The following is a 72,089-nucleotide window of genomic DNA, read 5'->3' as shown; positions in this document are numbered from 1 at the left end:
TTTATGCTATAAATTATCACTAAAGATATGAGAAAGAACAATACCTCTATTAGGAGAGACTTGTGTAAGGTACCAACATAGGTTTGAATAGTTGATGTGCGAACATTTATTCACCCAGATGTTTCACACTAGCCCCATCACGGATGAACTTGGGTCTAAACCCATATATGTAATTCTCATGAGATGTTTTACCTTGTATGTGTAATTCCCAAGGGTGAATAAGCCCTCGTATGTGTAATTCCTGAGATGCCTAGGAATTGGTATCCCCCAGATGTTTGGATATTGTATCCTAGATGCTTGGGTGTTGGTATCCTAGACTCTTGAGTGTTGTATCACAAATGCATGGGCATTGGTATCCTAGATGCCTGGGTGTTGGTATCCTAGATGATGTGATCAATGATTTACATTACGTAAAAAGTAACAAGTCTCGAGAATTATATGACAAACTATGATAGGTAATTAATGGTTTTGAATTGTACATGCATGATAGTTTTTTGGTAAATGGATTAAGCTTTAAATTATTATTTTTAAATTATTAACAAGTTAATTGATACTTGAGTTTCAATCCCTTTTTAAAGTTTGTATAATCCTCTTGAATCTTTCTTATTGAAACAAAAATAAATTGAGAATCCAAAGAAGAAAGAAGGTCAAAGTTTTTAAGGGTGTGCCATGAAAGGAAAGTGACTCAAGTACCCCAAAAAAATAGTTGAACAAAAAGATCCCAAGTATTACTATAACCATGGGAGACTTGAAATTTTACCCTTTTATGATTTTTTTGAGATGGTGATTTTAGATTGAGATATCCCCATGATCAAGAGAATAAGTTAAGTTAGTCCGGTCCACTAGTAAAGATGATTACACATTATTGCTTACTTTAGTCCACTAGAGTAGTTTAAAAGGAGTATTATTCTCCCATAAAATATGAGACAAGGTCTTTAGAGGAGTTGGTTCTAAGAATTAGAATTATCAATGGAGGGAGAGTACCCAGTTAATAATGTTAAGCGCTATATTTGATAGGAGACCTCATAAAGTTACTATACTTATGTGTATGAGAATAGACCAACTGAATAAAAATATTTTCCTTTTCTTAAGAGAGAGTCTAAGTCAAAGAGATTTTTTTAATATTTTTCAGACAAGAGGAAATGTCTCGCCAAGAAAACTTGGATAATGAAATTAAAGATGTCCTAAAAGCTTAATCTTCCTTTGAATAACCTAGTCAAGAATGCAAAACCATCTTTCATTTCTAAAGCCTTGGTTATGGCATGAGGATTTGCCAAAATTATTTTGGTAGAAGTTGTTCAGACAAACATAACCCCTTCTTTTAAAAAAGGTCCCCCATCTCGGGTAGTATGTCTATAACACTCGTGTGACTAAGAGGAACAATGAACCAAAATGAAGTTAAAAGGTCCCTCGTCTCAGGTTGTATGTCTATAACACTCGTTGACTAAGAGGAATAGTGAACTAAAACGAAGATAAAATCAAGAATCATGGACAACTAGATCAGAGAGGAGGATTTTTTCTCAAGCATCTATTATAAGTGTGCCCTCTTTGCCTCCTGACACTTCTGAATAATGCATCAAACTTTTTAGAGAAAATAGATGTTTTAAATACCAACAATGTGACCATCAAGATGAAGAATTGCCCAAAAAACTAGGATCATTCCTAAGAGGGAGACCATTCTCTCATATAATCAGATTTGAAAGAAGAACTTACCCCCAACAAGGATCATCCCGAAGAGGGAGACCATTCTGTTATATAACCAGACTTGAAAAGAAGAACTCACACCCAATAAGTATCCTTCAAGGGTAGGCTTGGGGAGTTGCATCGCATACTTTATCAACAAAGGTAAGTGCTTTAAGTGCTAATAACGGGGCTATCTAAGGGAAGATTGCCCATATCAACAAAGGACCTCTCCCCAAGTTTGGGAAAGGAAAACTTAAAGGGATGGACCCAAATCCTTCATTGTATATATAAGTAGTGATAGAATAAAAAGAAGTTTTATTTTCCAAAAATAAGCTGAATTATATATTCTATTAATAGAGAAATACACCACACGAGTGTCACGCTGCGCCACAAGGTGCAAAGATCTCAAGATGAGGACGTCTTCATTTTTTGTAAGGGGGGGAGGATGTAACATACTTCCTATTATTTCAAGAAATAAATAAAAACTTAGTTAGAGTCAAAATATAGGGCTTAATGCCTATAAAAGGGCATTGTATTTGATGGTTTATTCATCTCAATCGTAATACAATCATCTTGTGTTGTGCCCAATTTGCTCCCTTTTGTGTGCTCAAGCTTCCTCTTCTCTCTCTTCTTCATACTCTACAATCATGGAGATATTTCATCCTCGATAGCTCCGTGATCTTTGGCATCTCATCTTTTCTATTCCTAAGTGGTAAGAGCATGTGCTATATGCAACCACTTTGCATCCACTGCGAAGGCTCACATCACATCAGCACACAAAGACCTGTAAAGAAACCTGTGAATGACCAATTTTTGCTCTATTCAACTCTTTTCATTTGTTCAACCATCCATGAAAAAAACACTATAGAACACCAAGTATCCTTTGGTAATCCATGGGAAGAACTCTCCAGAGAATGTCCTGACAAAACTTTGCTATCTAAACTCTAGTCACAAATTTAATGCATTAGCTCAGATGGAGCATAAGAATTCCTTGCACCGGGTCTAATGCACACACAGAAGGAAGAAAGCAAAGCTAATAACAATCCTCTTTAGAAATGCAGCACCAAATTTGTATCCAATAGTATTGCTTGGCACCTGTTTTTCTAAACCACCCATGTCCTATGGAACATACTCTAAGTAATAGATCTGCTGATACACCAAAGTCAACACCCCAACTACTGTTGGTATAGTCTCTAAGAAATCTATGTACTAGGAAGATACACTCACTTGCCTATCCTCCTAAGACGAAGACAAATATGATGTCCTCTTGTGGTGCCTCCATGATATCAAACACTGAAGATACTCTACCAAATGCAAATGAAAGTGAGAAGGGTCCTTTAGAGCAGCCCGAGAAACTAAAGTGGCCACCATTAAAGCAAAAGATTCTCCACTGTGTGAAAGTAGAAAATGTGAAGACAATTTTCCTCAGAGACCTGCCTAAGAACTTTCAACCATGTCCCAATTGCCAAGTGCAAGGCAAACCTAGGTTCAGGACACAGCTTCTAGTAAAGACTTTTTACAACTGATTCATTAGATGATGATTTTAAGGATTGATGTAAACATATATCATTACCCGCTATTACACCATATGTGCCAAGTGGGTACCTCAGTAATTAGGGAGTTTGAAGCTATGCATAAAGAAGAAAGATTGACCCCGACTCTGATTATGGACCTTCCATAGCCTTAATGTGGAGGATGTAACTAAGTTTATGAGACCACCTATTTTCTTGGCAGAAGTAATTGATATAGACAAGTCTACAATCTATCTATATAGACTCAACATTAGGCAATGATTTGCGGGCTGATCTAAACATATATCACTACCCAAGACCCCACACTTGCCAAGTAGGGAGCTCAGCTATTAGGGAGTTCAAAGTTGTATACAAAGATGCAAATTCGATCCCAGCTCCTATACCTTCCATAGACCTCTAAGAATCCTCACCTAAAAGGAAAAAGTGATTATTTTTTGTTGTTGATTGAACTAAGATAGTGTGTTCTTTAAGAGAAGCGGAGGCATTTCAGCCAATCAAAGTGTGCATGGTTGGAAAAATTTAATTTGATATGGGGTGCAAAGCTAACACTAAACCTTTGCTATGCTGAGACAATTGCATCAGCAAGCATGTTTGTCTAGATTTTTAGCAAAAAGTTACCAAGGAAACTTTGTAGTATAAAGGCTTAAGAGAAGAGGAATCATAGTGTTAACACAAAAATCTACCAATGAATTTTTGTAGTATAAGAGCTCAAAAGATGAGGACTCATAGTGTCAACACAAGCTCAAGATGGAGAGGTATGTGACATAATAAAAACTAATCCATGGCAAGGCAGTTTGATGCAATGATGATGAGGATATTATTTTTGTGGCTTTACTAACGGCTTGTGCCACCAAAAAAGGATATATATACAAAGGCATGAATCAGAGTCATGATAAGATTGAAAAGGCTAGCTAATGAGGGGGAATGAATTTATGATGGGATTGGTGGACTGAGCTATACAAAGCACAACCATCTCTCAACCATCTTACTAGATTTTTAGCACAAAGTCACCAAATAATCTTTGTGGATTAATGGAAGAGCTCAAAAGAAAAGAACTCACACTATCAACACAAGCTCGAGTTCTTTGCAATGATAAGAGTTTTGCTTTTGTGGCCTTGCTTTGGGGTTGTGCCGCCAACCAAGAACTCATACAAAGACATTAAAGATTTTAAGACCATTGGAGATTGTTACCTAATTCTTATGAAGTCTTGGTAGATTAATGAGATGTTTGGGCCTCACGTATGGTAGAGAGAATCCTTGATTAGCCTACGTGAGAAAACTAAAGGTAGAGAAATACTTTAACAAAGCAAAAAATTACTATCAGAACCCTTGATTAGTCTATGAGAGAAAAGTAAAGCAAAGAAATACTATAATAAAGATGAGAAATTACTATCACTAGAGGAAAACACACTTAAAATACATTGCACACTGCATAGGATGGACTGAAAACTTACATGGAAAAAAGAGGGAAGGAGCACACTAGAGATACAAGAAATATAGAGAATTTGATTGAGGAAAAAAACATAGATAATAGCTTTCATGGAGGTAAGGAGGGAAAGAGTTGGTTAGCATTAATAGAGCTATCTTGAAAGAAGAAACAAACAACAATTCACTAAGATTTTCAAAAAAAAAATAATTTTTATAACTTCCAAAAAGCGTTTTTGAATTTTGGAACCTTTTGAACTATGGGACTTGAACCAAGGACTTGGATGCTTATAAAAAGTTATCTTACCACTAAAATACACGTTAACTTCTGACTAATTTGGAATAAACATATCTTATATGTTTATTTTACCCAAGAGAATGCCTATTTTTACTTTCTACAACACCATTCTGTTGCACATAGTACCTACATGTGAACTATCTCTTGATTCTCTACTTTCTCAAGAAATCACCAAACTCATTGGAGAAATAATTTCTTATCCATATAATCTCAAGAATTTTATTTGCATGCCTTACCAAGGCTTTAAATATTTGAAAGTGAGCAAACACCTCACTTTTCTCCTTCATGAAATAAACCCACACTTTCCTAGTGTGGTCACATCAATAAATATAACATTATACCTATAAGCTGCAATTGTTATAGTCTTGGTTAGTCCCCATACGTTTAAATGTATAACATCCAATGACCTTGCACTGACATGATTTTCATGTGGAAAAGGATGTTTGGCCTGCTTACCAAGTTGGCATGCTTCATATTCTTTATGCATACCATCTAGTTCACACTCTTGGGTGACCAAAGTTAAAAGTTTGGTCCTCGGCTCATTTGGCCACTCTAGCTAGTGTCTCATTTGGCCACTCTAGCTAGTGTAAACACCTATTCTAAAGCTAGCACTCTCAACCAAGGATCCTGTGGTGTGCCTTCAATAGACAAATGGTGAGCATATATGTTAAATATACAATGCATGGTTTTCTAGTGAATTCCAACCATTTCAATGCTTGTGGCCCAAAGGAAGTGAAAATAATACGGTGGTGGCTGACATCGATGCCATAGAGGGTTAACATAACTCCTTCCCAATATAGATTCCATCCTCGAAATATGTCGATGAAGATGCGTCGAGGTTGTATGGATGTTGGCATTGGAAATGTTGGAGATCTTGTAAGTTCTGCATGGTATAACTAGTAATGTGTCGTTAATCCCACTTTGGATTAACAAAGATGCTCCTCCATTTGAGGACATTAATAAGTGTTATGTAATGACACTATAAAGGTTGTACATTATAAGATACTGGCCAGCCAAGGCTTTAGTTAGTAAGTTTTGGGTGCCCAAGTGTGAATAAGGGCCAGTTGTATATAAGGAAATGTCTCATAATAATGGAAAGACACAATCCCCCTTTGTGTTATGAGAGCTCTTATCTTGTCTTGTGTATGAGAGAGAGAGAGAGAGAGAGAGAGAGAGAAAGAAAGAAAGAAAGAAAGATTTTATTAACGTCTTCCAAAAGACCAAACTCGGCCTATGAGACAAATCGGAGTACCTGTATGGGGTATCCTCTGTCATCCCAACAAAATAAAAAAGTACTGAATAAAAAGCTGAATTTGGGTGTGCAGGGGATGGAGCTCTATTACTAGGAGAATGCAAAGCTATATGCATGGAGTATACAATCATGATATGCAACCTAGCTAGCTCCATCCTGTACCATACTGGGGGTATAAAATGGTATACATCAGTGAAGGGGGTGTCCACAGCTCCCTGAAGAACATGCCTGGGTGTGCTCTGAAGCAAGCCAGTCGCTTCACACCCTCTCTGTGAAACTGAGCTCTGATCTCTGTCATCTCTCTCTGGTATAGGCGTGGTGTCCGAAAGCCAGGTGTCCTCTGTCTCCTGCGGGCTCTAAGTGTCTCTGCTCTCTGGAGAGTAATTCCCTGCCGTGTAGGGGCTGGGAGGGGTATGGATCTCTGAAAAAATGTAGTAATCTGTGTCTGTCGTCCCCCCTCTGAAGCTGTCTGAGCCTGTAATAATGTCTCTCTGTGGCGCTGTATGTCTAGGATGTATCTCCCCAGTATGCGCTGGTTTGCTGTCTCAAAGATCTCGCGTAGGGAATGTGGATCTCTGAATAAAATGGGATATCTCTCTCTGATGGCTGTATATGCTCTGCATCTGCATACATAATGCTCCTCACTCTCCACCTCCTCTCTGCACAATCTGCATACCCTCTCCTCTCGTCGGGGGATCCGTGCTGCTCTGCCAATCTCAATCTCCAATCGGTGTGATGAAACTCTGAGCTGACCAATAGCCACTCGGGAGCCGTGTGGTAAAAAGCCCTCCATGTATCTAGGCCTCTCTATAAATCCATCAACAGTGATACTCATGAAGTGATCTCTGTAGTATAGCATCTTCGGTGGAAGAGGCTGTGTAGGCGATATCCATGTCTCTCCTGTATAGAGCTGCCATAGATCCTGTCTCAATACTCTGTTCCTCTCACTATGAGAGAGACGGATATGTGGTGCATCCCTGTCATACTGGAATGGTGGTAGATGATCCATGTCTAGGCCATGCTGTGAGAACCAATGTGTGACCTGTGCATACCATGATCCTCTATCTCCTGCCTCAGCCAACTATCTAGATGCCTGAAAAGCTCTGTATGATAATCTGTCTTGTGGCATCTCTCTGAATCTGTCTAGCAGGCATATAGTCTGAAATATGGCCTCTACCATCATAGGAGGCGCAGCAAACTCTGCTCGGATAATGTCATGAGGTACTGACGGTTTGCTGTGTATCATGCGTGCCATCATGAGGGCCTGTGGTCTCTCTATCTGTGTCCACCAATGGGTAGCAAGGCTTGGCGCCCATACTGCTGCTCCATACATCAATGCCGGTGTGACTAATGTGTCAAATAGCCACCCCTTCGTCCGGGGCTCCTGAAAATGCGCCTGGTGGCACTGTCTCTCTAGCATAGCCAATGCTGCATATCCCCGTGTCAATCTAGCTCTGGCTGCTGAACCCATGGTAAAGCGTGTGGCTGCTGCAGAGAAGGTAACCCCTAGGTACACATATGATGTCACCACCTCCACCTGGCATCCTGCGAGAGTGAATGTCAGCTGACTCCTGCCCTGTCTCGATGTATGAAAGACCAGAGAGAGAGAGAGAGAGAGAGAGAGAGAGAGAGAGAGAGAGAGAGAGAGAGAGAGAGAGAGAGAGAGAGAGAGAGAGAGAGAGAGAGAGAGAGAGAGAGAGAGAGAGAGAGAACTCTAGTGTATGTGCCTCTTCCATGTTTGTGTGTAGGAGAGTGAGAGGACGATTGCCTTGCATTGTGGTGTGAGCGACTCCGCGCTGTGACATAGTGGAGGTGGAGATTGGAGGATTGGAGCTTCTATAAGGGATCTTGGAGAGCCTCAAGGGACGTGAGCTTGGAAAATTGGTAAGTACCCTACGATGGTTGTTGTCTATTACTTCTTCCATTTGTGAATGTGTGGAGTTCTCTTGGGAGGTGTAGCAGCCCATAACATTTTTGGTGTCGTTGCTGGGGAAACAACCATTATTTCTTCCATCTTCTTAGAGCTCCAACTCCCATTATGCAAAATTCATTATTGCCTTTGCATTCTGAAAGTGCATTGTTAAAAACTGTGTAGATAAGGTTTGTGTGGAAGGGAAGAAATTAAAGTAGTTGTGGAAAATTGTGTGTGGAAGCGTGGGTGAGTACTTGGTATTGCCTAAAGGAAAGCTACACTTAGATTTTCTTTCAATTTTGTTGCTTTCGTTACCAATTTTGCTATTGTGAGATAGCAGTTTTGGTAACACTCTTTTTCCTGTTTTTCTTTTTAAAAAATCACAAAAACAAGGAGCCATTGGTTGTGTTGGTGACTTGCATAACATTCCTTTTGCTAGGCACAATCTTTTTGGATCTTTTGGGGACAGGAAATTATACTTTAAGTCAATCAAAACATTATTTTGTTGACTCGACTCGCAACGTGTGAAAGTGTAGGAAAGCATCACAGCATGAAATGCATTGCATTTCACGACGTGAAACAATGCCTGCCATTAGTGCTGAAAATTTTGGGATTGCCTTACTAAAGTTAGTGTGTCTTATCCTGACATGACTAACACAAGGAAAACGAAAAAGTCTTATCTCGTGAAAGTGCAGCGTAAAAATTCATGACATGAAATGCATTGGATTCCACGACGTGAAACACAGTCTGCCATTACACGGCGTGAAACGTAGTCTAATATTTCACAGAGACTTGCTATTTCACAATGTGAAAAGAGTTGTTCACAGAGTAAAGGATTATTAGACTAGAGGTAAGAGAGGGTCATGAGTGCACTATAGGAGTGTTCCTGACTCGAATCAATGCAATTCTAGACTAAAATTTTGAAGCGTGAAACACAAGTTGTTCACGGCGTGATATACATTTCATGACGTGAGAACCATTTCATAACGTGAAACACAATCCACCATTTCACGATGTGAAACGTAGTTTGCTATTTTACGATGTGAAACATAAGTGAAATCTGAGCATAACACTTGGAGTAGTGAGTTAGCTTGTTGAATTGTATTCTCATGCACTTGAGGTCAGGGAAACTTATTGGAGATGAACTTACCCCTGAGGAAAGTGCATCTAATCACCCAAGTTCTTCCTACCAAAGAAATGTTGGTTCAGGTTGCTCGATGAGCACTCAATTAAGTGTTGTAGCTTGGAGAAACCTGACCACTGTAGATACTAGTAGCAAAGAATCCATATAGAAGAAGGATTAAGGCTCTCCAGACTTGGAGAGGAAGGGAAACCAGCTTCTCTTGCAAAGTCCAATGGAATCTTTGATATGGCAAGGGGATTTTTTGGTCTCCAACACGACACAGAAGATGAAGTGCAATCTATGGGCATGGGCCCATCAACAAGCATGGGACACAATCCAAAGCCGAACTTACCAACACATACAGCCCTAACGTCTGGAACTAGGAACACTAACCCTTTGAGACTTAGTGGAATGACTCCTAGGGTTAAGAGGGACAAGGAAAATGCTACCAAGACTGGTCAAATCTTCTTCCCCACATCTGAGGAATTAGAAGTTGATATAAAGATGCCAGAAGCAGAGCATTAATTGTGGCTTCTAAGCTTACAAAGGCAAGATCTCAATACACAAAGAATGATGGTAGAACAGAGGAAAATTAGTAATTTGAATTTGTTATGACCATGTGGCAAGGAGCCATGGATAACATGGGGATAGGAATGGAAGAAGGAGAGATACTAGCCCTAGAATCCATAAATGAGGAGCGCAAGGTTGAGGAAGACCTCGAATTGCAAGAAGAAGTGGACAATCTACCTAGGGCATTTGCCGCCGGAGGAGAGGATTGGCTCTACACAAGAAAGAAGATAAATGAAATGATTAATAATCCCACATTCTTGCAAAGCATGGAACTGCCTAGACCTACCCATAGAGCTCGATTGGATAGATGGAACTAGGTAGGGTAGATGAGCTCTAGGTAGGGGGATAGCTCCTCGAAGGTCAATAATAGATCCCCACACAGATCCAAATACAACCACAAGGGTAGATTTATTGTATGGCTGTAGAAATGGGCAGAGGCATGGTTAGGAAACTAGGCACAACCCTTGAATCCCCAGACCATCTCAGATGAAGCCCCACATCATTTTGAAACTTGTGCAAAAGTTGTCAGGAGATGGGGACCAGATCCAACACATAGAGATCTTTGAGTCAACATGTGAAACATGTGGGCCGGTGAGCTTGTGACCATGATACATGCATTTTCTCTAACTTTATAAGGGAAAGCCCACCAATGGTATCGAACCTTAAAGCCTAAAGATAAAGTAAATTTCACGTGGCTTAAGAATGTGTTCATACTGAGCTTTGCTTGAAGTGGTGATAGATGGAGTCGTGTGGCTCAACTCCCTAACATCAAGCAAAAAGAAAATGAATCCATGCGAGATTATGTTTCTTGACTCAAGTACCTAAACTCAAGATGCAAAGTGAGGGAAAGGCTGTGATCAGTTATTACCTTGCTTCCGGAGAGGAGTCCAAGATCATAAGATGCATGATTATCTTGTGTTAGCTCGACCGACTACTCTAGATACGTGCTGTAAGTTGGCTATTAAATATGAAGATAACATGCTTTAGTTGCCACAACCAAAAGATGTCAAGGAGGTCGCTTCAGTAGTAGTAGCCTTTAGCACAATTGCCAGCACCTAGAGTGCCTCTAGCTTTACTAGCACCACCAATGCAACCCAATGTGGCTGTAAGACAACCAAATACGTCCTACTTACCAAGAGGAATGTTCAGGATGTGGGACATGTTGCCATTACCGCCACCTACTCTACTACCACAGCCACCACCGGCCAAGATCAACTAGGTGTTGATTGAAGGACCCTTGGAAGAGGGGGAAGCTATGTGCGAAGTAGAAGTGAATAATAACTACTATGAGGAACCAACTGAGATTACACCGGAGTATTATGTCTTACAAAATAGCACGCTAACTTACCAATGTTTCAAATGACGGTACAGTGGAAGGGAAAAGACATAAACTCGACTATGAGAAGGGGACCCATGCAGTGTTATAAAAATGAATTTTTATAATTAATTTACTAATTATGTTCAGCTCCTCTAAGACTTTGAAGTAAATTTCCAATGGAGATCTCGAAAAATCTACCCTTTTAGAATGAAATTTGACTATATATGGTCACATTTTCCTCATAATTGTCTATCCTTGGATCATTCAAGATCAAGAAAAAATACATAATTTTTTATATAAAGATGTGCTGTATAAAAAATTAGTCTTTTTGTATACTTTTAAAACATATAATAATTAATTTAAAATAAAAATTACATGCAAAAATTACTCAATAAATCAAGTTAATATCTCTATTATATGCTTATCTTGTATGCAAAGTGGGGATGGAATTGGAATTAAAACAAGGAAGTTATTAACATTTTATGATCGTACTATCTACTTGTCTAAGTTTGGGACATGCCAAATGTACTATCTACTTGTCTAAGTTTGGGACATGCCACATGTACTATATTTGTGACGCATAAAATTTGGCATTTAAAATTTTTTATTTTTGATCAGACTATATGTTCAAGTGCATGACTAAGAGTGTGATGTTTCATTAGACGAGCTCAATATCAAATTCCTTTACTAAGTGGGTGAGATTAGCCAGTTTTAATGAAAAAATGATTGTTTTTTGCTTTAAAAAACTTGGAAGGTGATCCAAAGTGAGAACCCTTATTATATGAAACCCCCCTCCCCTCCCTCCCCCCCCTTGCTCCACCTGAGAATTATGATGAGATCCCAAACCTTAGACTTGTAGAGTGAAAAGTGCTAGAAATTCAAAAAAAGCCAAGCTTATAATTTTGATGCCTGGGCCTTGCAACTCATCGTAGCCCAGAGCTTAGAATTGAACCATTGGTTACCTTGGTTCACCTTTTGATGAGATAGAAAAAACACAAAGATTTTCTCACAAAAAACATAAAGAATTTCTTACAAAAAACACAGAATTTTGATGAGATACAAAAAAAACACAAATCTATTTTCTCACAAAAACCTCAAAGGCCTACTGAAACTGAAAATGCAGAGAGACTTTCCCACATAAATATACCTCAAAAGGCTCAGAGCTTTTATTGACTCAGATTGAAAAAACATAAAGATTAAATCCCCATAAATAGTTGAAGTTTGACATATACTGTGACACAAAGTTGGGGTTTTGACTTCGGTCACTTCTTAGAATCAAAACACACTTGTATGAAACCTCACAACCTCCTCACCTCCCTTTCTCTCCCTAGGTTAAGATAAAGATAAACACATCAAAGGTGAGATTATAATTCATGGAAGGAAAGATGAAAGGCTCAGGAGAAGCAAGAATTTCTGCCAGTCTTGCAGCTCCAAACAAGAGGGCAATTCTTTGTTGGAAGAAAATCTTCCGACTCAGGATTATGTGAACGGAAACATACGGGGAATGTTGGTAAGGTTCATCCGTATTGGGTGATTTGGACGGAACATCTTAAATTAAAAGAATATAGCAATCACTTACAAGAGGATAAGATACATGGGATTTGCTTTTTTGATAAGAGATTAAGAGGAATCAATCATTATTAAGAAGAAATAATGGCCAAAAGTTTATAAAAACAGAGATACACAGAATTACAGTTTTAAATCCATATAGACTGTACAAAAGAGGATTACATAGGTACGTAGAGATTAAGAGGAATTAATCATTATTAAGAAGAAATAATGGCCAAAAGTCTATAAAAACAGAGATACACAGAGAATTGCAGTTTTAAATCCATATAGACTGTACAAAAGAGGATAACATAGGTACGTAGAGCTTGAAGAGAGCTTTGCGCCTATATAAAAACTTTCGAAAATGGGCAACCGAAGCGAAAAGTTATGTGCATTTTACTACAAGACTATAAAACTACCAAAATTCACCTAAAAGTTAGCAACTTTGGGAGAAATTCTGATCATCAATGAAGTAAAGGATTAAGAAATTAGTTACATGAGTAGAAAGAGTATATAAAGAGCTTCCTAGCCATATGATCACTTTTAGAAATTGATACCCGAGTGATGAGTAATTACCGGTTGAAATTTGGGTATTAGACCACAAAAACTGCACTTCCCTCTCTTTGCAGCATAAAACCTCAATTTTCACATAGACTCTTGCCTTTCATCTCCTTCATGATTTAAGCTAGAGGGTAAGGGTTAACATTGCTCAGCGGACAATCGTAAAGATTTACCTATGGTCCCCAAAGTCTTTCCACATGCTCATTACCACTAAAACCATTGGTACCTCCAAAGGAGGGCGGCAATAAGGCAAGGGCTACCTTGAGAAGTCATAGGCCCACCAAGATAATAACTCCTTATCCCACTTATCATCATGAATCATCAAAGAGGTCCAAAATTGGGTTAAGCATGAGGAGCTAATGCTAAATGAGACATTCACATGTAAAGAGAGTGTTTGAATAAGGGTTTGAAGATAAGAGAATGGCAATGACACAAAATGCTCAATTGAGGAGGCTTCATTCATTGATTTGAAAGGGAGAGGAGAGCTTCTTTTATAGGTAGAGAATCACCCTCTCTTCCACTGTTACAAATTACAACATAAAAATCTTCAACCCTTCTGACATAAGGGTAAATGTCACCATCAATTGTCCTCTTAGGCTAAGTCTTCTATTGATTATTAAATTGAAGACTTTTTGACTTTGAAAGTGTGATGAGATAATAGCCAAGTCTAAGTGGCATGTAGGTGGAGATCCCACTTACACATGGCATAATTCTCCTCTTCCATATAGGCATTCTAGAAGAATCTTTCCCAATTATGCACCTACACACACTCCTCCACATGCCTTCCACACTCCCCAATTTATAGCCTTATGGTGGTGAATACTATATTAATAATATAATTAAAATCCATGTGAGCATGAAGGCCCACTTTTATTTTCCACATCACTAGCCTATCTACCATACCAAAGTATTTATCAAGCATACTTGTGGTATTTACAATCTGTGCACCCTAAATCAAGTAAAACCATTATATTTGAAGATAGAATGCTGTTATCTGAGTAGCCGCCAAGCCGCCGTACCACCACACCGTTATTCCATTGTGGGCACCGCAATCTTCTTGGACAATCTTCCACCTTATTACCATTAAGAAACCATCAAAATATGTACAAAATTGAAAATGAAAGATATCAATTTTTCATGTCACATCTTTCCTCCCCCCCAGTAGATCCTCCATGCTTGTCTTGGGGGTCTGCTGGCCATGGTGCTCGAGGGTAAAATATCTTTAGCTGGTACTCATTGGCACGTCCGGGAACCTCCTAAAAAGATAGGTGTTATTTTTGAACTTTTGCTTTATCCTGAAGGGGCCTTCCCAGCGTCCAAGAAGCTTCTTATCTAGCCGTTTCTCCACACGGCCATCATACCTAGATCATGACTAAGCTTCCTTGCTTGAGTTCTGGCTTCTTCTTCTTCTTCGTGAGGGTTTCATGCCTTGCCTTGTGCTGTTGTTGTGCAGCCTCCAAATTTTGAAGTGCCTGAAGTCACCTCTCATCCAAGGTCTCCAGTTGTACTAGACATTGGGCATGTGTTTCTTCTTCATTATTCAAGCATGCAAAAGATGTGCGAAGGCTTGTGATTTTCAATTCTATTAGCAAAATAGCCTCCATTCCATAAACTAACTAAAAAGGTGTGAAACCAAGAGAGAGTTTATGAGTTGTCTTATAGGCCCATAGGACCTCTGGCAAATGCACATCCCACTTTCTCTTCATAGTATCCACTAGCTTAGACAAAGATCCACAAAGCAGTCCATTAGTTTTTTCTACTAAACCATTACGTTGGGGAGGATAATAGGGAGTTGACATAGCATGCTTTATTTTTAATTTCTGCCACCAAAGCTTCAATGAAAGACCTCTCCCCATCCGTAAGGATTTCTAATGGGCACCCAAATCAGGCATATATGTATTCCCTGAGAAAGGATGCCATAGCCACTGCTTTATTATTGACCATGGCCTTTGCTTTTGCCCACCTTGTTGCATAATCTGTGGCCACCAATATGTAATACTTCCCATGTGAGGAACGAGGAAGTGGGCCCACAAAATCTAATCCCCACCTTTCAAACGGACCATATGCTGGGATAGGGTTTAAGGATCCGGGATCCAATTGCTTATGCCCATATGCCTGGCATACTTCACAGCTTCTGCACCACTCATAGAAATCCTTGCTGAGTCAAGGCCAATAATAACTTGTGTTAAGGATCCTCCGAGTTGTGCTAGCTGAGGCAAAGTGACCTTGCTTGTAAAGAACATCCCCTAGAATTGTGTAAGGATGAGCTTTCCTTGTAAGCCTTTGCTTCTGTTGAGGATTCAATCTAGGAGGGAAGTATCCTGTACCTAAATAGTGTTGAACATCTTGGAGCTCAGGCCCAACTTGTATCCATTAATGCAAGAATAGCTACTTTGAAAGAAGCCAAAGTTTTAGTAGCCAACTCATCAGCCTTTTGATTATCCTTCTTGTTAACATGCACAAATTCACAAAACTCAAAAGCTTCTTTTAACTCCATTGCCCTTTTATACAATTCTTGGAGATTAGGACTCCTTGCCTTATATTCTCCTTTCATTTGTTCGATGACTAATTGCGAATCTCCTTTAACCTCTACCTCTTTAATTCCATCTTTTATGCAATCTTCTAATCCCCAAATTAATGCATTGTACTCAACCACATTATTTGATATAGCCTTTGGAAATTCCCTACCCTTGGTCCATACCTCTTTTCCTTCTGAATCAAATAAAACTATCCCCCCAGCCCCACATTGCCTGGAAGGGCTAAAGGCTCCATCAAAATGCATAGTGAAAGCAGTTGGTGGTGTCTCCAAATCTTCATATACTTCTTTCTTTGTTCTTGTTCCTTCTTCCTCTTTCTTTCTTGTAAGCAAATCTGCAAGAGAGGCCCTAGTGGTGTAAAGAAGGTTGAGATGTGAGGAAGAAAAAAGGGCGAGGTAACAAGTATGACCTGAACTTCTTTACTGCAAAAACAAGAGACGAACCATCTTTCTCCATTTCACCATATCTCTCCTTGGCATCAATGAGTTGTCGGCTTGCATAATCCACTGGTTACATATGCCCTTGCTCTCCCTTTTGTAAGAGTATAGCACCCACTGAATGTGACGAGACACTTGGGTTCACATAAAAATTCTCCCCCCACCTAGGAGGCTGCACAATTGGACTTTGACTCATGCATTCCTTGAGCAAACAAAAAGATTGAATTTGATCGGGTTCCCATTGGAAAGAAACATTCTTCTTTGTCAACAGATTTATAGGATACATCTTCTCAGAGAACATGCCAACAAAGCGTTGGTAATACTTTGTTTTACCCAAAATCCTCCTTACCTCCCTTACATTGGTAGGTGGTGGGAGGGCCACAATTGCCTGCACCTTCTCAGGATCCATCTCTATGCCTTCTTCTAAGATAACATGTCCCAAGAGAACCACCTTCCTTCGTGCCAAGCGGCATTTTCTAGGATTAAGACACCCTTTTGCATCATCAATACTTTGCAAGGCCAACCTCAACTTTTCCAAGTGATCCATGTGGCTTGAATAAATGCAAAAATCATCCAAAAAGACCCTTATAAACTTTCCCAAGTAAGTGCAAATACCTAACTCATGAAGCGTTGAAAAGTTGCTGGTGCATTGGTCAAGCCAAATGGCATCACCCTATAGGCATACACTCCCCAAGGGGTGATAAATGAGGTTTTCCTTTGATCTTCTTCACAAATCCGGATTTGAAAGTATCCAGAGTATCCATCACACACTAAATACAACTCATGACCTGCAACTTGATCCAAAATCTCATCCTGAAAGGGTGGAGGATAATAATCTCTCTTTGTGCATGTATTCAGAGGGTGAAAGTCCACACACACACGCCATTTTCCACCCTTTTTGGGAGTGACTACAACTGGGAAAATCCACTCTGAATTCTCTACTGGAAAAATAAATCCAGCTTCAAGCAAATTAGTTACCTTATTCTTAAGCACCTTCACTTGCACTACTCCCAAACGCCTTAGCTGCTATGCCACTGGCTTACTTCGGGGCTTGAGATCAATCTTGTGCTCTACTAGGGTAACTTGGCGTACTTGTGAGTAGCTGTTTGCAAAAAGGTTAAGAAATCTATCCAACATTTTTAAGTAATTTCCCTTTCATCAGTAGTACCTGGTATGGACTCATCAAGAAGAAGTTCATTCTGTTGGTGAAGACTAGTGAGGTCCACATCTCCTTTCTTGAACATGGTTGAAGAAGCTTCCCCTTCCAAGGCTCCATTGTCTTTAGCATCCCCTCGATCCCTTCCTAGGGAAAGACCAAATGCAACTCCCTCCACCTCCCCTTTTGAGATGGAATACTTGGAGCTACCACTTGTCTCCTCTTCATCGGATTGACTCTGACTGAACTTTCGAAAGTTGAAGGTTCACCTCTTATCACTTTCTTGCGAGACGACTCTTGATGTTGTAGTGGACCTTCTTATTCTCACCTTGTAGAATAAGATCACCTGTCTCCCACTTTTGAATTGCCTTCACTTGGCGAAGCCATGGCCTATCCAATATCAATGGGTAAGCCCTAGCATCAGGCTTTGCGAGACGACTCTTGATGTTGTAGTGGACCTTCTTATTCTCACCTTGTAGAATAAGATCACCTGTCTCCCACTTTTGAATTGCCTTCACTTGGCGAAGCCATGGCCTATCCAATATCAATGGGTAAGCCCTAGCATTAGGCTTTGTAGGAATGTCCTGGAAAGTTGAAGGCACAGAAATGCCACATACATCCACTCCCAAATTCCTGACAATTCCTAAGGTTTTCACCCTAGTATTATCATCACAGCAAGTTTGATGCAATAGGGAGAGTTAGTAGAAGACAACTTTAAATCGGCATCTTTCATTGTTTTTTCACTCATGACATTGATTGATGCACCTCCATCAATGTATGCATTAGAAATTGTTTGCCCCTCAATGATGACATCAATCATAGGCACATCATCTCCTACATCAATATCCACCTTTTGAGCCATAGGAGTCCCATTATCCCTCTTCTTCTTTTTCTCAGATTCCCTTGTGCTAGCCAGCTTACCCCATTCCTTTATGAGCTTTGGAGAGAGTGCCAAAAGCTGCCCAAATGTGATTTGTTCCGTTTTCTCCCTAAGATCTATTAAGAGGTCATAACTAAGAGATTCTTGTCTAAGAGGAAAGTCAGATTGTCCAATTTTTCTCTTAGACGACTTCTTATTCTTCTTATTTTTCTCCTCTTCTTCAGATTTATGTTCTTGTTCTTCTTCTTCTTGGCTCCTAGTTTTATGACCCCTTTTTGCCATTAATGGTATCAATGTTTCCTCTTCTTCTTCTGAGCATGTTTCCTGTAAAAGTGCTAAACTTTTATCCTCTCTTTTTCTCAATTTTGGACACTCAGTGCGATCGTGCCCCTTCTCTTGACATTCTTGTTCTTCTTCTTCTTGGCTCCTAGTTTTACGACCCCTTTTTGCCATTAATGGTATCAATGTTTCCTCTTCTTCTTCTGAGCATGTTTCCTGTAAAAGTGCTAAACTTTTATCCTCTCTTTTTCTCAATTTTGGACACTCAGTGCGATCGTGCCCCTTCTCTTGACATTCATAGCATGTGACACTACTTTTATCCCTAGGTTTATCCTCAACTCGTGGAACCCTAGGTGGCCTTGCGTTGACTAAGTGTAACTTCAAATCAGCAAATTCTGCCATAAGTTATGCAATGTTATGATCCAAGGATGGAGCTTGTACCTGAGATGTTGAGGCTATCTCTACTCGTGGTGGGGTCGGCACACTCGGAGAAGGTTGGAATGTGGACTCAATATGAAGAGTGGCCTCCTTCTTCAAAGCAATACGAAGAGCCTCTTTAAAATTAGTGGAATCTTTGCTAAGAACTTTTCCATGCAAGCGAGGATCCAAACCCATGATAAACTTCTCATCTTAAGGTGCTCCATTGCTAAAGAACTCTTTGAATCTCACATAGAAGGTGAAAAAGAAGAAGCAACAAAATGTAAAGCAGCTTGTTGATATTTGATGAACAAGGCTTCATATCTCACTGAAAAGGTAGAAACTGACTCTCCTTCCTTTTGGAAAATCTGATCCAATTGCAATAGTAAAGCATTTGGTGACTCCACTGTCCCAAATCTCTCCTTCATTGCTTTGGTCAACCTTTCCCAATCATTCGTGGACTCCTCTGGCAAAGCCTCATGCCAAGGCCACACCCTCCAAGAAATCTGAAAGTATTTCTGTCCTCTCCTTCATAGACCAATCCGTCAAGCGGCATGCTCGATTAAACTCTCGGAGATAACTCCCTGGGTCTTCTCTTTCCGATCATTGAAACACCAGAATGTTGAACATCTTGCACCAAAAGATGAGTAGCAACAAGAAAAATTTACTTATTTCATCTTTTCTTTAATCATGCGGGACCTTGAGGTTAAAATAGAATAATTCCAAGTAAACCTGCCCATCGTCTCCACCAAAAGATGTGACACAAAGTTGGGCTTTTGACTTCGGTCATGAAACCTCACAGCCTCCTCACCTCCCTTTCTCTCCCTAGGTTAAGATAAAGATAAACACATCAAAGGTAAGATCATAATTCATGGAAGGAAAGATGAAAGGCTCGAGAGAAGTAAGAATTTCTGCCAGTCTTCTTGCAGCTCCAAACAAGAGGGTAATTCTTTGTTGGAAGAAAATCTTTCGACTCAGGATTTTGTGAACGGAAACATACGGGGAATGTTGGTAAGGTTTATCCATTCGAATTGGGCAATTTGGACAGAACATCTTAAAGTAAAAGAATATAGCAATCACTTACAAGAGGATAAGATACATGGGATTTGCTTTTTGGTAAGAGATTAAGAGAATTAATCATTATTAAGAAGAAATAATGGTCAAAAGTCTATAAAAACAGAGAAACACAGAGAATTGTAGTTTTAAATCTATATAGATTGTACAAAAGAGAACTATATAGGTATGTAGAGCTTGAAGAGAGCTTCGTGCCTATATAAAAACTTTCGAAAACGGGCAACCGAATGAAAAGTTATGAGCATTTTATTACAAGACTATAAACAAAATTCGCTTAAAAGTTAGCGACTTTGGAAGAAATTCTGATCATCAATGAAGTAAAGGATTAAGAAATTAGTTACATGAGTGGAAAGAGCAGATAAAGATATTCCTAGCCATATGATCACTTTTAGAAACCAATACCCGAGTGATGAGTAATTACCGGTTGAAATTTGGGTATTAGACCACAAAAACTGCACTTCCCTCTCTTTGCATGAAACGTCAATTTTCACATAGCCTCTTGCCTTTCATCTCCTTCATGATTCAAGCTAGAGGAGGGTAAGGGTTAACATTACTCAGCAGATAAAGATTTACCTATGGTCTCCAAAGTCTTTCCACATACTCATTATCGCTAAAACCATTGGTACCTCCAAAGGAGGGCGACAATAAGGTAAGGGCTACCTTGAGAAGTCACAGGCCCACCAAGATAATAACTCCTTATCCCACTTATCATGAATCATCAAAGAGGTCACAGGCTCACCAAGATAATAACTCCTTATCCCACTTATCAAAGAGGTCCAAAATTGGGTTAAGCATGAGGAGCTAATGCTAAATGAGACATTCACATGTAAAGAGAGTGTTTGAATAAGGGTTTGAAGATAAGAGAATGGCAATGACACAAAATGCTCAATTGAGGAGGCTTCATTCATTGATTTGAAAGGGAGAGAAGGGCTCCTTTTATAGATGGAGAATCACCCTCTCTTCCATTGTTACAAATTACAACATAAAAATCTTCAACCCTTCAGTGACATAAGGGTAGATGTCACCATCAATTGTCCTCTTAGGCTAAGTCTTCTATTGATTATTAAATTGAAGACTTTTTGACTTTGAAAGTGTGATGAGATAATAGCCAAGTCTAAGTGGCATGTAGGTGGAGATCCCACTTACACATGGCGGAATTCTCCTCTTCTATGTAGGCATTCTAGAAGAATCTTTTCCAATTATGCACCTACACACACTCCTCCACATGCCTTCCACACTCCCCAGCTTGTAGCCTTATGGTGAGTACTATATTAATAATACAATTAAAATCCATGTGAGCATGAAGGCCCACTTTTATTTTTCACATCACTAGTCTATCTACCATACCAAAGTATTTATCAAGCATACTTGTGGCATTTACAATATGTGCACTCTAAAATCAAGTAAAACCATTATATTTGAAGATAGAATGCTGTTATCCGAGTAGCCGCCAAGCTATCGCATCACCACGCCGTTATTTCATTGTGAGCGTTGCAATCTTCTTGGCCAAGCTTCCACCTTATTACCATTGAGAAACCATCAAAATATGTATAAAATTGAAAATAAAAGATATCAATTTTTCATGTCACAATACTACCATGGGCTTCTTTGCAAAAGCATGCCTTTGAGTGTGTTTACAAGGAGGTTAAGAAGATTTACAACTATGCAAACGGCTTGAATCCGAAGACAGGTTCTGGGCGAGGGTTGTGTTGAACGAGCTGCCAAGCCCTGGGGAGGTCTTGGCAATGGTGAAGGTGGGCTTCCAACCATGCCTTGTGCTCTAGAGAGAGACTCTTCATTCTCTCTCCTTCCAGGCAGCGAGGCACTTGTGGGTTGTGCGTGCACGGGTCTACAGAACGGGCCACACGTGTGCAAATGGCGCCCTTGCGGAGCTCTCCGAAGTCGAGAATCAATGGCAGCACGTTGCCCCAGGCTTGGGCTGTGTAGCCAAACGTGGACGCAGCACTGGTCGCCAGATTATCACTGAAACTCAGCAGCAGGATCTCCACATACGCTAGCTGCGACTGCAGGAAGCTGTGATCTTCTGCACGTAAATCGCAGAGCGTGTGCACTCTCACCACCTTGCCGTCAACAGTGCCCGGATGCTGGCTGTAGAGGGCCTTTATCCTCTCGTAGTATCGTCCCTGCAAGGATGCCACCTGAACCCCAACGTCCACTAAGTGCCCCTGATCAGTACCCCCTGACTGCAGCAGTTTCTCGCTGTTCGCCATCGCTGCTGCAGTATACGTACTGTCACCTCTGTCGTGATCAAGTAGTCTGGGCAGGAAACTGTGGTTCATCAAACACTCTATTATCATGTCGCTTGCATTGTTATCAAACGCTGCAGGATCCCACCCATATGTCAGTAGCCGCACCTGAACGCCCACCTTGGTTATGGAGCTTGAGAAGTGGCCTCTGTACTCCTGAAGCACGAGTGCCCATATCTCATTAGATGGGTTGAGCAAGAGCCTGCTAATGAGAGCAAAGCTGAGGTCCGGGGATGGGAAAAGCAGCGCCATTTTGAGCCAGAATGAGGGCACTAAGAAGAGGGTAGGGACGAGGTACTGGTTAGAGGACCAGGAGGCCCAGGTGACCTTCTGCAAGGAGCTAGAGAATTGGATGTTTTCACAGAAGAACTGAGAGTCCCCAGGTGTTTGGTCATGTCTGAGGTTAAGGATGAGAGAGTTGTAGGTGGTGTTTTCTCTGATGAAGGGGCCAAGGTAAGGGCCGAGGGGATGGTAAGGGAAGTCAGGGGGCAGAAGCCAGCTTGAGTGAGGGAAGGGCTCACAGAGAAGCTCCTGCATGCTCCTTCTTGTGTCTATGAGAAGCACTCTGTCAGTGAGCATTGCATAAGCCCAAGCTGATGCCAAGGACAGAAACCTGTTTCCAAGGCCCTCAACTCCATCCAAGTAGATCAGATACTTGCACCCACCTTCCACCACCCTCTCTCCCACTTGTTGATCATAGCTTGATATGATGAAAAGATGGGTTATATTCTTGCCTTCTGTGCACTTCCTATGGAGCTCCCCATACCTTCTCCACTCCTGTTGGAGCTCAGCTGGTATGGCTAAACGCTTTGTGGGCTTCCTCAACTTCAACTGCTGAGTCCTGCTCAGGCATTTAGCATCATCTTCGACTTCTGCAGTTCTAGTCTCTGCATTATGTGCCCCGATTGGCTTCACTGCATTGAAAGCATGATCCGCTCTGTAATCTTGCTTTGCAACCAGGAGGAGGACAACCAGCACAACCACTAATACAAGAGCAGAGCAGAAAGGCGAGAACAGCTTAGCCATGCACCAAAAAACCTTAGCCATGGATTAACTCCTTAACAAACACACTAATACAAGACCACAGCGACATCAATTAAGCAGCTTATAAGCCATTAATTAGCCATGAGCATTGTAATTAAGGATAACAGCAATTGATGCGTACTCTTTGATTCGTAGACTTCGGGGTCTTCCTCCATAGCTGTGGGTACTGTGCTTGATTGAGAGTTTCTACGGCGTCGTGCGGCCTTCATGGAGTTTCTACGACGTCGTGCGGCCTTCGTGCTTCAATTTACTAAGTTTTTCTCTTAAGTTTATTTTCCCCAAACGAGTGATCGGAAATCTACCCATTTTCAAAGGTTTATATATCCCTTTCTCATGTTTAAGGTCAATATTGGTGCCTTGAGATTGAGTTCTCAAAAGAAATACAAAAAAATGCCCATTTTTAAGTGTGCACCTTGCAAGGAGTAAGGCTTCACTCCCCTCTAATATGGGTTCGTCTCCTTCCCTCTCCCTTCCCCTTGATTCATCACATTACTCATCTCTCTCCTCTTCCCTAAGACCCCTCTCCCTTATGCACCTCTGTCCTCCTTCCCTCTCATAGCCATCAAGCCTCGTATGAATTTTCTTGTTCCCTCTTCTTCCCATGCAGTTCTCTCAACTTTTCTCTAGACGATGAACCCTATCCTTGAGAATATTTCCTCATTCTTCTTTATGTTCATACATGCAAAACCATAGTAAGTTTCTATGTACTTTTTGGAGCATTTTGTTGCTTATTTCAATAGATTTTATCACTAGTCTAGCTTTTGGCACACCATTTTTGTTGTTTTAATGTCTAATTGTTGAGGAATACAAGAGAATAATTCATTTTAACCTACATGCCTAGAAGGATCAGTATTAACAAGAGTAAGCATCATTTGATAGGACTCTCGATAGGATTTCACTTCCCTATAATTGGGTTTGATTACATTTCTTCTTCTTCTTCCCTCTCCCTTATGCCTAGGTTTTGCATGATACACATATTTCTCCTCCTTCTTCCCTCTTTCTCCTTCTCTCTTCCTCTCAACTAACAAGATCCTCTCATGAGATTCTTTCCTTGTTCTTCTTTATGTTTATAGTTCCAAATCCTTGTTGATTCTCTATGTGTTTTTGGAGCATAATGGTGCTTGCTTCAATAAATTTATTACCACACTAGCTTTTGGTATTGTTTTTAAATGTCTAATTATAAGGAATACAAGAGAGTACTCCCTTTTAACCTACACACCTACAAGGTTCATTATTAGGCATCTATTAATAAAACTTTACTTCTCTATAACCAGGGTTAATTATGCTTCTTACTCTTGCCTCTCCTTCATCCATAGGTTTTAGCATACTAATAGCAATTCTTTGCAATGGCCATGGTGTTTTCCATAATAATAGCACCCCATGCTATTTGCATTTTGATTTCTTTGCCAACGACCTCTGCCCCTCTAGCTCCCCTTACTTGTAGAGTGGACTCTTCCACATGTTTGTACATTACATTTGTTGTTATTGCCCTCCATGACTTCTATTTTCAAAATAGCACCATACACCTCAGCCTCTAGATATGATGATGTGCCTACCTCTATCTCTACTTGTATTGGAGTAGAAGTCCTGCTCATGTGAATTTTTGGAGGATGAACCTCCCCCGATATTTATCTCCTCATGAACAATGTTTCCATGTGGAGCAGATTCAAGTGATAAGAACAAACTACGATGAGAAGTAATCTGCTTACTAGCACCACTATCAAAACACCTGGCATGTACATATGTAACAACCATATGTACCTCCTGTGAAGGGTCAAAACTGCATTGCACAATGCAAGTCCAATCATCATGTGCATAGTTTCCAGATTCTTTGTATTCTACATTAGATTCTGATACATCAGCTAGCCATACCTGAGTCTTTGTTTTTCTCCTTCTCCAGCCACTTTTTTCACTCATTAATGTAGTGACCAGGTTTCGTGCAATAGTTATATTTTTCCTTTTTCTTAGCTTGTCACCTTCCTTATATGTAGGCTTTCTCAATGACTCTGATTTTGGCTTGTAACTACCCTAAGAAAAGGATTTACCTTTGCCTCTTTGTTAACTGGTAACAAAAGCCTCATCTCCTGTACGCATGACATATCTGTTTTTCCTAGATTGCTCTTCTTGCAAGAGCACAAAAACCAACTCCTCAAACTTTAAGGCATTTAGATTGCCTTTCATCATGAGTTTGATGGTAGAAGAAAACCTCTAACATGAGTTTGATAATACATTCAAGATGGTAGGCACCAATGAAGTGTCAAGATATACTTCATCAATCAACACTTGCCAATTGCTCCTTAAAATCCTTGATTTTTATAAGGAAATTGCCCATGGAGTCTCCCTCATTCATATGCTTTGACTATAATTTCTTGCATAGATAAGCAATACATGATTTATTACGTACCTGGTGTGAGGTGAAAAAAAGAAAGAAAACCCTGCCTCTATAGCCCTTCCACCTCGCAAACTTGGAAAACAACACACGAACGGAGGCACCACCAGCCACCACCGGCTGGAAACACTTGCCAAACTTCACCACCCAACCCATGCCAGACAAACAGCATCAAACAGGGGCACCATAGACCAAAGCAAACACCCAGTAATATATTTCTAGTGACAACATTTCATACAAGCTTCTCCCGACACAGAAGCCTTACTCACACAACCATAAAAACTCACTCAGGCCTGTCTCACTGCCGAGGATACACCACATCCCCAATCACCACATGATCCCCTCGCCTGCGTGCTGTGCCAATCACACCAGAATGAACCCGGCCACTCTCTCTTCAGAAGGCACCCACACCAGCTAACCTTCAACTCTCTGCAGCCCATCACTTCTGCATGTGTCACCAGCAGCAGCATTCCAAATGCATTCTCTCTCTCTGTCACTCTGGGCTGATCCTCTGCCAGCTTCACAACAAACCCAAGCAGCTTATCTGCCCTGCTCCCGGCCCACCACCAAGCAGCAACACCTATCTTCTCTTCTCTGCTTCACTCGGCACCCACTCTACTGTCCACAGCCCTGTCTCCTAGGCGGCCCACACCAGCCCTCGTAGATCACCTGTCCACAGCCACACGTTGTCCACTATCACTAACCGAACCAAGGCCACACCACCTCAGTCCGTCCACGCTCCAGCCTTTGCTTACGCGGCCCACGAACTTCAGCTCTCGCATGTGCAGCAGCCAGGCCACCAACTTCAAGGCAGCCTCCCTGCGTTTTGCCTTCAGCTGCGCTCCACACTCCCAGCGCCTCTGCTCTGCCTCGATCACCCTTGACAGTTACCTTGCGCCAACCATAGCTGCGCCCACTTCATCCATCGCCAGCCTGTTGCTAAGGCTTAAGTGCTTCCACTAGCTCCCACACGACCCACACCTTGACCTGTCGGCTTTTCACCAGCAGCCTGTCCACACCTCAAAGGCGGCCTCCCTCTCTGTGCCAGCCTGTTCCCTTTAACACCAGCCACTCGCCATGCATACCCAAAACCAAGGCGATTCTGGCCCGCTCCAGCTGCTCTGTCACCTTTGACGCTAGTCACACACGCTCCTTGACAACTGTCGCCAGCCTGAACCTTCAACGCCTGCAGCTTCCACACACTGTAGACCTGCACAGCAGCTGCGCCCTCCTAGCGCTAGTCAGCTCACGCCCAAGAGTCCCCCATAACAACAAGGCGGCCTCACTTTATCTGCATCTCCCACATCTCCCGCCAGCTCCACGCTTTCCACAAGTTTCTGGACTCCTTCGCTGGCGCCCACTCAAAGCTCCGTGCCAACGTTACCAGCCGGCCACATCATCCTTATTTTTTTTATTTTATTTATTATGAAAAATGGCCACCATGTTATTCCTTTTATTGTTCAATGCTACCTTGGCCCTTTTATCATCAATTATCCCCCAGATTTTCCACACACATTTCACATATAACTTCGTGTGCCCACTGTACTTCAGGACGCCCACACACTTCAAGACGACCGAGGAATAGCTGAAACCATCTCCAACGAACTACATTCCGGACAGGCCTGCAAGAGCCCAAGACAAATCCGTCCACCCTGTACACCTGGCAACGCCCTCAAAAGCCAAGCTCTTCACAACTGCCATGCACCCATATGTACACAAGCTCAGAATACCTCTCAAAAAAATGCCTGACACCTGGTACAATGATGCAAGTTCATCCCAAGCATGTTTAACAGTCTTGCATGACCGAAAGTGAGGAATGGTACTCCTCTTGATTGACAAAGCAAGCAAGACATGTGCCTATGTGTAAGATCCCTGTCCCCACCGCGCAACGAATTCAGGGGTGCTAGCAGCGAAAGTAGCACTTCTTGCCCGGGGCAGGGTCCCACACTCGGGGCCTCATATCCGGACAAGAGACTAATCCATCGGTTCTTCCAAAACCGAACCCGAAAAAACTTCCCTTGCCCGGAAAGCACGGGCGATTCCTCCAGGATAATTTTTCTCCAACGTAGTCAAAAGCCTTAACTAACTGAACTGATCTGACTAAACCCGTAAGTCCCATAGTCAGATTAGGGAAAAGATTGCACTTGGATCATAGAGACCAACGCTTTTTTCCTCATTGAGAGGCACATCCGTTGATTCTTTTCCATAGAACAATTTTAGTTCGGATTTACTTCATCTATTGTATCATAACAGAATTGAGTCTCAATTTAGGGATCCATCAGTCCAGCTTAACCCCATCCAGTCCCGTGGGTTAGCCAACCACCCAACCACTGTAGTGATGGGATCCAATTAGGAATTTGGTTAGGTTTTTTCTCGGGTACCAGGGAAAAGAGTTCCAAGGTCCCCTAGCCGGCGGATATTCATGCAAACTTAAAACTAGTCACACCACTTACACACCAAATATGAAATTGCCTTTTTCACAGCTTCAGTTGTCTTTAAAATAATCATTTAATGAAATCATAGTGTCACTGATCCTAAACCTCAAAATCTCCGGTTGAATCCTTATTTCCAATCATTCCTTCATCGATGTACCTATGGCATCATTGGCAACCAGAACGCTTACCACCTGTCCACTCAGGGGGCCTTTTCGATAGTTCCTAGCTCATAGTAACCGGCAATATATTCACATATCAAAATGGAATCTCCGTTTTGAAGATCAGCAAGATTTAACCAACGGATCCATATATAAAAGAGCCATGGACTCATCCGTTGAGGGGACCAGCAAGGTCAATCAACCAAATCCATGCCCGAATTCAGAAAACAACTCTTACTCCTTGTTCCAATATCTTCCACGACGCACGTGTGGGTATCGTCGGTGACCCAGAGCCCGAGCACTGTATGGTCAGCACCCTCTATCCTTCGCAGGGACCTAGCGCTTCACTCATAGGCCGCTTCCTTGGTCCCTCATCCACCGTACCGGAAGCTCACCATTTTAATCGAACCGAGGCTGGTCTTGCTACGCGAGATGTCCTCCATTGACTCTCCATCAGATGTTGCAACTTTATCAGATTAGGTCTCCACACGACCTCATTCACAAGACGGTCAAAATGCTTCCCTAGCATTCTTGACATAAAACAGTCATTTAAAAAAACAGTTCAAAAATACAGTTTCTATAACGAACTCCTGTCTTTCCACATTGCTCCACATCAAACCACATTTTTTAATTCCACAATCATTTCATAAGTATTCCTACTCTCATCCAATCTTATCATTTTCATCTCATCACATCTTTCCTCAATTTATCCTCATCAGATCTCATTCACTCACATCTACCCAAATTCACATCTCATCACATCACATTCATACACATCTCATCCATTCAGACCACATCACATTCACTCACATCTCATCCATTCAGACCACATCACATTCACTCACATCACATCTCATTCATTCACATCTATCCTGATTCACATCCCTTCACATCACATTCATTCATATCCATCACATTCACATTCATTCATATCCATCACATTCATTCTCATCACCATTATATCACATCACTTCTATCCATATCATATCTCATTCATACACATCTCATCTCATTAATCCACATCCATCTCATTCATACACATCTCATCTCATTCATCCACATCCATCCAATCGTTCACATGTATGACTACTCACATCTATCCATACATTCATATCTATCACTTCACATCCACATATATTCATGTCACATCTCATCTCTTTACATCACATCACATTCCTTCACATACACATCTATATCCATTCTTTCACATACATCCACATCCATTCTTTCACATACTCATTCACATCCATTCTTCACATACACATTCACATCATTCCTCACATACACTGATTTACATCCATTCCTCACATACACATTCACATTCATTCTTTACATACACATTCACATCCATTATCATCACATACATTCACTCACATCCCATATCATTCATTTACATTTTGATTCACATGACATCACATCTCATCCATTCAATCTCATTTATCTGATTCACAGCTTATCTCATCACATCTATTCACCTCACATTCTCATCACCTCTATTCACATCACATCCATCCATCCATTCATTCACATCTATCTAATTCACATCACATCTATTCACCTCAAATTCTCATCACTTCTATTCACATCACATCCATCCATCCATTCATTCCCATCTATCTCATTCACATCTTATCTCATCACATCTATTCACCTCACATTCTCATCACCTCTATTCACATCACATCCATCCATCCATCCATTCATTCACATCTATCTAATTCACATCACATCTCATCACATCTATTCACCTCATATTCTCATCACTTCTATTCACATCATATCCATTCATCCATTCATTCCCATCTATCTGATTCACATCTTATCTCATCACATCTATTCATAGAATTTAAACATAGAATTTAAGAGAATTCTAATTTTTTATATAAAGATTCTTTACGCATCTATTTATGCATAAAAATCAACTTCAGTGGGAATAACACTTTTATAAAAATCCTTTTATGCATCTATTTAAGCATAAATTCAAATTTAAGAAAAATAACACTTTTGAAATAAAAATAAATCCTTTATGCATCTTTCTATGCATAAATTCAATTTTTAATGAAAGCAACACCTTTGAAATAAAAATAAATCTTTTATGTATCTTTCTATGCATAAATCAATTTTAATGAGAATGACACTTTTGAAATAAAAATAAATCTTTTATGCATCTTTCTATGCATCAATTCAATTTTGATGAAAGCAACACTTTTGAAATGAAAATAAATCTTTTATGTATCTTTCTATGCATAAATTCAATTTTAATGAGAATAACACTTTTGAAATAAAAATAAATCTTTTATGCATCTTTCTATGCATAAATTCAATTTTTAATGAAATCAACACTTTTGAAATAAAAATAAATCTTTTATGCACCTTTCTATGCATAAATCAATTTTAATGAGAATGACACTTTTGAAATAAAAATAAATCTTTTATGCATCTTTCTATGCATAAACTCAATTTTAATGAAAGCAACACTTTTGAAATAAAATTAAATCTTTTATGCATCTTTCTATGCATAAATCAATTTTAATGAAAATGACACTTTTGAAATAAAATTAAATCTTTTATGCATCTTTCTATGCATAAATTCAATTTTTAATGAAAGCAACACTTTTGAAATAAAAATAAATCTTTTATGCATCTTTCTATGCATAAATCAATTTTAATGAGAATGACACTTTTGAAATAAAAATAAATCTTTTATGCATCTTTCTATGCATAAATTCAATTTTAATGAGAATAACGCTTTTGAAATAAAAATAAATCTTTTATGCATCTTTCTATGCATAAAAATTAAATCTAATGAAAATAACACTTTTGTAATAAAAAAATTTCTTTTAGAATGCAAAAACGGTGGGGATTACTCTTTTAGAATAACATAAAGATAAACTTTATTTCCACAAAATTTAAGAAAATTTTGCCATAACCTCCTTTGTATGGCTGACCATTTCTCAATTTTTACATTCTAATATTGCTTTAAATTAATCCCAAGTTGAAGTAAAGCACTCTAATCTACTCAATTTTTCATTTTCTAAAGAGTAAACAATAAGAAAAGTTTAAATCAATTTATTTGTTACTCATTTTAGGATAAAGAAAGGCTGAATTCTTAACGAAGAGAAGGAGGTGGCCTTTTCATCAAGGCATAACATCCATATTCACATTAAAAAAGCAAGAAATCAGAAAATCATAGATTAGAATTTTTTTTAAAAAGTAGAATTATTAACTTACATAGAGTTTTGTGAGATTTCCTTTAGCCTGAGGGATTGAGGGTTCTACTCTTGTTTGGATCAAGAGTGGCCACCAATTCTTTGTAGAGGATTTAGTCAAAAAACAATTGAATTATCAAGTGAATTCAATGTTTTTGGCTCTGGGGGAGGAGTAGAGTAACAGTGCATAAACACTATTAACCTTTTACAAAGGGGGAGGCTTCTATTTATAGGAAAAAAATGAGCCTCTAACCAAGCAAACTGATTCTAGAATTTTCCAGATCAGTTTGGTCAATTTTTGACCATTTTTAGGTCAGTTTAGCTTACTTTTTAGATCTAATTGAAATAGAAAAGAGAAGAAATAAAAATATCTCATTATTTATGAGTTTAAAACTCCTCCACACATGTGAAATAGGCGCCTCCTTCTTCCCCACACTGAGGTGTCAAAAATGCATCATTTTCTCTAAATATCTCTTCTTTTTTAACTAATAAACCTTGTCCTTAGTCAACTCTTCATCTTATGTGAGTATTTACTCATTTTTGGGGGAGTTTCTTTTATTCTTCAATTTGTCTCCTCGCTACATTTGGATTAATCTTATTGGTCCATAGGAACCTTAATTGGAGCATAATTCAAAAAATTTTAAAAATCTGGACCCTTAGGCTAAGGTCCTTTTTACCTATTTTCAATTAATTCCAATTGCACATTGGAAAGTTCTTTTTGAATTTCTGTTTCAAGGGAAACCATTTTAGACACTAGGAGGATTTTTATATCCAAAAATATCTCAATTTTGAATTATCTCTCTCTAGATATTTTCTCTCTCTAGGCCAAAACAGGGTAAAACAAGATCTTTCTTTTATTTCAGAGAGGTGAATAATTATAAGATCAGAAGTGGAGGTTCTTACACCTGCACACCTCAAAAGCCAGAGGGAGGAATCTTACACTATGCATCTCTTCAATCCCACTTTATTTATTCTTGAGTAGGAGGTATGCTATCTTGTGGTAATCTACTGTGAAATTGAGTTCATGCTTGCAGATGTGCTTTCTACATCATGTTTGTAAGAGGAATCATGACGCTTCTTTGTATTAACTACAACATTCTATAGCCCTTTGGCTACCAATACATGCCGCATCATATAGGGTCATAATGGGTAGTTGGTCCCGTCAAGCATATCCTCAACGGGCGGATAACATCTGAAATACACCATTGTCTGCCATTTATGATAATACCCAAGCAAGTAATCACACAACCTATAAGTACTAAGTGATCACTACGGTGGCTACTAAATAATAAGGCCAGTGAAAATGGGGACCTGCAAGGTGTATGAAAGAAATGCAGTGTGGTGAGTGTTTGATGATGCTTTCACTTGTATCTGCACACCCATCTGTAGTAGATATCACAATACTACTTTAGAATCTGATGAAGAACAACAAAATTTGGACCCCGAAGATGTTTGCAAAAATTTGAAAACCACAGAATGCCCCCAAAATGCACTCGAAACAAAAACTTGTGTGATCAAAAAATTGCAACATGAAGTATTGCACACTTCATGATCCTCTTTCTTCTCCCAAAAGGGCTCCTTGATCCGATTCAAGAAGACAAGTGACTCAGGATGAAGGGTAGGCAGTAGCATAGGGACGAGGAGCATATGTTCTGATACTAAATGTTGGAAATAGGGTTGCAGGTATGCACACACATACCCACACATGCGCACAGTGGAAACGCTTCAGGGAGAACACAATGAGATGATAGATAGATCACGAATTTGTGTTGTACAAAGATGATAAGTATACCCCATGATGGGTGTATACTAGCACGAAGAAAAAACCTCCTAAAGAGGGAAAAAATACCCCGACTGTTTCTAGTGTATTCACCCACATCACTACCAAATACCGCTATAGTGACTTGAGATCAAAGTCAATTCCAGAACTTTGAAGGTAGGTTTCATCACACGGGTTCTCAAAGCAAGGCCATTGGTAGTGTGCATCCCATGAACTTTACTCAACTGAGCATAAAACATATGAAACCATACATGATTTTATCCTCTAGATAAAAACACTCAAATAGCCTCTTTGCCAACACTGAAACTTGAAAATGGGTCGAGCAAAATGTTGTAACATATCATACCAGCAAGGATCCAAAGTTTAGGGATAAATCCTAAAGGTCAAAACTGTAAGATCCCTTTCCCCACCGCGCAACGAATTCAAGCGTGCTAGTAGCAGAAGTGGCACTTCTTGCATGGGGTAGGGTTCCACACTCGGGGCCTCGCCCACGGATATCTAGACAAGAGACTAATCCATCCGTTCTTCTAAGACCGAACCCAGAAAAACTTCCCTTGCCTGGAAAGCACGGGCGATTCCTCCAGGGATAAATTTTTCTCTAACGCAGTCAAAAGCCTTAACTAACTGAACTGGTCTGACCGAACCCGTAGTATCAAAGTCAGATCAAAGAAAAGATTGCACTTAGATCATAGAAACCAATGCTTTTTTCCTCATTGAGAGGCACAGCCGTTGACATAGAACAGTTTTTATCCGAGATTTACTTCATCTATCGTACCATAACAGAATTGAGTCTTATTTTAGGGATCCATCAGTCTAGCCTAACCCCATCTAGTCCCGTGGGTTAGCCAACCACCCAACCACTATAGTGATGGGATCCAATTAAGAATTTGGTTAGGTTTTTTCCCAGGTACTAGGGAAAAGAGTTCCCAGGCCCCCTAGCCGGATATTCATGCAAACTTAAAACTAGTCACACCACTTACACACCCAATATGAAATTACCTTTTTTCACAGAATCAGCATCTTCTAAAAACAATCTTTTAATGAAACCATTGTGTTATTGATCATAATCCTCAAAATCTCTGGTTGAATTCTTATTTCCAATCATTCCTTCATCGGTGTATCTATGGCATCATTGGCAACCAGAACGCTCACCACCTGTCCACTCAGGGGCCTTTTCGATAGTTCCTAGCTCATAGTAACCGGCAATATATTCACATATCAAAAATGGAATCTCCGTTGAAGATCAGCAAGATCAACCAATGGATCCATATAAAAGAGCCATGGAAGCATCAGTTGAGAACCAGCAAGGTCAATCAACCAGATCCATGCCCGAATTCAGAAAACAACTCTTACTCCTTGTTCCAATATCTTCCCCGACCTATGTGTGGGTATCTTCGGCGACCCAGAGCCCAAGCATCGTACAGTCAGCACCCTCTAGGATCCTTCGCCTAGCGCTTCACTCATAGGCCGCTTCCTTGGTCCCTCATCCACCGTACCAGAAGCTCACCATTTAAATCAAACCGAGGCTGGTCAAGACCTCGGTCGTGACCTTGCTACGCGAGATGTCCTCCGTTGACTCTCCGTCACAACAGTTGCAACTTTAACAAATAGGTCTCCACGACCTCATTCACAAGACGGTCAAAATGCTTCCCTAGCATTTGACATAAAACAGTCATTTAAAAACAGATTTCACATACAAATGCAGTTCCAACAATATTTCCATTTTTTCTCATCACTCCACATCCTTTCACATTAGTCCCCATCTTTTCTCATCTTCTCACAAATTTTTTTTTCTTCATCGATCCCTATCACATCACATCATTCCCACATCAAATCACATCCAATGGCATCATCCACACATCAATCCACATCCAGCCACATCAATCCACATTATCTACTCATCCATCCTCATCAATCCACATTGCCCACACATCAATCCACATCATCCCTACATCCATCCACATCATCCACGTCAATCCACATTATCCACTCATCCATCCACATCAATCCACATTACCCACATATCAATCCACATCATCCCTACATCCATCCACATCAATCCACATTATCCACTCATCCATCCACATCAATCCACATTACCCACACATCAATCCACATCATCCCTAAATCCATCCACATCATCCACATCAATCCACATTATCCACTCATCCATCCACATCAATCCACATTACCCACACATCCATCCACATCTTCCATACATCCATCCACATCAATCTATACGTCAATCCACATTACCCACACATCAATCCATATCATCCATACATCCATCCACATCAATCCACATTATCCACTCATCCATCCACATCAATCCACATCATTCCACATTCATTTCATAAGTATTCCCATTCTCATCTAATCACATCTTTTTCTATCTCATCACTTATTTCCTCATTTATCCTCATTAGATCACATCTACTTGCATCTACCCATACATCTCATCACTTCACATACATTAATATCTATCCAGTTTACATCGCATCTTATCACATCCATTTCACATCACATCTCATTCATTCACATCCCGATTCACATGCTAACACATTCATTCACGTCTCGTATCGTTCATTCACATCTCGATTCACATGTTTTCACATTCATTCACATCCTATATCATTCATTTACATCCTGATTCACATGACATCACATCTCATCTATTCATTCACATTTATCTGATTCGCATCACATATCATCATATCTATTTACCTTTCATTCTCATCACATCCATCCATCCATTCTTTCCCATCTATCTGATTTGCATTACATCTCATCACATCTATTCACCTCACATTCTCATCACTCCTATTTTCATTGCATCCATCCATCCATTCATTCCCATCTATCTGATCCGCATCACATATCATCACATCTATTTACCTTTCATTCTCAACACTTCTATTCTCATCACATCCATCAATCCATTCTTTCCCATCTATCTGATTCGCATCACATATCATCACATCTATTTACCTCTCATTCTCATCATTTCTATTCTCATCACGTCCATCCATCCATTCTTTCCCATCTATCTGATTTGCATCACATATCATCACATCTATTTACCTCTTATTCTTATCACTTCTATTCTCATCACATCCATCCATCCATTCTTTCCCATCTATCTGATTTGCATCCCATTTCATTACATCTATTTACCTCTTATTCTCATCACATCCATCCATCCATTCTTTCCCATCTATCTGATTCGCATCCCATCTCATCACATCTATTTACCTCTCATTCTCATCACTTCTATTCTCATCACATCCATCCATCCATTCATTCCCATCTATCAGATTCATATCACATCTTATCACATCTATTTATAGAATGTAAGAGAATTCTTATTTTTAATATAAAGATTCTTTACACATCTATTTATGCATAAGAACAACTTCAGTGGAAAATAAGACTTTTATAAAAATCCGTTTATGCATCTATTTATGCATAAATTCAATTTTAAGGAGAATAACACTTTTGAAATAAAAATAAATTTTTTATGCATCTTTCTATGCATAAATTCAATTTTAATGAGAATAACTCTTTTGAAATAAAAATAAATTTCTTTACGCATCTTTCTATGCATAAAATCAAAATTAATGAGAATAACTCTTTTGAAATAAAAATAAATTTCTTTATGCATCTTTCTATGCATAAAATCAAAATTTGATGAAAGTAACACTTTTATAATACAAAAATTCTTTTATGCATCTATTTATGCATAAATTTAATTTTAATGAAAGTAACACTTTTATAATAAAAAAATTCTTTTATGCATCTTTTTATGCATAAAAATCAATTTTGATAAAAGTAACACTTTTATAATTAAAATATTTCCAATATGCATCCTTCTTATGTATAGAAATTAATTCTAATGAAAATAATACTTTTATTATAAAAATATTTCTAATATGCAGTTTTCTATGCATAGAATAAAAATAACACTTTTAGAATACACAAGCGGTGGGGATTACTCTTTTTGAATAATAAAAGATAAAACTTATTTCACAAAATTTAAGAAAATTTTGCCATAACCTCCTTTGTATGGCTCACCATTTTTTATTTTTTTTCATTCTCAAGTTACTTAGAAATTATCCCAAATTGTTTTGAAGCATTCTAAACTAATCAAATTACACTTTTTAAAGAGAAACAATATGAAAAGTTTAATTCTAACAATTTGATTACACATCTAGGATAAAGAAAGGCTGAATTCAATAATGAAGAGAGGGGGAAAGCCTTTCCAACAAGGCATAGCACCATTTTTCATTTTAAAGAAAACAAAAATTAGAAAACCATTATATGGAATAAAGAAAAGTAGGATTTCTAGCTTACATGAATTTTTGTGAGCTTTCCTTTGGCTTGATGGTTTGAGGGATCTACTCTTGTTTACAACAAGAGTGGCCACCAATTCTTTTGAAGAGAAAATGGTCAAAAATTAATGAATTATCAATAAATTCACTGTTTTTGGCTCTGGGGAGATGTAGAGTAACAGTGCGTAAAACACTATTAACCATTTACAAAGGGGGAGGCTTCATTTATAGGAAAAAGTGAGCCTCTAACCAAGCAAACTGATTCTAAAATTTTCCAGATCAATTTGGTCAAATTTTGACTATTTTTAGGTTAGTTTAGCTTACTTTTTGGATCTAGTTGAAGCAGGAGAGAGAAGAGATGAAAATATCTCATTTTTTGTGAGTTTAAAACTCAACCACACATGTGAAATAGGTGCCTCCTTCATGAGGGGAATTCCCCCACATTGAGGTGTCAAAAATGCATCATTTCTTCTAAATATCTCTTCTTTTTTAACTAATAACCTTGTCCTTAGTCAACTCTTCATTTTATGTGAGTATTTACTCATTTTTGGGGGGATTTCCTTTTATTCTTCAATTTATCTCCTCCCTACATTTGGATTAATCTAATTGGTCCTCCATAGGAACTTTAATTCAAGAATTTCAGAAAATCTGGACTCTTAGGCTAAGGTCCGTTTTACCTGATTTCAATTTATTCCAATTGCACATTGGAAATTTCTTTTTGAATATCTGTTTCAAGGGAAACCATTTTAGATACTAGGAGGATTTTTATATCCAAAAATATCTCAATTTTGAATTACCTCCTTCTCTCTCTAGGCCAAAATACGAAAAAACAGGATCTTTCTTTTATTTCAGAGGAGGGAATAAATATAAGATCAGAAGGGGAGGCTTTTACACCTGCACACCTCAAAAGCCGGAGGGAGGAATCCTACATCCTACCCCACTTCAAAAACCGGAGATGTCCTCATCTCGCAAAATTAGAGAAGAACTTTTTTCCAACCGATTCTGGGGTTCCTCTTATAGTCTGGTGAACCCAACAGAATCTTGGGATAAAGATACCTTATATAAAACTCATTATCAGATAATAATTCACTCAGATCGTATCATTCAAATCCTTATCACAATAATGGTCCATTAGATCGAATTTTCTATCTGAACAGTCCTTCATGGAAATTTTCAATTATACAGATTTTTAATTTGACATCCCTTAACTTGATCCACTGGGTCAAGTGTTAACAGTAGCAAATCTGTCAGCATAATCCACTAATCTCATATTGATTTGCTGAAGTCATTAACGTCATTCGAGTTATGAACATCATCACAGGGACTCGTCTCCCATTCATCCTCATTGTGGTTTAGCTTAGTTTAATACATTTCAACCAAAATTCAAGAATCTTCATTTTTCAATCAGAATCCAAATCAACTCATCAGTTCTTAACCAGAATTTAAAATCATATCAACCACATTCGAATTCATCATCTGCATAGTATTAATGCTTATAATTTCAAGTCTTTGATTTACTCGTATATACTGCCAGTAAAGAGCTGTAGTTATATCCTCGGTATATACGGGTAGTTATGGTCCTTGGAACTATAAGGTAAATACCATCATGTCTAGGCCTCAAGCAAGTCAGGGATTCCATACAATTGCGGTACTTCCATCTGAAGACCCAATTACCAATTTACGAATTTCAGTTTGAATATCAATTCGTATGAATTTTTTCACACAATTATAACCTTTTATTGCTTCATAAATTTTTGACGTTTTTGGGTTCTCGGTTGATCCTCATTAGCCAATTCGCTTTGATACCAGCTGTAAGATCCCTGTCCCCACCGCGTAACGAATTCAGGGGTGCTTGCAGCGGAAGTAGCACTTCTTGCAGGGGGTAGGGTGTCCCACACTCGGGGCCTCGCCCACGGATGTCTCAACAAGAGACTAATCCATCGGTTCTTCCAAAACCGAACTCGAAAAAACTACCCTTGCCCAGAAAGCACGGGCGATTCCTCCAGGATAAATTTTTCTCTAACGTAGTCAAAAGCCTTAACTAACTAAACTGGTCTGACCGAACCCATAGTATCAAAGTCAGATCAACGAAAAGATTGCACTTGGATCATAGAGACCAACGCTTTTTTCCTCATTGAGAGGCACAACCGTTGATTCTTTTCCATAGAACAATTTTTTATCCGGGATTTACTTCATCTATCATACCATAACAGAATTGAGTCTCATTTTAGGGATCCATCAGTCCAGCCTAACCCCATCCAGTCCCGTGGGTTAGCCAACTGCCCAACCATTGTAGTGATGGGATCCAATTAAGAATTTGGTTAGGTTTTGTCCCGGGTAGTACCAGGGAAAAGAGTTCCCAGGCTCCCTAGCCGGATGTTCATGCAAACTTAAAACTAGTCACACCACTTACACACCCAATATGAAATCGTCTTTTTCACAGAATCAGCATCTTCTAAAAACAATCTTTTAATGAAACCATTGTGTCATTGATCATAATCCTCAAAAGCTCTGGTTGAATCCTTATTTCTAATCATTTCTTCATCGGTGTACCTGTGGCATCATTGGCAACCAGAACGCTCACCACTTGTCCACTCATCAGGGGCCGTTTCAATAGTTCCTAGCTCATAGTAACCGGCAATATATTCACATATCAAAAATGGAATCTTCGTTGAAGATCAGCAAGATCAACTAACGGATCCATATAAAAGAGCCATGGACTCATCCGTTGGAGGACCAGCAAGATCAACTAACGGATCCATATAAAAGAGCCATGGACTCATCCGTTGGAGGACCAGCAAGGTCAATCAACCAGATCCATGTCCGAATTCAGAAAACAACTCTTACTCCTTGTTCCAATATCTTCCCCGACGTACGTGTGGGTATCTTCGGCGACCCAGAGCCCGAGCACCGTACGGTCAGCACCCTCTAGGATCCTTCGCAGGTCACCTAGCGCTTTACTCATAGGCCGCTTCCTTGGTCCCTCATCCACTGTACCGGAAGCTCACCGTTTAAATCAAACCGAGGCTGGTCAAGACCTCGGTCGACCTTGTTACGCAAGACGTCCTCCGTTGACTCTCGGTCAATAGTTGCAACTTTAACAGATAGGTCTCCACGACCTCATTCACAAGACGGTCAAAATGCTTCCCCAGCATTCTTGACATAAAACAGTCATTTAAAAACAGATTTCACATACAAATACAGTTCCAACAATATTTCCATTTTTTCTCATCACTCCACATCCTTTCACACATTAGTCCCCATCTTTTCTCATCTTCTCACAAATTTTTTTTCTTCATCGATCCCTATCACATCACATCATTCCCACATCAAATCACATCCAATGGCATCATCCACACATCAATCCACATCATCCATACATCCATCCACATCATCCACATCAATCCACATTATCCACTCATCCATCCACATCAATCCACATTACCCACACATCAATCCACATCATCCCTACATCCATCCACATTATCCACTCATCCATCCACATCAATCCACATTACCCACACATCAATCCACATCATCCTCCCTACATCCATCCACATCATCCACATCAATCCACATTATCCACTCATCCATCCACATCAATCCACATTACCCACACATCAATCCACATCATCCTTACATCCATCCACATCATCCACATCAATCCACATTATCCACTCATCCATCCACATCAATCCACATTACCCACACATCCATCCACATCTTCCATACATCCATCCACATCAATTCATACGTCAATCCACATTATCCACACATCAATCCATATCATCCTTACATCCATCCTTATCAATCCACATTATCCACTCATCCATCCGCATCAATCCACACGTCAATCCACATTACCCACACATCAATCCACATCATTCCACATTCATTTCATAAGTATTCCCATTCTCATCTAATCACATCTTTTTCTATCTCATCACATCTTTTTCTATCTCATCTAATCACATCTTTTTCTATCTCATCACTTATTTCGTCATTTATCCTCATCAGATCACATCTACTTGCATCTACCCATACATCTCATCACTTCACATACATTAACATCTATCCACCAGTTTATATCGCATCTTATCAAATCCATTTCACATCACATCTCATTCATTCACATCCCGATTCACATGCTAACACATTCATTCACGTCTCGTATCGCTCATTCACATCCCGATTCACATGTTATCACATTCATTCACATCCTATATCATTCATTTACATCCTGATTCACATGACATGACATCTCATCTATTCATTCACATTTATCTGATTCGCATCACATATCATCATATCTATTTACCTTTCATTCGCATCACTTCTATTCTCATCACATCCATCCATCCATTCTTTCCCATCTATCTGATTCGCATTACATCTCATCACATCTATTCATCTCACATTCTCGTCACTCCTATTCTCATCGCATCCATCCATCCATTCATTCTCGTCTATTTGATTCGCATCACATATCATCACATCTATTTACCTTTCATTCTCATCACTTCTATTCTCATCACATCCATCCATCCATTATTTTCCATCTATCTGATTCGCATAACATATCATCACATCTATTTACCTCTCATTCTCATCATTTCTATTCTCATCACATCCATCCATCCATTCTTTCCTATCTATCTGATTCGCATCACATATCATCACATCTATTTACCTCTCATTCTCATCACTTCTATTCTCATCACATCCATCCATCCATTCTTTCCCATCTATCTAATTCGCATCCCATCTCATCACATCTATTTACCTCTCATTCTCGTCACTTCTATTCTCATCACATCCATCCATCCATTCATTCCCATCTATCTGATTCATATCACATCTTATCACATCTATTTATAGAATGTAAGAGATTTCTTATTTTTGATATAAAGATTCTTTACGTATCTATTTATGCATAAGAACAACTTCAGTGGGAAATAAGACTTTTATAAAAATCCGTTTATGCATCTATTTATGCATAAATTCAATTTTAAGGAGAATAACACTTTCAAAATAAAAATAAAATTTTTATACATCTTTCTATGTATAAATTTAATTTTTTATGCATCTTTCTATGCATAAAATCAAAATTTGATAAAAGTAACGCTTTTATAATAAAAAAATCTTTTATGCATAAATTCAATTTTAATGAAAGTAACACTTTTATAATAAAAAAATTCTCTTATGCATCTATTTATGCATAAAAATCAATTTAGATGAAAGTAACACTTTATAATTAAAATATTCCCAATTGCATCCTTCTTATGCATAGAAATTAATTCTAATGAAAATAACACTTTCATTTTAAAAATATTTCTAATATGCATTTTTCTATGCATAGAATAAAAATAACACTTTTAGAATACACAAGCGGTGGGGATTACTCTTTTTGAATAATAAAAGATAAAACTTATTTCACAAAATTTAAGAAAATTTTGCCATAACCTCCTTTGTATGGCTCACCATTTTTCAATTTTTTTCATTCTCAAGTTACTTAGAAATTATCCCAAATGGTTTAAAGCATTCTAAACTAATCAAATTTCACTTTTTAAAGAAAAATAATATGAAAAGTTTAATTCTAACAATTTGATAAAGAAAGGCTGAATTCAATAATGAAGAGAGGGGAAAGCCTTTCCAACAAGGTCCAACAAGGCACAGCACCATTTTTCATTTTAAAGAAAACAAAAATTAGAAAACCATTAAATGGAATAAAGAAAAAGTAGGATTTCTAACTTACATGAATTTTTGTGAGCTTTCCTTTGGCTTGATGGTTTGAGGGATCTACTCTTGTTTGCAACAAGAGTGGCCACCAATTCTTTTGAAGAGGAAATGGTCAAAATGAATTATCAATAAATTCACTGTTTTTGGCTCTAGGGAGGAGTAGAGTAACAGTGCATAAAACACTATTAATCATTTACAAAGAGAGAGGCTTCATTTATAGTAAAAAGTGAGCCTCTAACCAAGCAAACTGATTCTAGAATTTTTCAGATCAGTTTGTTCAGTTTTTGACCATTTTTATGTCAGTTTAGCTTACTTTTTGGATCTAGTTGAAGCAGGAGAGAGGAGAGATGAAAATGTCTCATTATTTGTGAGTTTAAAATCAACCACACATGTGAAATAGGCTCCTCCTTCATGAGGGGAATTCCCCCACACTGTGGTGTAAAAAATGCATCATTTCTTCTAAATATCTCTTCTTTTTTAACTAATAACCTTGTCCTTAGTCAACTCTTCATCTTATGTTAGTATTATCTCATTTTTGGGGGGATTTCCTTTTATTCTTCAATTTATCTCCTCTCTACGTTTGGATTAATCTAATTGGTCCATAGGAACCTTAATTCAAAAATTTCAGAAAATCTGGACCCTTAGGCTAAGGTCCTTTTTACCTGATTTCAATTTATTCCAATTGTACATTGGAAATTTCTTTTTGAATGTCTGTTTTAAGGGAAACCATTTTAGACACTAAGAGGGTTTTTATATCCAAAAATATCTCAATTTTGAATTACCTCTCTCTAGATATTTTCTCTCTCTAGGCCAAAATAGGGAAAAACAAGATCTTTCTTTTATTTCAGAGGGGGGAATAATTATAAGATCAAAAGGGGAGGTTTTTACACCTGCACACCTCAAAAGCCGGAGGGAGGAATCCTACATCCTACCCCACTTTAAAAACGCAAGATGTCCTCATCTCGCGAGGAGAACTTTTTTCCTTAAGATCCAACTAACTATGGGGTTCCTTATAGTTTGGTGAACCCAACAGAATCCTGGGATAAAGATCCCTTATATAAAACTCATAATCAGATAATAATTCACTCAGATCATATCATTCAAATCCTTATCACAATAATGGTCCATTAGATCGAATTTTCTATCTGAACAGTCCTTCATGGAAATTTTCAATTATATAGATTTTTAATTTGACATCCCTTAACTTGATCCACTAGGTCAAGTGTTAACAGTAAAAAATCTGTCAGCACAATCCACTAATCTCATATTGATTTGCTGAAGTCATTAACGTCATTCGAGTTATGAACATCATCACAGGGACTCGTCCCATTCATCCTCATTGTGGTTTAGCTTAGTTTAATACATTTCAACCAAAATTCAAGAATCTTCATTTTTGAATCAAAATCCAAATCAACTCATCAGTTCTCAACCAGAATTTAAAATCATATCAACCACGTTCGAATTCATCATCTGCATAGTATTAATGCTTATAATTTCAAGTCTTTGATTTACTCGTATATACTGTCAATAAAGAGCTGCTGTTATACCCTCGGATAATATGGGTAGTCACGGTCCCTGGAACTCTAAGGTAAATACCATCATGTCTAGGCCTCAAGCAAGTCAGGGATTCCATACAATTGCGGTACTTCCATCTGAAGACTCAATTACCAATTTACGAATTTCAGTTTGAATATCAATTCGTATGAATTTTTTCACACAATTATAACCTTTTACTGCTTCTTCATAAATTTTTGACATTTTTGACTTCTCGGTTGATCCTCATTAGCCAATTCGCTCTGATACCAGCTCTAAGATCCCTGTCCCCACCACGCAACGAATTCAGGGGTGCTAGCAGCGGAAGTAGCACTTCTTGCGTGGGGTAGGGTCCCACACTCGGGGCCTCGCCCACGGATATCCGGACAAGAGACTAATCCATCGGTTCTTCCAAAACCGAACCCGAAAAAACTTCCCTTGCCCGGAAAGCATGGGCGATTCCTCCAGGATAAATTTTTCTCTAACGTAGTCAAAAGCCTTAACTAACTGAACTGGTCTGACGGAACCCATAGTATCAAAGTCAGATCAACGAAAAGATTGCACTTGGATCATAGAGACCAACGCTTTTTTCCTCTTTGAGAGGCACAGTCGTTGATTCTTTTCCATAGAACAATTTTTATCCGGGATTTACTTCATCTATCATACCATAACAGTCCAGCCTAACCCCATCCAGTCCCGTGGGTTAGCCAACCGCCCAACCAGTGTAGTGATGGGATCCAATTAAGAATTTGGTTAGATTTTGTCCCGGGTACCAAGAAAAAGAATTCCCAGGCCCCCTAGCTAGATATTCATGCAAACTTAAAACTAGTCACACCACTTACACACCCAATATGAAATTGCCTTTTTCACAGAATCAGCATCTTCTACTAAAAATAATCTTTTAATGAAACCATTGTGTCACTGATCATAATCCTCAAAATCTATGGTTGAATCCTTATTTCCAATCATTCCTTCATCGGTGTACCTATCGCATCATTGGCAACCAGAACGCTCACCACTTGTCCACTAAGGGGCCTTTTCAGCTCATAGTAACCGGCAATATATTCACATATCAAAAATGGAATCTCCGTTGAAGATCAGCAAGATCAACCAACCGATCCATATAAAAGAGCCATGGACTCATCCGTTGAGGACCAGCAAGGTGAATTAACCAGATCCATGCCTGAATTCAGAAAACAACTCTTACTCCTTGTTCCAATATCTTCCCCGACATACGTGTGGGTATCTTCGGCGACCCAAAGCCCGAGCACCGTATGGTCAGCACCCTCTAGGATCCTTCGCAGGTCACCTAGCGCTTCACTCATAGACCGCTTCCTTGGTCCCTCATCCACTGTACCGCAAGCTCACCATTAAAATCAAACCGAGACTGGTCAAGACCTCGGTCGACCTTGCTACGCGAGACGTCCTCCATTGACTCTCCGTCAGCAGTTGCAACTTTAACAAGAAGGTCTCCACGATCTCATTCACAAGACAGTCAAAATGCTTCCCCAGCATTCTTGACATAAAACAGTCATTTAAAAACAGATTTCACATACAAATACAGTTTCAACAATATTTCCATTTTTTCTCATCACTCCACATCCTTTCACATTAGTCCCCATCTTCTCACAATTTTTTTCTTCTTCATCGATCCCTATCATATCACATCATTCCCACATCAAATCACATCCAATCGCATCATCCACACATCAATCCACATCATCCCTACATCCATCCACATCATCCACATCAATCCACATTATCCACTCATCCATCCACATCAATCCACATTACCCACACATTAATCCACATCATCCCTACATCCATCCACATCAATCCACATTATCCACTCATCCATCCACATCAATCCACATTACCCACACATCAATCCACATCATCCCTACATCCATCCACATCAATCTATACGTCAATCCACATTACCCACACATCAATCCATATCATCCATACATCCATCCACATCAATCCACATTATCCACTCATCCATCCACATCAATCCACACGTCAATCCACATTACCCACACATCAATCCACATCATTCCACATTTATTTCATAAGTATTCCCATTCTCATCTAATCATATCTTTTTCTATCTCATCACTTATTTCCTCATTTATCCTCATCAGATCACATCTACTTGCATCTACCCATACATCTTATCACTTCACATACATTAACATCTATCCAGTTTACATCGCATCTTATCACATCCATTTCACATCACATCTCATTCATTCACATTCCGATTCACATGCTAACACATTCATTCACGTCCCTTATCGTTCATTCATATCCCGATTCACATGTTATCACATTCATTCACATATTATATCATTCATTTACATCTTGATTCACATGACATCACATCTCATCTATTCATTCACATTTATCTGATTCGCATCACATATTATCATATCTATTTACCTTTCATTCTCATCACTTCTATTCTCATCACATCCATCCATCCATTCTTTCCCATCTATCTGATTCGCATTACATCTCATCACATCTATTCACCTCTTATTCTCGTCACTCCTATTCTCATCGCATCCATCCATCCATTCATTCCCATCTATCTGATTCGCATGACATATCAACACATCTATTTACCTTTCATTCTCATCACTTCTATTCTCATCACATCCATCCATCCATTCTTTCCCATCTATCTGATTCGCATCACATATCATCACATCTTTTTACCTCTCATTCTCATCATTTCTATTTTCATCACATCCATCCATCCATTCTTTCCCATCACATCTATTTACCTCTCATTCTCATCACTTCTATTCTCATCACATCCATCCATCCATTCTTTCCCATCTATCTTATTCACATCCCATCTCATCACATCTATTTACCTCTCATTCTCATCACTTCTATTCTCATCACATCCATCCATCCATTCTTTCCCATCTATCTGATTTGCATCCCATCTCATCACATCTATTTACCTCTCATTCTCATCACTTCTATTCTCATCACATCCATCCATCCATCCATTCCTATCTATCTGATTCATATCACATCTATTTATAGAATGTAAGAGAATTCTTATTTTTGATATAAAGATTCTTTACGCATCTATTTATGCATAAGAACAACTTCAGTGGGAAATAAGACTTTTATGAAAATCCGTTCATGCATCTATTTTATGCATAAATTCAATTTTAAGGAGAATAACACTTTTGAAATAAAAATAAATTTTTTATGCATCTTTCTATGCATAAATTCAATTTTAATGAGAATAACTCTTTTGAAATAAAAATAAATTTCTTTATGCATCTTTCTATGCATAAAATCAAAATTAATGAGCATAACTCTTTTGAAATAAAAATAAATTTATTTATGCATCTTTCTATGCATAAAATCAAAATTTGATGAAAGTAACGCTTTTATAATAAAAAAATTCTTTTATGCATCTATTTATGCATAAATTCAACTTTAATGAAAGTAACACTTTTATAATAAAAAAATTCTCTTATGTATCTATTTATGCATAAAAATTAATTTTGATGAAAGTAACACTTTTATAATCAAAATATTCCCAACAAGGCACAGCACCATTTTTCATTTTAAAGAAAATAAAAATTAGAAAACCATTAAATGGAATAAAGAAAAAGTAGGATTTCTAGCTTACATGAATTTTTGTGAGCTTTCCTTTGGCTTGATGCTTTGAGGGATCTACTCTTGTTTGCAACAAGAGTGGCCACCAATTCTTTTGAAGAGAAAATGGTCAAAAATTAATGAATTATCAATAAATTCACTGTTTTTGGCTCTGGGGAGATGTAGAGTAACAGTGCATAAAACACTATTAACCATTTACAAAGGGGGAGGCTTCATTTATAGGAAAAAGTGAGCCTCTAACCAAGCAAACGGATTCTAAAATTTTCCAGATCAATTTGGTCAATTTTTGACCATTTTTAGGTCAGTTTAGCTTACTTTTTGGATCTAGTTGAAGCAGGAGAGAGGAGAGATGAAAATATCTCATTATTTGTGAGTTTAAAACTCAACCACACATGTGAAATAGGTGCCTCCTTCATGAGGGGAATTCCCCCACATTGAGGTATCAAAAATGCATCATTTCTTCTAAATATCTCTTCTTTTTTAACTAATAACCTTGTCCTTAGTCAACTCTTCATTTTATGTGAGTATTTACTCATTTTTGGGGGGATTTCCTTTTATTCTTCAATTTATCTCCTCCCTACGTTTGGATTAATCTAATTGGTCCTCCATAGGAACCTTAATTCAAAAATTTCAAAAAATCTGGACCCTTAGGCTAAGGTCCTTTTTACCTGATTTCAATTTATTCCAATTGCACATTGGAAATTTCTTTTTGAATATCTGTTTCAAGGGAAACCATTTTAGATACTAGGAGGATTTTTATATCCAAAAATATCTCAATTTTGAATTACCTCCTTCTCTCTCTAGGCCAAAACAGGAAAAAATAGGATCTTTCTTTTATTTCAGAGGGGGGAATAATTATAAGATCAGAAGGGGAGGTTTTTACACCTACACACCTCAAAAGCCGGAGGGAGGAATCCTACATCCTACCCCACTTTAAAAACCCGAGATGTCCTCATCTCGCAAAATTAGAGGAGAACTCTTTTCCAACTGATTCTGGGGTTCCTTATAGTCTGGTGAACCCAAAAGAATCCTGGGATAAAGATCCCTTATATAAAACTCATCATCGGATAATAATTCACTCAGATCGTATAATTCAAATCCTTATCACAATAATGGTCCATTAAATCGATTTTTCTATCTGAACAGTCCTTCATGTAAATTTTCAATTATACAGATTTTTAATTTGACATCCCTTAACTTGATCCACTGGGTTGTGTTAACAGTAGCAAATCTGTCAGCATAATCCACTAATCTCATATTGATTTGCTGAAGTCATTGACGTCATTCGAGTTATGAACATCATCACAAGGACTCGTCCCATTCATCCTCATTATGGTTTAGCTTAGTTTAATACATTTCAACCAAAATTCAAGAATCTTCATTTTTCAATCAGAATCCAAATCAACTCATCAGTTCTCAACCAGAATTTAAAATCATATCAACTGCATTCGAAGAGTCATCATCTGCATAGTATTAATGCTTATAATTTCAAGTCTTTGATTTACTCGTATATACTGCCAGTAAAGAGCTGCAGTTATATCCTCGGTATATACGGGTAGTTACGGTCCCTGGAACTATAAGGTAAATACCATCATGTCTAGGCCTCAAGCAAGTCAGGGATTCCATACAATTGCGGTACTTCCATCTGAAGACCCAATTACCAATTTACGAATTTTAGTTTGAATATCAATTCGTATGTGTTGCTGCCTATTATGTATAGGCAGTGATGTGTGTGAACACACTTAGGACCGTCGGGGCACTTTTTTCCTCTTTAGGAGGTTTTTTCCCCCGGCTTGTATATACGCCCATCCTTCTAGGGCTAACTTATCTTTTGTACATTGACACAATCTAATACACTGTGTGTTGTGTGCTTTCTTGCTTCTTCTTCTCCAAGCTTTGTGTGCTTTCCTACAGCCCTAATTCCAACAATTGGTATCAGAGCAGGCATCGGCTCCTAGGGCTACGCTGCCAGCACCCTTCGACTCACGTTCTCCGATTGAGGTGATTTTTCACGAGCGCTTGCAGGTCTCTTTACTCTCCGTTCACAGAATTTGCATCTGAGGTCGTTTCGGGCTCCGTTTTTGCATTTCAAGTTCTGCACAGGTGTCTTCGTCAATTTCTGCAGAAATTTCGACAGTGCAGTTTTCTACAAAACAGGCATACGTGTTCTATTATGGACCGTGCTACATAGCACAAGTTGTCTTCTGTTCAGTCTTTACTTCATTACAGGTAGCTTTTGCATCAGTTTCAGTCAGTGGCCATGGCTGATAATAGCAATGATGTATTTCGCATGTTGTCTGCTGAAACTGGATGGAGACAGCAACTACCCACTTTGGGCATACATGATGCAGCATGTTTTGGTTGCAAAAGGAGTGTGGAACATTGTGCAGGGTATGGATGTACGTCCAGGTTCTATGGATGTAGGATCTGTTGAGGATGTTGCAGGATCTAGCAGCTCTACTGTTGCTGCTGTTTTACCCACTGCTGAACAAGCTCGTTGGGATGGTAAAGATGCGTAGGCTCATGCCTTGATTGCACTTTCTGTCAAACATAACATCACCCCACATATTCGTTCAGCTAAAACAGCAAAACAAGCTTGGGATATTCTAGCTGGTTTGTATGCAGGTCGTAATAACGAGGCAAAAATCTCTTACCTGCGTAAAGAGCTAGAATTGAAGATTATGCAGGAAGATGATGACATGAATGTTTTTCTTGCTGAGATTAAAGATCTCAAAGAACAATTGATTTCTACAGGTGAGATTATTCCTGATCATTCTCTTGTGCAGACTGTTCTTGATGCTTTACCTGAGACATATCAGACTTTTGCTTCCATGTGGAGACTTCTTGCTGAGGACAGACCTGATGCTGTCAAGTATGATACTTTAGTCAACAAGCTCTTGCAAGAAGCGCAGTCCAAGCAAAACAGGGCGAGGCAGCGTGCAGTTGATCAAGCATTTATTGCTGCTCAGCAGCAGAGAAGAAGTGGTAAGGCAGCCCCTTCCACTGTTTCTTCTCCTATTAGTAGCTCTGCAACTTCTTCTCCTTCCACAGGTAGCAACAATAAGTCTGAGAAGGCTCTTGATAAAGGCAAGAAAAAGACCAGGTGCAACTATTGTAAGGCAAATGATCATGTCATTAAGAATTGCCCTAAGCTAAAGGCTAAAGAGGCAAAGAAGAAAGAGTCAAATGCAGCCACAATAGCGGATGCTTCTACAAATGCAGATTCTGCAAATGTTGTGCAGGATATAGAATGGGCGTTTAGCGTGTATTGCCAGTATGACCCATCTGTACATGATGCATGTTTGGCAGTTTCTGTTGACTCTCATGTATGGTATTTTGACAGTGGTGCTACAAAGCACATTACCTCACATCGTGATATGCTCACTTCTCTTGAGGCTGTCCCTAATGGGAATACTGTCATATGTGCCAATAATGCTTCTTACCCAGTGAAGGGCATTGGTAAAATTATCCTTAGTGCTGCAAATGGCAGCGCTTTCACACTTTCAGATGCTTTGTATGTGCCAGGGATAAAGAAGAATCTATTGTCTGTCTCTGCGCTTGCTAGACTTGGACTTGTAGTCAAATTTGTGGATGACAGATGTACTGTTCATGATTTGACTTCTGGTGATACGATTATTGTATCTGGCACCTTGTTTCGTGGGCTGTATAGGCTCAATTCTTAGTGTGTGGAAGATTCAGCAAATGCAGTTTCTGATGAAAAGGCAGTTTCAGATGCAAAACTATGGCATGCTCGTTTTGGTCATCTGAACTTTGCTAGTTTGCTGCGTTTGTAGAAATTTGATATGGTTGCTTCATTGCCCCCTCTTGAGGCACCATTGAAACATGTTTGTGAAGGCTGTATTTTGGGCAAAATGCAGCGTTCTGCGTTTCCAAAGGATGGTTTTGTGCGGGCCACGAGCGCAAAGTGCAACTTGTACATAGTGATGTATGTGGGCCTATGCAAACTCCGTCATTTGGTAAACACTTGTACTTCGTGACTTTCATTGATGATTACTCAAGGCATGCATGGGTATATCCACTGAAGGCAAAGTCCGAAGTGTTTTTGTGCTTCAAACAGTTTTTACTTATGGTTGAAAATGTATCCAATTGTAATGTGGGCACCCTCCGTTCTAATCGAGGGGGGGGTACATGTCTAAAGAGTTTGATACATTTCTGGCTAGTCGTGGAATAAAACACCAATGTACAGTGCCGTATACCCCTCAGCAAAATGGTGTTGCTGAGAGGAAAAACAGGTCACTTATGGAGATGGCACGATGTATGGTCAAGAGCCAAGCTTTGCCACATGCGTTTTGGCTTGAGGCTGTCATGTGTGCTGCATATGTACTCAACAGGTGTCCCACTAAGGCCTTGCAGTCTATTACTCCATACGAAGCTTGGCATGGCAGGAAGCCTTCTATTAGTCACTTGCGTGTCTTTGGTTGCTTGGCCTATGCTTTAGTGCCTGTGCAACAACGCAGAAAATTGGATGATAAGGCTGTCAAATGCATTTTTGTTGGTTATAGTGCTGAGAGCAAGGGTTACAGATTGTATCATCCGCAGTCAAAGCGTATCTTGATTAGTCGAGATGTTGTTTTTGTGGAAGATGCTGTGCAGCCTTTGTTATCATGTACCAAAGAGACAAGTGTGAGCTCACGGGATGTATTTGATACGTTATTACCTCTATTTACAGGTGGGAATTCAAATGTAAGTCCTAATGAGGCAAATATTCAGCCTATGCAGATTTCAAGCGACATCATAGATCAGCCTATTTCTGATGCAGATTTACAGGATATAATTCATGAGGATAGGGCTGAAAATGAGCAGGCTAGAGGTATGCCTAAATGGCTGGTGCAAACCTTGCGTGATAGTAAAATTGATGCACCTATATCTAGTCGTACTCGTTCAGGTTTTCAGCATGCCTCTTATGCATCAGATTGTTATGCTTTGGCTGTGTCTAGTATGTGTGAAGAGGAAGAACCTCTTTCATTTGATGAGGCACAAAAATCAGAAAATTGGTTGGCTGCAATGCAAAGTGAATATGATGCTATAATCAAGAATGGTACATGGTCTTTGTGTGATTTGCCTATTGGTAAAAAGGCCATTGGATGTAAGTGGGTTTTTAAGTTGAAACGAAAGCCAGATGGCAGTGTTGATCGCTATAAGGCGAGACTTGTTGCAAAGGGTTATGCTCAAGAAAAGGGCATTGATTTTGATGAGACCTTTGCTCCCACTTGTCGTATGACTACCATTCGTAGCATTTGTGCATTGGCAGCTCATAATGGTTGGAATGTACATCAGCTGGACATAAGACTGGGTTCTTGAATGGAGATTTGCATGAGGAGGTGTATGTATTGCAGCCTCGTGGTTTTGTTCAAAGAGGGCAGGAAAACAAAGTGTGCAGGTTGAAAAAGGCTTTATATGGTTTAAAGCAAGCTCCACGAGCTTGGTATAAGAAGATACATGCATATTTGACTGCACATGGATTTCAGAATAGTCCAACAGAAAGCACTTTGTATGTTAAACGTGTGGATGGTGTACATCTAATCATTGCTCTCTATGTCGATGACATGCTGCTCACAGGACCAAATGAGAGTCATATTGCTGATTTTAGTGCTGATTTGAATGCCTCTTTTGAGATGTCAGATTTGGGGCATTTGCATCATTATTTGGGGATACAATTTAAGCAGTGTGATGGAGGTATTGCTTTGTGTCAGACAAAGTATATTGAGACATTGTTGCGGGGAGATTTGGCCTTGAAGACTGCAAGCCTATTGCTACTCCAATGGAGACAGGTTTGAAGTTGAGTCTTCATGATGCTAGAGATCACTTTGATGTCACACTCTATCAGACAGCTGTTGGTTGCCTCATTTATGTATGCATTACGAGGCCGGACATTCAGTTTGCAGTCTCACAGGTGAACAGGTTTATGCATAGCCTAGGGTCTCAGCATTGGAAGGCAGTTAAACGCATCTTTCGCTACTTGAGTGGCACCATACATCTTGGGTTATTTTATCCCAAGGGGGGATCGTTGCCTCCAGATTTACATGCTTTTTCGGACTCAGATTGGGCTGGTTGCTATGACACAAGAGTGTCCACAAGTGGTTTTTGTTTCATGCTCGGTAGCTCATGCATATCTTGGTTGAGCAAGAAGCAACCTACTGTGGCCACTTCTAGTTGTGTAGCTGAGTACAGGGCAGCTTTCACAGCTACGGTTGAGTGTGTGTGGCTCAGACGGCTTATGGCTGCTGACTTGGGTGTTGGACAGGAGTCTGCCACCTCTATCTTCACTGACAGTCAGAGCGCATTGGCAGTAGCGAGAAACCCAGTTTTTCATACTCGCACAAAGCACATTGAGGTGCATTATCACTATGTCAGGGAGAGACTCTCAGCAGGAGAGATCAGCTTGGCCTATGTGCCAACACAGGACAACCTCGCCGATCTTTTCACAAAGGCGCTTCCTCGTGAGAAGTTTGAAGCTTTCCGCAAAGCTTTGGGCTTGCTCCCCTTTGTGGATTGATCTACTTCGGGCATGGCACTCCCCTATACATGAGTGCCAGCTCTCGTTCACACCATCACTCCCAAGGGGGATTTGTTGTCATATACGTATAGGCAGTGACGTGTGTGAACACACTTAGGATCGCCGGGGCACTTTTTCCCTCTTTAGGAGGTTTTTTCCCCCGGCTTGTATATACGCCCATCCTTCTAGGGCTAACTTATCTTTTGTACATTGACACAATCTAATACACTGTGTGTTGTGTGCTTTCTTGCTTCTTCTTCTCCAAGCTTTGTGTGCTTTCCTGCAACCCTAATTCCAACAGTATGAATTTTTTCACACAATTATAACCTTTTACTGCTTCATAAATTTTTGACGTTTTTGGGTTCTCGGTTCATCCTCATTAGCCAATTTGCTTTGATACCAGCTGTAAGATCCCTATCCGCGTAACGAATTCAAGGGTGCTAGCAGCAGAAGTAGCACTTCTTGCATGGGGTAGGGTCCCACACTTGGGGCCTCGCCCACGGATGTCCCAACAAGAGACTAATCCATCGATTCTTCCAAAACCGAACCCGAAAAAACTTCCCTTGCCCGGAAAGCACAGGCGATTCCTCCAAGATAAATTTTTCTCTAACGTAGTCAAAAGCCTTAACTAACTGAATTGGTCTGACCGAACCCATAGTATCAAAGTCAGATCAACGAAAAGATTGCACTTGGAACATAGAGACCAACGCTTTTTTCCTCATTGAGAGGCACAACCGTTGATTCTTTTCCATAGAACAATTTTTATCCGGGATTTACTTCATCTATCATACCATAACAGAATTGAGTCTCATTTTAGGGATCCATTAGTCCAGCCTAACCCCATCCAGTCCCATGCCACTGTAGTGATGGGATCCAATTAAGAATTTGGTTAGGTTTTATCCCGAGTACCAAGGAAAAGAGTTCCCAGGCCCCCTAGCCGAATATTCATGCAAACTTAAAACTAGTCACACCACTTACACACCCAATATGAAATTGCCTTTTTCACAGAATCAGCATCTTCTAAAAATAATCTTTTAATGAAACCATTGTGTCACTGATCATAATCCTCAAAATCTCCGGTTGAATCCTTATTTCCAATCATTCCTTCATCGGTGTACCTATGGCATCATTGACAGAACGCTCACCACTTGTCCACTCAGGGGCCGTTTCAATAGTTCCTAGCTCATAGTAACTGACAATATATTCACATATCAAAAATGGAATCTCCATTGAAGATCAGCAAGATCAACTAACGGATCCATATAAAAGAGCCATGGACTCATCCGTTGAGGACCAGCAAGGTCAATCAACCAGATCCATGCCCGAATTCATAAAACAACTCTTACTCCTTGTTCCAATATCTTCCCCGACGTACGTGTGGGTATCTTCGGCGACCCAGAGCCCGAGCACCGTATGGTCAGCACCCTCTAGGATCCTGCAGGTCACCTAGCGCTTCACTCATAGGCCGCTTCCTTGGTCCCTCATCCACTGTACCGGAAGCTCACCATTTAAATCAAACCGAGGCTGGTCAAGACCTCGGTCGACCTTGTTACGCAAGACGTCCTCCGTTGACTCTCCGTCAGCAGTTGCAACTTTAATAGATAGGTCTCCACGACCTCATTCACAAGACGGTCAAAATGCTTTCCCAGCATTCTTGACATAAAACAGTCATTTAAAAACAGATTTCACATACAAATACAGTTCCAACAATATTTCCATTTTTTCTCATCACTCCACATCCTTTTACATTAGTCCCCATCTTTTCTCATCTTCTCACAAATTTTTTTTTCTTCATCGATCCCTATCACATCACATCATTCCCACATCAAATCACATCCAATGGCATGATCCACACATCAATCCACATCATCCATACATCCATCCACATCAATCCACATTATCCACTCATCCATCCACATCAATCCACATTATCCACTCATCCATCCACATCAATCCACATTACCCACACATCAATCCACATCATCCCTACATCCATCCACATTTTCCACTCATCCATCCACATTACCCACATATCAATCCACATCATCCTCCCTACATCCATCCACATCATCCACATTATCCACTCATCCATCCACATCAATCCACGTTACCCACACATCAATCCACATCATCCCTACATCCATCCACATCTTCCATACATCGATCCACATCAATCCATACATCAATCCACATTATCCACACATCAATCCATATCATCCTTACATCCATCCTTATCAATCCACATTATCCACTCATCCATCCGCGTCAATCCACACGTCAATCCACATTACCCACACATCAATCCACATCATTCCACATTCATTTCATAAGTATTCCCATTCTCATCTAATCACATCTTTTTCTATCTCATCACTTATTTCCTCATTTATCCTCATCAGATCACATCTACTTGCATCTGCCCATACATCTCATCACTTCACATACATTAACATCTATCCACCAGTTTACATCGTATCTTATCACATCCATTTCACATCACATCTCATTCATTCACATCTCGATTCACATGCTAACACATTCATTCACGTCCCTTATCGTTCATTCACATCCCGATTCACATGTTATCACATTCATTCACATCCTATATCATTCATTTACATCCTGATTCACATGACATCACATCTCATCTATTCATTCACATTTATCTGATTTGCATCACATATCATCATATCTATTTATCTTTCATTCTCATCACTTCTATTCTCATCACATCCATCCATTCATTCTTTCCCATCTATCTGATTCGCATTACATCTCATCACATCTATTCACCTCACATTCTCGTCACTCCTATTCTCATCGCATCCATCCATCCATTCATTCTCATCTATTTGATTCGCATCACATATCATCACATCTATTTACCTTTCATTCTCATCACTTCTATTCTCATCACATCTATCCATCCATTATTTCCCATCTATCAAATTCGCATAACATGTCATCACATCTATTTACCTCTCATTCTCATCATTTCTATTCTCATCACATCCATCCATCCATTCTTTCCCATCTATCTGATTCGCATCACATATCATCACATCTATTTACCTCTCATTCTCATCACTTCTATTCTTATCACATCCATCCATCCATTCTTTCCCATCTATCTGATTTGCATCCCATCTCATCACATCTATTTACCTCTCATTCTCATCACTTCCATTTTTATCACATCCATCCATCCATTATTTCCCATCTATCTGATTCGCATCCCATCTCATCACATCTATTTACCTATCATTCTCGTCACTTCTATTCTCATCACATCCATCCATCCATTCATTCCCATCTATCTGATTCATATCACATCTTATCACATCTATTTATAGAATGTAAGAGATTTCTTATTTTTGATATAAAGATTCTTCACGCATCTATTTATGCATAAGAACAACTTCAGTGGAAAATAAGACTTTTATAAAAATCAGTTTATGCATCTATTTATGCATAAATTTAATTTTAAGGAGAATAACACTTTCAAAATTAAAAAAAAATTATACATCTTTCTATGTATAAATTTAATTTTTTATGCATCTTTCTATGCATAAAATCAAAATTTAATGAAAGTAACACTTTTATAATAAAAAAAATCTCTTATGCATCTATTTATGCATAAAAATCAATTTTGATGAAAGTAACACTTTTATAATTAAAATATTCCCAATATGCATCCTTCTTATGCATAGAAGTTAATTCTAATGAAAATAACACTTTTATTATAAAAATATTTCTAATATGCATTTTTCTATGCATAGAATAAAAATAACACTTTTAGAATACACAAGCGGTGGGGATTACTCTTTTTGAATAATAAAAGATAAAACTTATTTCACAAAATTTAAGAAAATTTTGCCATAACCTCCTTTGTATGGCTCAGCATTTTTTATTTTTTTTCATTCTCAAGTTACTTAGAAATTGTCCCAAATGGTTTAAAGCATTCCAAACTAATCAAATTTCACTTTTTAAAAAAAAATAATATGAAAAGTTTAATTCTAACAATTTGATAAAGAAAGGCTGAATTCAATAATGAAGAGAGGGGAAAGCCTTTCCAACAAGGCACGGCACCATTTTTCATTTTAAAGAAAACAAAAATTAGAAAACCATTAAATGGAATAAAGAAAAAGTAGGATTTCTAACTTACATGAATTTTTGTGAGCTTTCCTTTGGCTTGATGGTTTGAGGAATCTACTCTTATTTGCAACAAGAGTGGCCACCAATTGTTTTGAAGAGGAAATGATCAAAATGAATTATCAATAAATTCACTGTTTTTGGCTCTAGGGAGGAGTAGAGTAACAGTGCATAAAAAACTATTAATCATTTACAAAGAGAGAGGCTTCATTTATAGGAAAAAGTGAGCCTCTAACCAAGCAAACTGATTCTAAAATTTTTCAGATCAGTTTGGTCAGTTTTTGACCATTTTTAGGTCAGTTTAGCTTACTTTTTGGATCTAGTTGAAGCAAGAGAGAAGAGAGATGAAAATATCTCATTATTTGTGAGTTTAGAATCAACCACATGTGAAATAGGCTCCTCCTTCATGAGGGGAATTCCCCCACACTGAGGTGTCAAAAATGCATCATTTCTTCTAAATATCTCTTCTTTTTTAACTAATAACCTTGTCCTTAGCCAACTCTTCATCTTATGTGAGTATTTACTCATTTTTGGGGGGATTTCCTTTTATTCTTCAATTTATCTCCTCTCTACATTTGGATTAATCTAATTGGTCCATAGGAAACTTAATTCAAAAATTTCAGAAAATCTGGACCCTTAGACTAAGGTCCTTTTTACCTGATTTCAATTTATCCCAATTGCACATTGGAAATTTCTTTTTGAATATCTATTTCAAGGGAAACCATTTTAGACACTAAGAGGGTTTTTATATCCAAAAATATCTCAATTTTGAATTACCTCCCTCTAGACATTTTCTCTCTCTAGACCAAAATAGGAAAAAACAGGATCTTTCTTTTATTTTAGAGAGGGGAATAATTATGAGATCCAAAGGGAAGGTTTTTACACCTGCACACCTCAAAAGCCGGAGGGAGGAATCCTACATCCTACCCCACTTAAAAAACGCAAGATGTCCTCATCTCGCAAAATTAGAGGAGAACTTTTTTCCTTAAGATCCAACTAATTATGGGGTTCCTTATAGTCTAGTGAACCCAACAGAATCCTGGGATAAAGATCCCTTATATAAAACTCATAATCAGATAATAATTCACTCAGATCATATCATTCAAATCCTTATCACAATAATGGTCCATTATCTAATTGAATTTTCTATCTGAATAGTCCTTCATGGAAATTTTCAATTATATAGATTTTTAATTTGACATCTCTTAACTTGATCCACTGGGTCAAGTGTTAACAGTAGCAAATCTGTCAGCACAATCCACTAATCTCATATTGATTTGCTGAAGTCATTAACGTCATTCGAGTTATGAACATCATCACAGGGACTCGTCCCATTCATCCTCATTGTGGTTTAGCTTAGTTTAATACATTTCAACCAAAATTCAAGAATCTTCATTTTTCAATCAGAATCCAAATCAACTCATCAGTTCTCAACCAAAATTTAAAATCATACAACCACATTCGAATTCATCATCTGCATAGTATTAATGCTTATAATTTCAAGTCTTTGATTTACTCGTATATACTGCCAGTAAAGAGCTGCAGTTATACCCTCGGATAATACGGGTAGTCACGGTCCCTCGAACTATAAGGTAAATACCATCATGTCTAGGCCTCAAGCAAGTTAGGGATTCCATACAATTGCGGTACTTCCATCTGAAGACCCAATTACCAATTTACGAATTTCAGTTTGAATATCAATTCGTATGAATTTTTTCACACAATTATAACCTTTTACTGCTTCTTCATAAATTTTTGACATTTTTGACTTCTCGGTTGATCCTCATTAGCCAATTCGCTCTGATACCAGCTGTAAGATCCCTGTCCCCACCACGCAACGAATTCAGGGGTGCTAGCAGCGGAAGTAGCACTTCTTGCATGGGGTAGGGTCCCACACTCGGGGCCTCGCCCACCACGGATATCCGGACAAGAGACTAATCCATCGGTTCTTCCAAAACCGAACCCGAAAAAACTTCCAAAACTTTCCTTGCCCGGAAAGCATAGGCGAATCCCCAGGATAAAATTTTCTCTAACGTAGTCAAAAGCCTTAACTAACTGAACTGGTCTGACCGAACCCATAGTATCAAAGTCAAATCAACGAAAAGATTGCACTTGAATCATAGAGACCAACTTTTTTCCTCATTGAGAGGTACAATCGTTGATTCTTTTCCATAGAACAATTTTTATCCGGGATTTACTTCATCTATCATACCATAACAGTCCAACCTAACTCCATCCAGTCCCGTGGGTTAGCCAACCGCCCAACCAGTGTAGTGATGGGATCCAATTAAGAATTTGGTTAGATTTTGTCCTGGGTACCAGGGAAAAGAGTTCCCAGGCCCCCTAGCCAGATATTCATGCAAACTTAAAACTAGTCACACCACTTACACACCCAATATGAAATTGCCTTTTTCACAGAATCAGCATCTTCTAAAAATAATCTTTTAATGAAACAATTGTGTCACTGATCATAATCCTCAAAATCTCTGGTTGAATCCTTATTTCCAATCATTCCTTCATCGGTGTACCTATCGCATCATTAGCAACCAGAACGCTCACCACTTGTCCACTCAGGGGCCGTTTCAATAGTTCCTAGCTCATAGTAACCGGCAATATATTCACATATCAAAAATGGAATCTCCGTTGAAGATCAGCAAGATCAACCTACAGATCCATATAAAAGAGCCATGGACTCATCCGTTGAGGACCAGCAAGGTGAATTAACCAGATCCATGCCTGAATTCAGAAAACAACTCTTACTTCTTGTTCCAATATCTTCCCCGACATACGTGTGGGTATCTTCGGCGACCCAAAGCCCGGGCACCGTATGGTCAGCACCCTCTAGGATCCTTCGCAGGTCACCTAGCGCTTCACTCATAGGGCGCTTCCTTGGTCCCTCATCCACTGTACCGCAAGCTCACCATTTAAATCAAGACCTCGGTCGACCTTGCTACGCGAGACGTTCTCCATTAACTCTCCGTCTCACAGCAGTTGCAACTTTAAAAAAAAGGTCTCCACAATCTCATTCACAAGATGGTCAAAATGCTTCCCCAGCATTCTTGACATAAAACAGTCATTTAAAAACAGATTTCACATACAAATATAGTTCCAACAATATTTCCATTTTTTCTCATCACTCCACATCCTTTCACATTAGTCCCCATCTTCTCACAAATTTTTTTTCCTTCACCGATCCCTATCCTATCACATCATTCCCACATCAAATCACATCCAATCGCATCATCCACACATCAATCCACATCATCCCTACATCCATCCACATCATCCACGTCAATCCACATTATCCACTTATCCATCCACATCGATCCACATTACCCACACATCAATCCACATCATCCCTACATCCATCCACATCATCCACATCAATCCACATTATCCACTCATCCATCCACATCAATCCACATTACCCACACATCAATCCACATCATCCCTACATCCATCCACATCAATCCATATGTCAATCCACATTACCCACACATCAATCCATATCATCCATACATCCATCCACATCAATCCACATTATCCACTCATCCATCCACATCAATCCACACATCAATCCACATTACCAACACATCAATCCACATCATTCCACATTCATTTCATAAGTATTCCCATTCTAATCACATCTTTTTCTCTCTCATCATTTATTTCCTCATTTATCCTCATCAGATCACATCTACTTGCATCTACCCATACATCTCATCACTTCACATATATTAACATCTATCCACCAGTTTACATCGCATCTTATCACATCCATTTCACATCACATCTCATTCATTCACATCCCGATTCACATGCTAACACATTCATTCACGTCCCTTATCGTTCATTCACATCCCGATTCACATGTTATCACATTCATTCACATCCTATATCATTCATTTACGTCTTGATTCACATGACATCACATCTCATCTATTCATTCACATTTATCTGATTTGCATCACATATCATTACCTTTCATTCTCATCACTTCTATTCTCATCACATCCATCCATCCATTCTTTCCCATTTATCTGATTCGCATTACATCTCATCACATCTCTTCACCTCTTATTCTCGTCACTCCTATTCTCATCGCATCCATCCATCCATTCATTCCCATCTATCTGATTCGCATGACATATCAACACATCTATTTACCTTTCATTCTCATCACTTCTATTCTCATCACATCCATCCATCCATTCTTTCCCATCTATCTGATTCACATCACATATCATCACATCTTTTTACCTCTCATTCTCATCATTTCTATTTTCATCACATCCATCCATCCATTCTTTCCCATATCTATTTGATTCGCATCACATATCATCACATCTATTTACCTCTCATTCTCATCACTTCTATTCTCATCACATCCATCCATCCATTCTTTCCCATCTATCTTATTCGCATCCCATCTCATCACATCTATTTACCTCTCATTCTCATCACATCTATTTACCTCTCATTCTCATCACTTCTATTCTCATCACATCCATCCATCCATTCTTTCCCATCTATCTGATTTGCATCCCATCTCATCACATCTATTTACCTCTCATTCTCATCACTTCTATTCTCATCACATCCATCCATCCATTCATTCCTATCTATCTGATTCATATCACATCTATTTATAGAATGTAAGAGAATTCTTATTTTTGATATAAAGATTCTTTACGCATCTATTTATGCATAAGAACAACTTCAGTGGGAAATAAGACTTTTATAAAAATCCGTTTATGCATCTATTTATGCATAAATTCAATTTTAAGGAGAATAACACTTTTGAAATAAAAATAAATTTTTTATGCATCTTTCTATGCATAAATTCAATTTTAATGAGAATAACTCTTTTGAAATAAAAATAAATTTCTTTATGCATCTTTCTATGCATAAATTAATGAGCATAACTCTTTTGAAATAAAAATAAATTTATTTATGCATCTTTCTATGCATAAAATCAAAATTTGATGAAAGTAACGCTTTTATAATAAGAAAAATCTTTTATGCATCTATTTATGCTTAAATTCAATTTTAATGAAAGTAACACTTTTATAATAAAAAAATTCTCTTATGCATCTATTTATGCATAAAAACTAATTTTCATGAAAGTAACACTTTTATAATCAAAATATTCCCAATATGCATCCTTCTTATACATAGAAATTAATTCTAATGAAAATAACACTTTTATTATAAAAATATTTCTAATATGTAGTTTTCTATGCATAGAATAAAAATAACACTTTAGAATATACAAGCGGTGGGGATTACTCTTTTTGAATAATAAAAGATAAAACTTATTTCACAAAATTTAAGAAAATTTTGCCATAACCTCCTTTGTATGGCTCACCATTTTTTAATTTTTTTCATTCTCAAGTTACTTAGAAATTATCCCAAATGGTTTAAAGCATTCTAAACTAATCAAATTCCACTTTTTAAAGAGAAACAATATGAAAAGTTTAATTCTAACAATTTGATTACACATCTAGGATAAAGAAAGGCTAAATTCAATAATGAAGAGAGGGGGAAAGCCTTTTCAACAAGGCACAGCACCATTTTTCATTTTAAAGAAAACAAAAATGAGAAATCCATTAAATGGAATAAAGAAAAAGTAGGATTTCTAGCTTACATGAATTTTTGTGAGCTTTCCTTTGGCTTGATGGTTTGAGGGATCTAGTCTTGTTTGTAACAAGAGTGGCCACCAATTCTTTTGAAGAGAAAATGGTCAAAAACTAATGAATTATCAATAAATTCACTGTTTTTAGCTCTGGGGAGAAGTAGAGTAACAGTGCAAAAAACACTATTAACCATTTACAAATGGGGAGGCTTCATTTATAGGAAAAAGTGAGCCTCTAACCAAGCAAACTGATTCTAAAATTTTCCAGATCAATTTGGTTACTTTTTGACCATTTTTAGGTCAGTTTAGCTTACTTTTTGGATCTAGTTCAAGCAGGAGAGAGGAGAGATGAAAATATCTCATTATTTGTGAGTTTAAAACTCAACCACACATGTGAAATAGGTGCCTCCTTCATGAGGGGAATTCCCCCACATTGAGGTATCAAAAATGCATCATTTCTTCTAAATATCTCTTCTTTTTTAACTAATAACCTTGTCCTTACTAGGAGGATTTTTATATCCAAAAATATCTCAATTTTGAATTACCTCCTTCTCTCTCTAGGCCAAAACAGGAAAAAACAGGATCTTTCTTTTATTTTAGAGGGGGGAATAATTATAAGATCAGAAGGGGAGGTTTTTACACCTGCACACCTCAAAAGTCAGAGGGAGGAATCCTACATCCTACCCCACTTTAAAAACCCGAGATGTCCTCATCTCGCAAAATTAGAGGAGAACTTTTTTCCAACTGATTCTGGGGTTCCTTATAGTTTGGTGAACCCAACAGAATCCTGGGATAAAGATCCTTTATATAAAACTCATCATCAGATAATAATTCACTCAGATCATATCATTCAAATCCTTATCACAATAATGGTCCATTAGATCGAATTTTCTATCTGAACAGTCCTTCATGGAAATTTTCAATTATACAGATTTTTAATTTGACATCCCTTAACTTGATCCACTGGGTCAAGTGTTAACGGTAGCAAATCTGTCAGCATAATCCACTAATCTCATATTGATTTGCTGAAGTCATTAACGTCATTTGAGTTATGAACATCATCACAGGGACTCGTCCCATTCATCCTCATTGTGGTTTAGCTTAGTTTAATACATTTCAACCAAAATTCAAGAATCTTCATTTTTCAATCAGAATCCAAATCAACTCATCAGTTCTCAACCAAAATTTAAAATCATATCAACCACATTCGAAGAGTCATCATCTGCATAGTATTAATGCTTATAATTTCAAGTCTTTGATTTACTCGTATATACTGCCAGTAAAGAGCTGCAGTTATATCCTCGGTATATACGGGTAGTTACGGTCCTTGGAACTATAAGGTAAGTACCATCATGTCTAGGCCTCAAGCAAGTCAAGGATTCCATACAATTGCGGTACTTCCATTTGAAGACCCAATTACCAATTTACGAATTTCAGTTTGAATATCAATTCGTATGAATTTTTTCACACAATTATAACCTTTTACTATTTCATAAATTTTTGACGTTTTTGGGTTCTTGGTTGATCCTCATTAGCTAATTCGCTTTGATACCAACTGTAAGATCCCTGTCCGCGTAACGAATTCAGGGGTGCTAGCAGCGGAAGTAGCACTTCTTGCACGGGGTAGGGTCCCACAGTCGGGGCCTTGCCCACGGATGTCCCAACAAGAGACTAATCCATCGGTTCTTCCAAAACTGAACCCGAAAAAACTTCCCTTGCCCGGAAAGCACGGGCGATTCCTCCAGGATAAATTTTTCTCTAACGTAGTCAAAAGCCTTAACTAACTGAACTGGTCTGACCGAACCCATAGTATCAAAGTCAGATCAACGATAAGATTGCACTTGGATCATAGAGACCAACGCTTTTTTTCTCATTGAGAGGCACAACCGTTAATTCTTTTCCATAGAACAATTTTTATCCGAGATTTACTTCATCTATCATACCATAACAGAATTGAGTCTCATTTTAGGGATCCATCCAATCCCGTGGGTTAGCCAACTGCTCAACCACTGTAGTGACGGGATCCAATTAAGAATTTGGTTAGGTTTTGTCCCGGGTACCAGGGAAAAGAGTTCCGAGGCCCCCTAGCCGGATATTTATGCAAACTTAAAACTAGTCACACCACTTGAAATTGCCTTTTTCACACCCAATATGAAATTGCCGGATATTTATGCAAACTTAAAACTAGTCACACCACACCCAATATGAAATTGCCTTTTTCACAGAATCAGCATCTTCTAAAAACAATCTTTTAATGAAACCATTGTGTCACTGATCATAATCCTCAAAATCTCCGGTTGAATCCTTATTTTCAATCATTCCTTCATCGGTGTACCTATGGCATCATTGGACCAGAACGCTCACCACTTGTCCACTCAGGGGCCGTTTCAATAGTTCCTAGCTCATAGTAGCCGGCAATATATTCACATATCAAAAATGGAATCTCCGTTGAAGATCAGCAAGATCAACTAACGGATCCATATAAAAGAGCCATGGACTCGTTCGTTGAGGACCAGCAAGGTCAATCAACCAGATCCATGCCCGAATTCAGAAAACAATTCTTACTCCTTGTTCCAATATCTTTCCCGACGTACGTATGGCTATCTTCGACGACCCATAGCCCAAGCACCGTATAGTCAGCACCCTCTAGGATCCTTCACAGGTCACCTAGCGCTTCACTCATAGGCCACTTCCTCGGTCCCTCATCCACTGTACCGGAAGCTCACCATTTAAATCAAACCGAGGATGGTCAAGACCTCAGTCGACCTTGTTACGCAACACGTCCTCTGTTGACTCTATAGGTCTCCACGACCTCATTCACAAGACGGTCAAAATGCTTCCCCAGCATTCTTGACATAAAATAGTCATTTAAAAATAGATTTCACATACAAATACAGTTCCAACAATATTTCCATTTTTTCTCATCACTCCACATCCTTTCACATTAGTCCCCATCTTTTCTCATCTTCTCACAAATTTTTTTTTCTTCATCGATCCCTATCACATCACATCATTCCCACATCAAATCACATCCAATGGCATCATCCACACATCATCCAAACATCCATCCACATCATCCACATCAATCCACATTATCCATTCATCCATCCACATCAATCCACATTATCCACTCATCCATCCACATCAATCCACATTACCCACACATCAATCCACATCATCCCTACATCCATCCACATTATCCACTCATCCATCCACATCAATCCACATTACCCACACATCAATCCACATCATCCTCCCTACATCCATCCACATCATCCACATCAATCCACATTATCCACTCATCCATCCACATCAATCCACATTACCCACACATCAATCCACATCATCCCTACATCCATCCACATCAATCCACATTATCCACTCATCCATCCACATCAATCCACATTACCCACACATCCATCCATATCTTCCATACATCCATCCACATCAATCCATACGTCAATCCACATTATCCACACATAAATCCATATCATCCTTACATCCATCCTTATCAATCCACGTTATCCACTCATCCATCCGCATCAATCCACATTACCCACACATCAATCCACATCATTCCACATTCATTTCATAAGTATTCCTCATTTATTTCCTCATCAGATCACATCTACTTGCATCTACCCATACATCTACATCCTGATTCACATACACAACATCTCATCTATTCATTCACATTTATCTGATTCGCATCACATATCATCATATCTATTTACCTTTCATTCTCATCACATATCATCATATCTATTTACCTTTCATTCTCATCACTTCTATTCTCATCACATCCATCCATCCATTCTTTCCCATCTATCTGATTCGCATTACATCTCATCACATCTATTCACCTCACATTCTCGTCACTCCTATTCTCATCGCATCCATCCATCCATTCATTCTCATCTATTTGATTCACATCACATATCATCACATCTATTTACCTTTCATTCTCATCACTTCTACTCTCATCACATCCATCCATCCATTATTTCCCATCTATCTGATTCGCATAACATATCATCACATCTATTTACCTCTCATTCTCATCATTTCTATTCTCATCACATCTATCCATCCATTCTTTCCCATCTATCTGATTCACATCACATATCATCACATCTATTTACCTCTCATTCTCATCACTTCTATTCTTATCACATCCATCCATCCATTCTTTCCCATCTATCTGATTTGCATCCCATCTCATCACATCTATTTACCTCTCATTCTCATCACTTCCATTTTTATCACATCCATCCATCCATTATTTCCCATCTATCTGATTCGCATCCCATCTCATCACATCTATTTACCTCTCATTCTCGTCACTTCTATTCTCATCACATCCATCCATCCATTCATTCCCATCTATATGATTCATATCACATCTTATCACATCTATTTATAGAATGTAAGAGATTTCTTATTTTTTATATAAAGATTCTTCACGCATTTATTTATGCATAAGAACAACTTCAGTGGGAAATAAGACTTTTATAAAAATCCGTTTATGCATCTATTTATGCATAAATTCAATTTTAAGGAGAATAACACTTTCAAAATAAAAATAATTTTTTTATACATCTTTCTATGCATAAATTTAATTTTTTATGCATCTTTCTATGCATAAAATCAAAATTTGATGAAAGTAACGCTTTTATAATAAAAAAATTCTTTTATGCATCTATTTATGGCATGAATTCAATTTTAATGAAAGTAACACTTTTATAATAAAAAAATTCTCTTATGCATCTATTTATGCATAAAAATCAATTTTGATGAAAGTAACACTTTTATAATTAAAATATTCCCAATATGCATCCTTCTTATGCATAGAAATTAATTCTAATGAAAATAACACTTTTATTATAAAAATATTTCTAATATGCATTTTTCTATGCATAGAATAAAAATAACACTTTTAGAATACACAAGCGGTGGGGATTACTCTTTTTGAATAATAAAAGATAAAACTTATTTCACAAAATTTAAGAAAATTTTTCCATAACCTCCTTTGTATGGCTCACCATTTTTCAATTTTTTTCATTCTCAAGTTACTTAGAAATTATCCCAAATGGTTTAAAGCATTCTAAACTAATCAAATTCCACTTTTTAAAGAAAAATAATATGAAAAGTTTAATTCTAACAATTTGATAAAGAAAGGCTGAATTCAATAATGAAGAGAGGGGAAAGCCTTTCCAACAAGGCACAGCACCATTTTTCATTTTAAAGAAAATAAAAATTAGAAAACCATTAAATGGAATAAAGAAAAAGTAGGATTTGTAACTTACATGAATTTTTGTGAGCTTTCCTTTGGTTTGATGGTTTGAGGGATCTACTCTTATTTGCAACAAGAGTGGCCACCAATTGTTTTGAAGAGGAAATGGTCAAAATGAATTATCAATAAATTCACTATTTTTGGCTCTAGGGAGGAGTAGAGTAACAGTGCATAAAACAGTATTAATCATTTACAAAGAGAGAGGCTTCATTTATAGGAAAAAGTGAGCCTCTAACCAGGCAAACTGATTCTAGAATTTTTCAGATCAGTTTGGTCAGTTTTTGACTATTTTTAGGTCAGTTTAGCTTACTTTTTGGATCTAGTTGAAGCAGGAGAGAGGAGAGATGAAAATATCTCATTATTTGTGAGTCTAAAATCAACCACACATGTGAAATAGGCTCCTCCTTCATGAGGGGAATTTCCCCACACTGAGGTGTCAAAAAATAGACTCATGAGGGGAATTCCCCCACACTGAGGTGTCAAAAATGTATCATTTCTTCTAAATATCTCTTCTTTTTTAACTAATAATCTTGTCCTTAGTCAACTCTTCATCTTATGTGAGTATTTACTCATTTTTGGGGGGATTTTCTTTTATTCTTCAATTTATCTCCTCTCTACATTTGGATTAATCTAATTGGTCCATAGGAACCTTAATTCAAAAATTTCAGAAAATCTGGACTCTTAGGCTAAGGTCCTTTTTACCTGATTTCAATTTATTCCAATTGCACATTGGAAATTTCTTTTTGAATATCTGTTTCAAGGGAAACCATTTTAGACACTAAGAGGATTTTTATATCCAAAAATATCTCAATTTTGAATTACCTCCCTCTAGAGATTTTCTCTCTCTAGGCCAAGGGAAAACAGGATCTTTCTTTTATTTCAGAGGGGGGAATAATTATAAGATCAGAAGCCGGAGGGAGGAATCCTACATCCTACCCCACTTAAAAAACGCAAGATGTCCTCATCTCGCAAAATTAGAGGAGAACTTTTTTCCTTAAGATCCAACTAATTATGGGGTTCCTTATAGTCTGGTGAACCCAACAGAATCCTGGGATAAAGATCCCTTATATAAAACTCATAATAAGATAATAATTCACTCAGATCATATTATTCAAATCCTTATCACAATAATGGTCCATTAGATCGAATTTTCTATCTGAACAGTCCTTCATGGAAATTTTGAATTATATAGATTTTTAATTTGACATCCCTTCACTTGATCCACTGGGTCAAGTGTTAACAGTAGCAAATCTGTCAGCACAATCCACTAATCTCATATTGATTTGCTGAAGTCATTAACGTCATTCAAGTTATGAACATCATCATAGGGACTCGTCCCATTCATCCTTATTGTGGTTTAGCTTAGTTTAATACATTTCAACCAAAAATCAAGAATCTTCATTTTTCAATCAGAATCCAAATCAACTCATCAGTTCTCAACCCAAATTTAAAATCATATCAACCACATTCAAATTCATCATCTCCATAGTATTAATGCTTATAATTTCAAGTCTTTGATTTACTCATATATGCTGCCAGTAATAAAGAGCTGCAGTTATACCCTCGGATAATACGGGTAGTCAGGGTCCCTGGAACTATAAGGTAAATACCATCATGTCTAGGCCTCAAGCAAGTCAGGGATTCCATACAATTGCGGTACTTCCATCTGAAGACCCAATTATCAATTTACAAATTTCAGTTTGAATATCAATTCGTATGAATTTTTTCACACAATTATAATCTTTTACTGCTTCTTCATAAATTTTTGACATTTTTGACTTCTCGGTTGATCCTCATTAGCCAATTCGCTCTGATACCAGCTGTAAGATCCCTGTCCCCACCACGCAACGAATTCAGGGGTGCTAGCAGCGGAAGTAGCACTTCTTGCGTGGGGTAGGGTCCCACACTCGGGGCCTCGCCCATGGATATCTGGACAAGAGACTTATCCATCGGTTCTTCC

At 38.5% G+C, this 72,089-nt stretch overlaps 1 protein-coding gene across 1 annotated transcript; it reads right to left on the bottom strand.

The window, feature by feature from the left end:
- Positions 1-21,227: 21,227 nt before the first annotated feature.
- Positions 21,228-23,299, bottom strand: LOC147605460 (putative fucosyltransferase 7). Its single transcript, XM_086793521.1, has one exon. The coding sequence runs from the start codon at positions 23,293-23,295 to the stop codon at positions 21,664-21,666; it is 1,632 nt and encodes a 543-aa protein (XP_086649647.1). The 5' UTR covers positions 23,296-23,299; the 3' UTR covers positions 21,228-21,663.
- Positions 23,300-72,089: the final 48,790 nt, after the last annotated feature.

This window comes from Cibotium barometz, chromosome 59 (genome assembly GCF_041138505.1).
Source record: "Cibotium barometz isolate CiBa-2024 chromosome 59, ASM4113850v1, whole genome shotgun sequence".
NCBI lineage: Eukaryota > Viridiplantae > Streptophyta > Polypodiopsida > Cyatheales > Cibotiaceae > Cibotium > Cibotium barometz.
The sequence above is the reverse complement of the archived record's forward strand: the minus strand, read 5'-3'. Positions and strand labels throughout refer to the sequence as shown.

Excerpts from the sequence above, each read along its gene's own strand:
- LOC147605460 (XM_086793521.1), bottom strand. The coding sequence starts at position 23,295 with ATGGCTAAGCTGTTCTCGCCTTTCTGCTCTGCTCTTGTATTAGTGGTT.